General features: G+C 44.9%; 4 protein-coding genes and 1 long non-coding RNA gene across 9 annotated transcripts in view; 3 read left to right on the top strand and 2 right to left on the bottom strand.

The window, feature by feature from the left end:
- LOC142659232 (torsin-1B-like) overlaps positions 1-6,477 on the top strand; it is a 7,897-nt gene extending 1,420 nt beyond the window's left edge. Inside the window, exons 2-5 of the mRNA XM_075835145.1 lie at positions 1,812-2,077; positions 3,342-3,517; positions 4,964-5,091; positions 6,158-6,477. Coding sequence (XP_075691260.1) covers positions 1,812-2,077; positions 3,342-3,517; positions 4,964-5,091; positions 6,158-6,402 — 815 coding nt within the window. The 3' untranslated portion in view covers positions 6,403-6,477. The remainder of the gene's footprint in view (positions 1-1,811; positions 2,078-3,341; positions 3,518-4,963; positions 5,092-6,157) is intronic.
- Positions 6,478-20,021: 13,544 nt separating this feature from the next.
- PTRH1 (peptidyl-tRNA hydrolase 1 homolog) lies at positions 20,022-35,637 on the top strand. The gene is made up of 6 exons (XM_075835144.1): positions 20,022-20,219; positions 20,717-20,936; positions 21,397-21,496; positions 22,291-22,336; positions 22,446-22,657; positions 34,974-35,637. The coding sequence occupies exons 1-5, from the start codon at positions 20,124-20,126 to the stop codon at positions 22,653-22,655; spliced, it is 672 nt and encodes a 223-aa protein (XP_075691259.1). The 5' UTR covers positions 20,022-20,123; the 3' UTR covers positions 22,656-22,657; positions 34,974-35,637.
- On the bottom strand, positions 24,015-33,472 carry CFAP157 (cilia and flagella associated protein 157). Of its 2 annotated transcripts, none has more exons than XM_075835140.1 (9): positions 33,213-33,472; positions 30,846-31,117; positions 30,262-30,415; positions 28,437-28,704; positions 27,076-27,206; positions 26,510-26,660; positions 25,489-25,673; positions 24,632-24,803; positions 24,015-24,230 (listed from the first exon to the last, which is right to left on the bottom strand). In XM_075835140.1, the coding sequence occupies exons 1-9, from the start codon at positions 33,356-33,358 to the stop codon at positions 24,165-24,167; spliced, it is 1,545 nt and encodes a 514-aa protein (XP_075691255.1). In that variant the 5' UTR covers positions 33,359-33,472; the 3' UTR covers positions 24,015-24,164. The 2 variants fall into 2 exon arrangements, with proteins under 2 accessions (XP_075691255.1, XP_075691254.1); XM_075835139.1 differs by having other exon boundaries at positions 24,015-24,190; positions 33,213-33,470.
- Positions 35,638-35,663: 26 nt separating the features above from the next.
- CERCAM (cerebral endothelial cell adhesion molecule) lies at positions 35,664-50,333 on the bottom strand. Its single transcript, XM_075835141.1, has 12 exons — positions 50,069-50,333; positions 48,384-48,494; positions 46,957-47,074; positions 44,837-44,971; positions 43,952-44,156; positions 43,743-43,862; positions 43,037-43,113; positions 42,303-42,409; positions 40,042-40,174; positions 38,822-38,949; positions 38,538-38,741; positions 35,664-38,436 (listed from the first exon to the last, which is right to left on the bottom strand). Exons 1-12 carry the CDS (start codon positions 50,263-50,265, stop codon positions 38,196-38,198), a joined length of 1,776 nt encoding a protein of 591 aa, XP_075691256.1. The 5' UTR covers positions 50,266-50,333; the 3' UTR covers positions 35,664-38,195.
- On the top strand, positions 49,958-70,636 carry LOC142659231 (uncharacterized). Of its 4 annotated transcripts, XR_012850287.1 has the most exons (5): positions 49,958-50,177; positions 54,677-54,766; positions 57,197-57,363; positions 61,626-61,722; positions 70,287-70,636. It is a non-coding gene; the product is annotated as an uncharacterized LOC142659231 (long non-coding RNA). The 4 variants fall into 4 exon arrangements; XR_012850286.1 differs by lacking the exon at positions 70,287-70,636 and having other exon boundaries at positions 57,197-57,359; positions 61,626-62,647; XR_012850285.1 differs by lacking the exon at positions 70,287-70,636 and having other exon boundaries at positions 61,626-62,647.
- The last annotated feature ends 493 nt before the right edge of the window (positions 70,637-71,129 follow it).

The raw sequence follows: 71,129 nt of genomic DNA, 5'->3' as shown, positions 1-71,129 counted from the left end.
AAATTATTTGTGGGGTGAAATGGGCAAAAAAAAACACCGATTTACGTCATATTTTGTTTTTACGGCGTCCATCAGGCGGTAAAAACGACATTCACCTTATTCTACAGGTTGATATGATTACAGCCATACCAAATGTATATGTTTTTGTTTTATGTTTTACCACTTTTAAAAATAAAATAAAACCGTTTGCTTAATTAAAAAAAACTTGTGTCACCATATTCTGAGAGCCATAACTTTTTTTTTTTTTCCATCAATTTAGCGATGTGAGGGCTTAAGATTTGCGGGGCGAGCTGTAGTTTTCACTGATACCATTTTGGGGTATATGCGACTTCTTGATCATTTTTTTTTTTTGCCGCGCTAAGGTGACCAAAAAACAGCAATTTGCGTGTTTTTTTTATTTTATATATATATATATATATATATTTTTTTTTTTTTTCTTACAGCATACACCGAGCAGGTTAAGCAACGCTATATTGTGATAGGTCGGACTTTTACGGACGCGGCGATACCCGTTATGTTAACTTTTATTTTTTTAACATCGATTTAGGGGAAAAATGTGAAAAGTTGTTTTTTTTAAAAACTTTTAATACTTTATTGTTTTTGGAACATAACAAAAATCTTAATTTAAGTTTTTTACTTTTTTTTATTAGTCCCCCTAGGAGACTTGAGGCAGCGATCGTTGGATCGCTTGCATGATATACTGCAATACTAATGTATTGCAGTATATCGTGATTCTGACAGTCTCCCTTGAAGCCCTGCCGGAGGCAGAGCTTCAAAGGAGTACAAAGATGGCGGACCTGGGGGCTTTTGTTCAGACCCCAGGCTGCCACAGCAACCGTTGTAACCGGCCGATCGAGCTGCGGGGGCGCCCCCTGATTCGAACACTTTAAATGCTGCGGTCGCGATTGATCGCGGCATTTAAGGTGTTAAATGGGCGGAATCAAAGTGAACTTTGATTCCGCTCATTGCAGGGAGGTGTCGGCTGCGTGTAACAGCCGTGACCCGCTGTGTATGGAGCGAGCTCAGCCCGTGAGCTCGCTCCATACTTCCCTTTAACCCTCATCACGTACAGTTACGTGATTTTGCGTGAAGGGGTTAAGATCGAGTGGGAATATTTCATGTTGGTAAATGGAAATATTAACTTATTCTCGCCTTATTTCAATAGGACGAGTGAGATAATCGGCTGACGAACACCTGTGGCACTGCTTCTCTCCTTTGAGAACAAAGGATCGGGCTTCTAACATGCCTGATCCTTCTTTCCTCTGAGGTCGGAGGACTGTGGGTCTGCCCCCCACACATATAAAATTGGCGTGTATAGCCGGTCGTGGCCTCCTTGGTCTAATGCGCACATCCGTGTCTCAGCACTTCGCCCTTCAGCCGTTTCTCCAGCAATATTTTATGATTAGACAATCGCATAACTGGCAATTCCGTTGTGTTATTATTACCATCCCTTCCTTTTCCTGCAGGGGATACGTGCATGGTTTGTGTTGCAAAGCTATTAACAATATGCTAGGAAATTGCTGCCTTCACAATCCTGCTGGTTGTCATGGGTAACAGTCAACCAGTTTGTCGACAGACACCCCCCAAACAGCTTAGCGGAACTCCTATAATGCAGAGGGGCCGTTTCCTACATCAGGTTACCGTACTGCTCCTGATCTAAAGACTACCCTACCCAGAATGCAAAATCAGTATAGACATTGAAATGGCAGGGAATGCTGGGAGATTTCAGCTCTGAAGCCTGCAGAATTATGGATGCGTTTCTGGAGTACAATACAGGCTGTAACTTTTTTTTTTTTTCTTTAAATTCTCAGCCCTACTGGTTGACTTGAAGGAGAAACTTTATGGGCAGCACCTGGCACAGGATGTTATCTGCAGGGCACTGACTGGATTTATGAGCAACGAGAACCCGAAGAAGCCCCTGGCATTATCCCTACATGGTTGGACTGGCACCGGCAAGAACTTTGTTAGCAAAATCATTGTGGAAAATATTTATGATTTGGGAATGAAAAGCAAATTTGTCCATCTCTTTGTGTCTACCGTGCACTTCCCACACAACAGCCTGATCCCCCTGTACAAGGTACGCCAATAACTATTTAACAATAGGGCATTACCCTAAAAATGCCCATCTGTGATGTGCTTAGAAAGTAGTCACACTATATGGTGTGTCTGTCTAAGGCCTAAACGTTACTTTCCGTCTGTTACTCGTATACCTCAGAATTGCAGACACAGAAAATATCTAAGGCTTCGTACACATCGGTGTCGGGTCTCCGTTCATGGGTTCCATCAGCTTTCCGTCAGGGGAAACCATAGGTTTCTGTTTGCATCACTATTGATTTCAATGGTGACGGATCTGGTGCAAATGGTTTCCGTTTGTCCCCGTTTTGTAAGGGTTCCGTCGTTTTTGAAGGAATCAATACCGTTATCGACTGCGCTATTCATTCCATCAAAACGACTGTCACTGTTGTGTAAGGGTTCAAACGGAAACCAGATCCTTCACCGTTGAAATCATGGATTCCCCTGACGGAAAGGTTTGTGTAGGACTTGCCGCACAGCAAGATCTCGCGAGATCACGCTTGCTGTGCTGTAGGTCCCCCACAAACGTTACCGAAGTGTCGGGATTGTGAATAGACATCGCATCCTGGCTGGAGGGAATGTCTATTCACTGCCAAGACACTTCGGTAACAATGTGGGTGTATGTGGCTGCACATAGTGAACAACGCAGGATCACTATGCGCTGTGTAAATGAATGGAGAGGAGTGCATGAGACTGATTGGTCAGCGTCATACACTCCCCTGTACAACGCCCACTTGGTCAAAAGTAAAAACACGCCCAGATGGGCATTAAGAAACTCATTAGCATAAAGCTAAAATCGCTAATAATTTGGTGAAAATAGATGACAGATGTGGTGACGGAGCCTCTTTACTGTAACCCCCCCCCGTCCGGCGGCTATTGCCAGAACACTAAGGCTGGGTTCACACAGAGATTTTTGCAGGCGGAAATTCATAAAACGCCACGAAATACGCTTTCTCTGCCTCCCATTGATGCCAATGGGAGGTCAGAGGCCTAAACTCCCAAAGATAGGGCATGTCCCTCCTTTCTCCCGCGAGCCGGTTTTACTGCTCGCAGGAAAAAAAACGCCTCTGCCTCCCATTGAAATCAATGGGAGGCTTTTTTGGCGAGGTTTCCGCACCAAAAAACTTGTCAAGATACTCCGTGTGAACTCGCCCTAATGGGGCGTTTTTTAGATCATGGATTTTTATTAGAGCGTGTTGTTAGCATTAGTATGTCCGTTCAGTCTGCTATAAGGACATGATATAGCTGAATATTTATTCCTCCCTCAGGACCAGCTGCAATCATGGATTCGTGGGAACACTAGTCGTTGTGCTCGCTCCATATTTATATTTGATGAAATGGACAAGCTCCACCCTGGCCTCATTGATGCCATCAAGCCTTTCCTGGACTATTATGAGCATATCGATGGAGTCTCCTACCGCAAAGCGATCTTCATCTTCCTCAGGTACTCGACTTCACGTATCGCTACTTGGATGTATCATAGAAACAGCGACACCTTCCTGCAGGGCTGTGTTACAGAAAAATTGGCCTTGTTAACCCATAGCAGCCTATAAGAGCTCAGCTTTCATTTTTTAAACTGCTCTGGCTAAATGAAAGCTGCACTGTGATTGGTTGCTATGGGCACTTCATTCAGCTGCTTCTTAGTAAGCAATATTAGGGCCCCGTACACTTTTATAGGTGTATTACGGCTCCATAGAACTCAGAGCTTATATGGAGCCGCCATAAAACCATGTACATGCCCCCACCTGTACTGTACTATGCACCCGTAGGCGCTCCATGCCCTATAGTGTCCCTGAGGGCTTTTCTTCCTTAACCGGTTGACGACACATGACTTGAATGCTCGTCATGAGTGGCAGGACTTTGCCGCATCACGCTGATAGCCATTGCACTTGCTCTGCACGTGTAGTAATACAAAGCCGCAGCTCCGCTCTGACTTCAGAGAAACCCTTTGATCTCTGCCGTTAACACCTTAAAGAGGCTGTCACCACATTATAAGTGCCCTGTCTCCTACATACGGAGATGGGCGCTATAATGTAGGTGACAGTAATGCTTTTTATTTAAAAAAAACGATCTATTTTTACCACTTTATTAGCGTTTTCAGATTTATGCTAATGAGTTGCTTAATGCCCAAGTGGGCGTGTTTTTACTTTAGACCAAGTGGGCGTTGTACAGAGGAGTGTATGACGCTGACCAATCAGCATCATGCACTCCTCTCCATTCATTTAGTCAGCACATAGGGATCCTGCTAGATCCTTATACTAACACATTAACAATACTGAAGTGCTTAGACGGGATGTCTATTCACAGTCTCTGCACTTCGTTACTCTGTCTTTGGTAGTTACAGCAGAGGACGCGTAATCTCGCGAGATTAAGCGGTAAATGACAGGTTACAACGAGATTACGCTTCCTCTGCTGTAACTACCACAGACAGAGTAACGAAGTCCATTAAAGGACCCCAGGGCTGTCTGACCATATTTCCTGTTGGTTTGCCCTATCCGTAAACAGGCCAAGATATATATATATCAGTCATTAAAAAAAACAACTCAATTAAAAATTAATTTGTTTTTTTCTTACAATAAACAAATTTCTATCATTCATGATCAATGTATTTTGTAACAAAAAAAAAACTGCAGCAGTTTTTTTTTTTTTTTTTTTTTTCTTTTCCCCCCTGCATTTTTGGCAAAATAAAAATTTGATGTAATGGCACCTACATAAAGTACAACTCGTACCACAAATAAACTCTTGTACAGCTACATCGAACAAAAAATAAGGGAAAAAATTAAAATTGTTCTGGCCCTCAAGGCTAAAATTGGCCCTGTCCTTAAGGGGTTAAAAGAAATCCCTTTTTGGCGTGTATTTGCAATGTATAACCTGCGTCGTCTTCCTGCAGCAATGCTGGCGGTGATCTGATTAATAGACGGATGCTGGAATTTTGGACTTCTGGAAGGAAGAGAGAGGAACTTCAGCTGAAGGATGTGGAAAACTTTCTGTCTGTCGGACTATTCAACAACAATAACAGTGAGTGACCAGACCGGGGATATTGTAGTTCTATCTAAATAAAGTTTGTTGTATCATGGAAAGTTCTGCGGCTTTCTAATGCTTTCTGCATTCCAGTTTTCCATTGTTTTCAAGATCTCTGGTTGTTGTCAGTGAATGGGAATATGCTTCTTCCAGAGGCTGAAAAAAGCTGCCGTGATCATGTCCTGCTGACACTAAGGGTATGTTCACACGCAGAATCAAAAACGTCTGAAAACGACGGAGCTGTTTTTAAGGGAAAACAGCCTCTGATCTTCAACCGTTTTTGTAGCCGAAAACTTATTTTTGAGACTTTTTTTGGAGCGGATTTTCCAATGACACTGAAAAACGGTAAAAGAAGTGACACACTTTTTTTTTTTTTTTTTTTTTTACGTGCCGTTTTTTAAAATTCAATGGGCAGATGTTTGTAGGTGTTCGGCTATTTTTTTTCAGGTGTATTTTGGAGTGTTTACGTCCCGAAATATGCCTGGAAATGCAGCGTGCGGACGTTTTCTAACGAGTTTTGATACACTTCACGAGATGTGCAGGTTTTTTGCGGGGGGGGGGGGGGGGGGAGGGGTTTTAGTTGAATATGATCAGGACGTGTTTTTAGCCTCCTCACTGACCGTAAGCGGAGACCTTGGAATTGTTTAAGAAATTGAAACACATTTTGAAAATTGGTAAATGAACAAGAATTATTTTCAGGACACCGGAAAACCATTTAACCCCCTGATGCACCATGACACAACCACTGCATCTTGTACAACCGCCGACATGTATGGAGCCTTAATACGGCACCCATAGAAGTGCATGGGGTCTCTGCACCTCGATGTGCCTCTGATGGCTTTTTCTGACAGACCACCATACAACACTACATGGAGTGTCTGTGTTCATGTAGCCTAACCCTTTCCATGCCGCACCATACAAGACCTCTGACGTGGGGATTTAGCCCAGGGCATCCATGTGACGTGATCCGTGCCCATACTATACATGGGCAGATACCACTGTTCCTTGGTACAGTGGAGATTACAGCAATACTGATTATACATTTTCCTTCTCTCTCGCCCAGGTGGCTTTTGGCGCTGTGCCCTTATTGAGAAGAACCTGATCGATTACTTTGTCCCCTTCCTACCACTGGAGTTCAGTCATGTGAAGAAATGTGTCCTGGCAGAGCTCAGACATAGAGGCTTGGAAGAGGACGAAGAGTTGGCATTTCGGGTCGCTAAAGAGATGACGTATTCCCCGAAAGAAAATAAATTGTTTTCTGACAAAGGCTGTAAAACGGTGTCGGCAAGACTGAACTTCCATCTTTAGCTGTAGGGCTGCACCATCAGCATGCCACCTGCGGTACCGGAGTCTGCCGGCAATGACTGCTCCCCAACATCCCCCCCCCCCCCCCTTTCTATTTTTTTTCTATTTCGTAATGGCGGGAATTGAGAATTTCTATTCTCCTTAAATGACTGTTACATTTATTACATTTGTATCTACAGATCTCCGGAGAACACTAGTCCTGCCTTGGGTATCATCGGTTACCAGAACTTTTGGGGTTTAGTAAGTTGTGCTTGGCCTTTAGCGGTGATCCACAATTTGCCCCTTTTTTGACTGGCAGCAGAAGAATTTTGGTACCCAGGTGGATGTTCTCGGCTCCAGGGCTGAATTTTAGTTTTTGCTCATGCCAGCACCTCCCTGGTGTGATCATTGACCGACTTGCCCATACTAATCTACTGGGTATGCAAGGACCACCCTACCCGTGCTTTAAAATACACATAATCTGGGTTGGCTCGATCAACCACATTTTTATATAAACCACGTAGGATGCCGGGCGCTACCGGGCGGTGCAATTTGACTTCTATGAAATAGTTTGCTGCTCTAACTCCTCCACCCTTTTATATTTGACAGGTGTGTTTCCCCCCCCCCCCAACAATCACACGTAATGAGGGATAAGCAGCTAGTGATTGCAGGAAAATGAAGCATTACATGGCACCCGCTAAAATCATTGTGTGAAAGGGCCAGGTCTTTTAGAGCAGCCCTTTGAGCTGGGTGGGTTCTTAATTGGGCACCCCCACCACCTTATTAACTCCATATTCACTAGGCCAAAGAGGACAGCCCCTTTAAATTGCACTCTTCGTCACAAGACCAAATTCTATCACCGAAAGATTGTGCGGGTCACTACGTTCCTATAGGTGTGTTAATCACATGGCTGGGTGCGACCCCATCACTGCGTTACCTTCACCTACTACCTATAATAATGATCCGTATAGCTTTATCTCCACATGGCCGCTCTTCTCGTTGAATGATTTTATGCGGTTGTGGTTCATAACTTAAAAATGTTTATAAAATTCCGATCATCCGGAATGCCCAGGACTGATGTGATGCGGAATTTCTGGATTATTGGATGCTTTTCATTTCCATTGAAAAGAGAGAGAACGTTTGCCCGTCCAGCGAGAGATGGATGAAAGGTTCTTTTTTATTATTTTTTAAATTGGATATATGTTCATAATAGAGAAGTGAATTTTTTAAATATTTTTGCATGGCTTCGGGTATAATTAGTTCATGATATGGGAAAGCGGGTGGTAGATTTATGCCGCTAAATTTAAAGGGAATCTGTCAGCAGTTTTGACGACTTAAAATCGCTGGCCGCGATCTAGGGGAGGGCATTGTAAACAAACCTTTTGTCTGACCTTTGATTCCCCCGGTTGTGGCGGTCGTAAGAGCCACTCTCTTCACTAAGGAATGGCTCTAGCGGCCAATTGGGAGACCCCTAAAACCGTGACTCCAAGCAGAGGGGAACATCAAATGCCCACCGTAGTGGCACTTGCGATAGCGGCGCCAGGGAAATTAAAAACCGAGAGAAAAGCTATGTTTGCAATGCCATCCCCCATATTGCTCGGTCAGCAGTTTTGAGGCCTCCAAAACTAAAACCGTTTCCCTTTTAAAGAGGATGTACACAAATGTCCCTAAATCAAAAAAAAGTTAGGGATGGATGTATGCAATGGAAAAGTGGAGTAGTTGCCTATGGCAACCAATCAGATTCCACCTAAGGCCATTTGGAAAATGAAAGTAGCAACCTGATTGGTTGCCACAGGCAACTACCAACTACTCCGCTCTTCCTCGGCACCAGTTCTGATATCTCCCCCCCCCATTGAGTTGTCTTCTCCTTTTGAAGTTGTTAAAAATGGTACTTAGTATCTTAGACCCCATGTATTTACGGACCGATTCACTTCTATTGACCGGACACCTTCCCGTATATTTGCGGGAAGGTGTCCGGGCCGTAGAAAGCCTAAGCAAAAGATAGGACTTGTCCTATCTCATGCTTTTTATGGACTGTGCTCCCATATATTTGTATGGGACCACGGGCTAAAAATGCGGACGGCCGTGTGCATGAGACCTCAGTCATATCTGTTTCTTAAAAAAAGCTAGGTGACAACCAATATGGCTGCCGTTACTGCTCCCACAGAAGTGCCATCTTGACTTCCCAGGCTGCTGATTGGCAAATCTGCTGTGGAAAGCAGGCCGAGCAACCCTGTAGGCACTGGAAATTTGACTTTTGTTTTGTTACTTGGGGTCTACCATTTTGCCAGAAACAGCGCCACTCTTGTCCATGGGCTGTGTCTGGTATTGCAGCTCGGCCCATTCGATGCGGCCCAGCCAGAATATCAAACATGTCTTTTGGATAAGAGTGGTGCTGTTTCTGGAGAGGGAATGGCGCATGCAACCTCCTAATATATATATAATTTTTTTTTTTTTTTTAAAGGCTCTATAAGGGTTACCAATCAAATGATGTGTTGCCGTCTGATTTGGTTCTCAACGTATTTATTAATAATCTAAATTCAGACTAAAGTAAATTAAAATTTTATTTTTGAAATCATTCTATTTTAGTTTTCTTCATTTTAGATGACTGTAATATATCTGCAGGTCTTAGGTTTCCTATTGGTTGAGATAAAAGTCTTTCATAACTTATATTTTTGTTACTCATTTGCTTTTTATGCCTGACGTTATATAATCAAGTTTCAAACATCCTATTAGGGAATTTGGAATTAATAGAGGGGGGGGGGGGGACCCTGATCTATGGTCCAGATTGGAGAGCGGCTACGAAGAGTGTCTCCCACTCTGGAGGAACCATCACGTATATGCCTTAGGTCTCTTGCACGCGACCGTTGTGCCACTCGGCCGTTTTTGACGGCACCCGATAGCTTTCACGGACCCATTCACTTTAGTGGGTGAATCGGGTCAGTAAAAAATGGTCCAAGTCTCTGATCCGAGGAAAGATAGGACATGTCCTATCTTTCCTCGGATCACTGATGGGACTCTGACAGGGCACACGGTCGTGAGCATGAGGCGTTCTACTGACAGCCCATAGATTTCTGTGTAATGCTTAATTTCTCCTGTAGGTGCTCTGCAGGAAATTGCGCGTTTGCTTCCAGGTTCTCCCCCAGAGATTGAAGTTGATATCTGGGGGTCCCAGCAGCAGAATACCATGTGATCACCTTATCAGGGGACCCGTCTAACAAAACAATAGTTCAAAATGGATGACCCCTTTAAATACAGAAAAGGACCAGTGACTGCTACGTTATGGTTGTGACCGTAGTAGAGCGGATAACAGGGCTTCACAGTGAACCCCGAATGTGGATATTGGGCTCCTGTGGGGGACATTAATGCCGGTATGTCTATGTATCCATAGGGAAGTGAGCGACACTTCTTCATCACCGCTCTATTCACTCTGCTGGGGGTGACATAGGGCCTGTTAAAGGGGTTGTCCAGTTTTTATTTTATTTATCTTCTTTGTAGAATAGGAAGTCATACTGTTTAATATACATGTATTAGAAATTCTTCACACATTCCTCTCTTAGAAGGAGGCCTCTGTCGCCGTGCAATGATACAGATTAGTCCTGTGTAATGTATCCACAGACGGACGGTACATGACAACATGGCGGCAGCCATGTGACCAACACGCAATGTGTCGGGGCCACATAGAGGACACATCCGTGGGATAAGTGAATATGAATAATGGTGGAATAATGATGAATAACGACATCGCTGTGCGTGTATTCATTGTCTCTAGATGATTTATAAAATGGCTGCCTGTCTCTAGGAGATGTTAATAAAGTTAAATTTAAAAAAACCAAAACACTGGAGACAGAAGAATGTAAGAGCTGCTCCTCACAGACATGACGATGACGACGATGATGATGATGATGACGACGATGATGATGTCGCTGTAGGTAGAAATACCTTATAATTTCTGCTCCTCAATAACCTGTTATTAACCTGTTATATACCTGGACAGTGTTACCGGAATGCCAGGGGTCACATGACTGCCGCCATCTTTAGTCCATTCAGTTATCTTATGGATGCATTTCTATGGGCTAATCTCTGGGCTATAAAAAAATATATATTTATTTATTTTTTAAAGAGAGAGGCAACTAGTAAAAAATGTATGCGATCTGAATTTTTAAATTCATATATATTACAAATCTATGGTTTCCTATTCTATAAATAAATTAAGAAAACAAAGTGTCACTATTATGGAGTAGAATGTTTTTATAAAATGCGATGTATTTGACATATATATTGATGTATATGTGGGATGTATGGATTTATTAATTTTACAGCATTTGTACATTTTGTATATTTTTTGAACATAAAGAAAGTTGCTGATTTCTGATTCACTTTTTTTTCAGTATTGTCACCCTAGATCTGTCTAATGTGTGTGTATAATGTACCTCACTTTCTATATGAATCGTGGCTTGTTTCACCGCATGACATAATAGGGAAGTGCCTCACAGAGGTACTATAAGGTGGCACACAGAATGCCCGTGGCGACATAATAGGGACGCCGTGTCGCTCTACAGGGTTCGTGCACGGTGCGTTGTTGCACGCCTGGATCCTGCGCGGTGGCACATGGGGTACTTCAGGGGAGAATACCTCAATAATGCAGAATTCAAATGAACAGCCCACAAAACTTCATGCGGAATCCATGAGAAAAAACAAAAGCGTGCGCCTCCTTGTAAGATCAGCCCCCGGAGGTACAGTATGGGCCCATAGAATTTTATGGGTGCCATATAATGGCCACGAGCTATTAAGGGTAATGCGTAATCTGTAGAGATACAGATTAGGACATAAACATATTAATGGAAAACGTGTTGTCATTTTTTTTCCCCTCTTGACCTTGAAATATATTTAGGGAACCACGGGGCAGCTTCAACCACACTGGAGAGACCCCTGGGGGGAGGGGAGGGCACCCACGTGAGAAGAGGGTTTCAATACGTAGGACATTTCCAGATGATAAACAGGTACAGATTCCCATCATAATGCCTTCTCTACGCGTGTAGGGGTAAAGCTATCGATACTTATAACCCCCATCCCAATAAACAAATAATACTCATTATATTGACATCTGTATAGAACTCCGGATCAAGTCTCAAAGAAATAAACCAACTGAAATGGGGTCATCCAAACTGAGAAGTCTGTAATATGGCAGAATGTTACAGTCTGTACTATGGTCGCAAGGCCCGGACCCCCGCAGTACTATTGAACTGGACTTGGATCACTTTAGGGTCCAGTAGGACCACTAGCGGCTGAATATTGCGCCGTAATACGTAAGCGTAAAAAGCACACGAGTACCAACAGCAATAAGGAAACTTTTTTTGACAATCCACATCGACTTCATTTATTACGGAAGCTCCGTTATTTCCTTTTGAACTTGAAGGGATTCGTTACCTTCTTTGTCTTCTTTACCTTCTTTGTTTTCTTCGTCTTGGTTTTGATGGTTTCAACTTTTGGCTTTTTTGCTGCCACTTTCTTTTTAAATTTTAACACATGGGATTTTTTTGGGTCTTCCTTTTTCACACTTTTCTCTGCCTTTTTGGTTTCCCCTTCAGTTCTCCTCCCAGGATCCTTTGTGGTCTTTGCTACTGATCTCTTGTCTTTAGGTGTCTCCGTGGCTTTCTTCTTCTTGTGGTCTGGTGGCTCACTTTTTACTTTCTTTTTTACATCTGGATTGTCTCCAACTTTTTTGGTTTTCTTCATTTGATCTGACTTCTCGAACCTCTCCCCCTTGTCTGTTAATTTTGGTTTGTCCTTTTGACGTTCTTTGCCGTCTGCATCTTTTGTTTTGCCTTGAGTCATGTTCTCCTTTTTCTTTGGCTTGCTTTGGTCTCCACCGTGGACCTGGCCCTCAGGCTCCTCTTCGCCTCTCGTTCTTTCGATCCCCCTGCTACCTGGTGTTTTTGACAAGCTCTTCGTTGACAGTGTTTCTAGCTTTTCGAAGTTTTCCCTTCTATTCTGAACACCATCATCCTCATCGGTATCCTGGCCTCCCTCATCTCCCATACTTTCCTCATCATCCACTTTTCGCCCTCCGCTCCACTGCATCTTTCTTGATAGAGCTTTTTTCATGAAGAAAACTAATAAACAAAGAACAAATCATGTCAGTGTAAAGTATCCAGCACTGTCTAGAACAGGGGTCTCAAACACGCGGGCTGCATGTGGCCTCTGAGCCTGTCAGCTGCGGCCCACGGGGCACCGTAGCTCCCTTGGGAGAAAAGTCTGAAGGAGGAGCTCCTTCATTCCATCACACAGCCCCCTGTAGTAGATGGCTCGATTGGGGCTCGCTCTAGGAGTGGAAGCCCCAGCCAGAGCATTGCCGATGCTTTGGCCGGGGATTCCTCTGCTGGAGGAGCCCCTTAAGTCCCTGTTCATATATGAACAGTGATGTCAGGGGCTCTCCCAGAGCAGAGACTATACTATTGCTCTGCTCCAAGACTCCTGCTCTGGGGGAGCCCCTGACATCGCTGTCCATATATGGACAGTGATGTCAGGAGCAGAGCTGGAATCAGTCTCTGGGCAAGCCCCTGATAACACTGTCCATATATGGACATTGATGTCAGAGGCTTCCCCAGAATTCCAGAGCAGAGCCTATACTAGCGCTCTGCTCTAGGAACTTTTGGCTCTGGTGTTTCCCCTGACGTCCATATGGATAGTGAAGGCAGGCGTAAAGCTGGAGTCCCAGGCAGAGTTCTAATACCACTCTGCCTGGGACTCCTGCTCTGGGGTTACCCCTGACATCACAGTCCAGTCCAGGAGGATCCCCTGAGCCCAAATAGTGCCACAGCGCCCTCTGTAGATAGCTCTATCTAAGAACGGGCTGCTCAATCTTGACATTCTTGTCTGCCAACTGAGCTGCCGGACTGCATTTAGCGACACTTAAACTGGATTGTTAAAGTACACGTGGAGTAAACGCGCAAATTTCTGGTAAGTTTAAACCGAACAGTATTATAGGAATGTAGTATTGTTATAGTAATGTGGTGTTGTGTCCTAGTCATGTGGTGTTGTGTAAGGGTATGTTCACACGCTTAATAAAAAACGGCTGAAAATACGGAGCTGTTTTCAAGGGAAAATATCCTGATTTTCAGCCCTTTTTGGAGCTGTTTTTCTATTGAGTCAATGAAAAATGGCTCCCAAAACGGCTAAAGAAGTGACATGCACTTCTTTTTATGGGGCGTATTTTTACAAAATAGCCCGTGTGAACATACCCATATAGTCATGTGGTATTATTATAGTAATTCAAATAACGAATTGATTAACAATAATTTTGTATTTTATCAAATTTGAAAGCAATGCGGCCCATCAACATCACTTGTTTTTTTTTTTTTTTTTTTTTCTTTGTGCGGCCCGTTTACCCGGCAGAGTTTGAGACCCCTCGTCTAGAACATGCTTACTATGTCACTACAAATTCTCTTGAATCGCCACCTTCTACAGTGGTTGGTTTTGGTTTATACCACATTACAGGACTTGACAGTCCATCGCTTGTTGACCCTCCTCCATACTGTCCCTAATGCGTCATAGGACATAAGGCTGGTATGTCCTCCTGGATGTTTCTTCACTTTATTGCTATGATAGGGGACACGGAGCTGGACCTCCCTATTCATGGATCCCACATCAAGAGCGTGAGCTTACTTTAAAGCTCTCCGTTTTTCCTAATTACGTAAAGATGTCAATAATAAAGTCCAAAAAAAGCCCCTTAGGCCTTATTTACACGAACGTGTGCGTGCAAAAAACGCGGCGTTTTGCATGGGTAGCAGTTCCATGTGTCAGCTGTATTTGCTGCGTGCCTGCGTGATTTTCGCGCATATGTCATCGTTATGACACTCCGTTTTTATGTTTAGAAACAAAAGGAGGTGCTTTTATTTTTACTTTCATGTAACAACTGTAGCGCGAATCATGCGCGGCACACGGAAGTGCTTCCGTGTGCCGTGCGCGATTTTCACGCACACATTGACTGCAATGGGTGCGTGATGCGCGAAAAACGACTATGTATAGGACATGTTGTGAGTTTTACGGACATACGCTGCGTGAAAATCATGACCTGTCGGATCGGCCCCATTGAGTTACATAGGTCCGTGCGACGCGTGTGATTTCCACGTGCGTAGCACGGACGTTAAATACGTTTGTGTGAATAAGGCCTTAGGGTCAGTTTAAACTGCGTTTTTTGGCTCTGATTTTGATGTGAAAACCGTATCAGAAACGGCGCCAAAAAATGAGCTAATTTGCCCCCACTCCATTGATCTCAATGGGAGGCAGAGGTGGGTTTTTTTTTCCCGGGCGGCTTCTGGCTGAAAAAAATAAATTAATCGGCAAGATCTTTCTCCGGGCAGTTTCCCACTCTGACCTCCTATTGAAATCGTTGGCAGCAATCGTTTTGATCGTTTTTTGCCTGTAGTTTTTGCATTAGATTCATCGGCCGCCGGCAAAAAAGACGTGAAAAAAACAAAGCAACAAAAAATGCTGGCAATTAAAAATCTGATTCAAAATTCCTGAAAGAATTTTTTTGGCCTGTCAAAAAACCGTGTGTGAACTAGGCCTTTAGGTGGTTTCTTACACAGCATTTTCTATGGCGGTTTTCCTGGTTTTGTTTTTGGGGGGGTGTCAAAAATGTTCCAGCAAGATATGTCTATAGTAACATATAAAACACACTACAGACAGTGCATTTTTGATTGTGACACTCATTTGTGGCGTTTTTGGGTTTGTTTTTCAAAATGCATTTCACCCATAGCCTTCTCTATAGCACTTAGATCACCACAGACATTACATAAGGGGTCTCCGACGTACGGCTTACACCATTCTATTCCTACTCTAAGGGCAGCGACTGACGTCAAGCTTTGCCTCTCTATTATACTGGACACCAGAATTTGACTACTTTTTACACTAAAGTATATTTCTTCAGACTTATTTACTTGACTAAAGATGAGCTGCAATACAAGACACAGCCTATGGAGAAGAGTGGCGCTGTTTCTGGAAAAATACAGACCCAATTATTCTAAACTCTGAGAAGAAACATGGGGTCTTAGTACTACCTGGCTTGGTTCTGTGCATGGCTATGAAACCCGTCTCCAGGTCTTCTAACTGTGGCTTAAAACATCGTCTTCCTGCCAACAGATCTTCTTCAATCTCTGTAAATGTTTCATTATATCTGCAACTGAATTGTAAAACGTAATGATATAAAATATACAAAAGATGCCCACTAATAAGACTGGCGTCATACTTGCATATTTGGGGGAATATTTTTTTTTCCCTTTAAAAAATAAATAAATGCCCCCCTACCCTGTAAAGCATTTTTTTTTTAAATTGTAAACTGAATGTATTGTTTATGTTCTAATATAGTACAAGGATTATCACTTACTAGATGTAAAAGAATAGAGACAATCCACCCGCCAAAGCTAGGAGCATGAAAATCGATCCAGCCACAATGACTTTGGCCAAAATTGGGCGTCCTGGGATAACTGTTCAGTGAAAAAAATAAAATTCATGGTGAGACAGAGAATACATGAAAATACATATTTGAATACATATATATGAGAATACATATTTTTTTTAATTAAATGCTACCTCCCCTCTCAGGGGCATACACAAAATTCAGAATGGAGCCCACTCGTTCCACACCTAACGTCCATTATTCCCTTATAGGTCCAAATTTCTGTTCTGATTTAATAATATATTTGTATAAGAGTGCTCTGTATTTCTCTGGCCACCTGCAGCCACCACTAGGGGGAGCTAATGTCACATGGAATTATGCTGTGCAAATATGTGAGCTCCCCTAGTGGTGGCTGCAGGTAGATTCTATGACAGTGGAAGCCTCCATAGCCATCATGTTCCCTGTGTCTATGGTAAGTACGCCACTGGCTTACTTCAAATCTCAGTTATGTTCTTCACAAACGAAACAAGTAGTTGTATGGCTTACTGTAAGGCCTTATTTACACGAGCGTGTTCAACGGCCGTCCCACGGACCTTTGTAATTCATTGTGGCCGTTCACACAGCCGTTGTTTCAACAGACTGTGAAGGGTCCGTGGGAAAATAGGACATGTCCTATTTTCCACGCTTCACGCATCCCTACATAGACTCTCATCTATGGAGGATGCGAGACATCGCGCCCCGCAGCGCCGAGCACGGATGCACCTCGGGCGTGAAAAGCGGCAGTTTTTCACGTCCGAGGTGCGCAACGCTCGTGTAAATAAGGCTTTAAGCACATCTTCACCCCTATGTAATAAACCTTAATGTGCTCATCAATGCTCCTCACCTTACCTATATATACACACAGTTATAACTTCCCCTACTGTTTTAAGCGAGGACAGGAAGTTACAACCATGGTCAGCCATTTTGGAGACTATGGGGAGCTATCTTGGGTCATTTGGTCACCAAACCCTCATCTCTCCAAAAGCGTAAGTTGTGACCAACTATGTTATGTGGCAGGGCCTGGGTAAAACCAGAACCTCTGTGCCCCCCAAGAGTAATGCCCCTGTCTCTTTCCATGTCTGTCAATTTTGCATATTTCAATACCAAAGTAAAGCAAAACTATATTTACAGCATTACAAAAAGTTTTGAACGAGTATTTGGATAACCTAATGTCTGTACCTGAATTCCAGCAACGCTTCACCAGCTTGTGATAATGGGAAGTTACTGTAGATCCTTTTAAAATAGAGAAGCGACAGTCAGGAAAAGATCGATCGTAATACGTGAAATAAACTGACCCCCCCACCAAACTTCTGCATATTTCACCCCCCGACATATACTCACCATTTATTTGTAGGGTGGATGGATGTTCCTTGATCTCATCTGAAAATCAAAGTCCATTATATATACAGTGAGTGTGTGCGTCACATAGCACTGACCTAGTAATATAGGATTCACGATCACTTTCAGGTCTTATGACATGATCCACCTGGATCCACTAGATCTCCTGACAATGACTCACAAATCATCAACTTTTGACATGCTTTTCTAGACACTTTGCCACTGAGAGGTGTATCGTAACGCGTGTGTGTATATGGCTCTGTTCACATAGTGTTTGAGATTAACCTTTAGTGCATACCCTGCGGAAATCTCCCGGTGTATGCAGGAACCTAAAACCCCGGCCTATGCAACTATATAGCATACGTCATCCATAGGATCCTTTATAAAAGAAAAGTATACGGTGGGTATATGTTGCTTTGCGGGATACCTCTGCACTGCAAAGCGTAGTCAACTATCACTACTATGGCACATCCGTCCCAAATGTGTGCCAAAAGGGCGCTCTCATGGCTTGTCGGGTAAATGGGGCTCTATAGATTCAGTTGTAGAGTAAAAACACTGAAAAAAGCCCACAATATTTTATGGAGGGCCGCTGCGGCGGTAATGAATCTCCCGTTTCACACCTGCGTTAGTATTTCCGTTCTGCACTGACAGTAGCAGAACAACGAAAATAGCGGAAGCGCCAGTTCCGTTGTATGACTGACACCGACGGACACCATTGACTTTTATTGGACTTCCGTGAAGGTCCTGTCCAGGTGTCCGTTGTTTCCGGTATTTTCGCCGGATCTGTGGCGGAGGCCACTAGTGGAGCCTCCAACGCAGATGTGAACAGGCCCTTACCCTTGGGTTGTGTGAACCTACAAAGGGCTTTTCCTTAACACCATAACATGACCAAACCAAGCAGGGGGCAACTCAACTACGGGTGGGATGGGATGCAAGTACATACGTTTCCTGTCCCAAGAATTGGGTGGAATTTATTGAACTGAATCGACCCCACAGGGAGAGGGCTCAGTTTTATTTTTGCTTAGGTCCCTTCTGTATAAATTCCCTCCTGCGGAGGAGTCCTGAAGGGCGCACACTGTTCTGTCTGGGCAGACCCTGTAATATTATCTAGGAAAGTTGCGCCCTCGTGTGAATGCACCTTTTTTTTTTTTTACCAATGAATTCAACATCTCATGTCCAGTTACCACATATTCCACCACCTTTAGTTTTATGGGGTTTACTATTGGTTTGCCCGCGATCACCTTGGCACATGCCAGGTTAGAGTGGGGGATGTTGCTTAGGGTTAGAGGGGCAGCAGGTTGGGTCCTTCCTTGGTCACCTCTTGCTTGGTGTTGTCATATTTTATACCTGTTGTTATGTTATTTGCAGTGATTGGAGCCCAGACTCTGAGGATAGTCAGGACGATGGTGATTTCAGCACAGACGTATCTCATTCTATTCCTGGTTGCCACGTTCCTCCTCCATGACTTATTATCGTGATCAGACCAGGGGTGTGCGGGATAGAACCGCTTACATCATCATGACCATCTTTAGAATCTGTGATGTAATAATGTAACAGTAGGGTCAACCGCTTCCAAGTCACCCGCATGCAGGATGAAGTGTTACCCACGGCCCATTAGATATTTCTTATCATTTTTGAAGAGTAGTTTAGAACTAAATCAGAAAATATGTTCGAGAACTAGAAGTTTAGTAAAAGGAAACATCAGTAAAAAAAAACAAAAAAAAAAACGGCTCCTTTGTCATAATTTTTAGCAAGACCTTCAGACTTATTGAATATTTTTTGCAAGCCTTGTCCTTTCTAGGTAGTGCCAGAATATGTTTGGGCTGTTGCCTAGCAACAGGCATGGGAGCTGGTAGGTGACTACACTGGATTTCAGTTCTCATGTCCAGATCAATGTATCCAGGTATACAGTATAAGGCCTTATTCACACTAACGTGTCTGTTTTGCGCGCGTAAAAAAACCACAGCGATTTTCTTGCATTGCAGTTCCGTGTGACATTTGTGTACGGTGCGTGACTGCGTTTTTTACGCACGTATGTCATCCGTATGTCACGCGTTTTTACATCAGCAAAATAAACTGAAGGAGGTATATTTTTTTTCCTCATCATTTCTTTAGAAACTGTTGCGTGAAAAACGCATGGCACACGGATGTGCGTTCGTGTGCTCTCCGTGATTTTCCCGCACCCATTGATTTCAATGGGTGCGTGATGCGCAAAAAAACGCACAAGTATAGGACATGCAGCGAGTCCGCTGCGTGAAAAACACGGAATTTCTGAATGGCCCCATTGAATTGCATAGGTCCGTGTGACGTGCGTTGTTTTAACGTGCGTAACACGGACGTGAAATACGCTCGTGTGAATGAGGCCTAATGCAGAAGAGCTGGTGATGTGTTTTAATGAACATGTCACAGCGCAATGCGCACACGACGATACAGATCCGGCGAGTCGCTGTAAAATTAACGTGATTGCATCGCAACGTCAATGTTTCTGTATGGGGGGGTCACAAGTGACCTTGGAAGCAAATCATACCATGTTGCCATGGAGCTTTAGCCTTATACTACATATAGAGCCAATCACAGGAATATTGGTGCCCGTTATTACTTTCCTGTGTTATACACCTTCTTCAGATATAAAAAGAGAGTAAAAAAAACAACTTTCTACTCTAGTACCACTCCAAGCCAGCAGGGGTCTCCCCTTTGACACATAAGGCTAACAGTTTCTGACGTAGGAAGTGTATTTCCGCTCCAGCCAGCAGGGGTCACTCTCCCTTCAGACACAAATGGCTAGTATTGGAGGAAGTGTAGTTTCGCTCCAAGCCAGTAGAGGTCTCTCTTCCGTCTAACACATACGTTCTCTGCACACTACGGATTTACTTGCCTATAGTCAGTATGCTAAAATCATACGACGGACCGCCAGTCACATGACCTGGATGTCATCCGCTCTTATCTGCCATGTTGGTAGAGGATCATGCTGCAGTCAGTGCGGGCTGTGTGCTGTCTCCGCTTGGGTCGTTGTGTGAGCCAGGCAGCCAGTGGAAGCACCACTAGAGAGCAACGCTTCATGGTGAATCAATTTTGTTTTAATAGTGTTGTATATGAAACGCTCGGCCATGTTTGTATGGGAAGGTATTGCCTGTGCCCTGTGTGATATTGGTTGACTTCATATAACATGTGTGTTCAGGTATCCCCATGTAATGGAACATAAAATATATGACCGTGCAGGACAGGCAGAGAGTCTCCATATTGTGAGTGGTAGAACATAGACCAACCACAAAAGTGGCAGCTGTGCCCATTGTCTGACACGTGATCTTCAGATTGGGGACCAGTACTGTCGCCCCTAAAAATTTGGAGTATCCCTTTAATAAATGTGTATTTAGCCCCGTCCTTTTGTAATAAAAATAAATAAATCGCCAAGTGCTGGAATCCACGTCTTTAATTCGGTCGATGAGCCAAGTTCTTATATGTGGCAAACCGTTCAGATCACCCCCTTCGTGTCCTTGTGTTGCTGGCAATGCAAAATGTGAGATGTAATGACTGTTTTCTATTGTTTCCTACGTCTAGGTGGTTGGACTTGGCAATCATGGCATGTCTGGCACTAGACACAGTGTGGGCATGATCGCCGTTAACCTGCTGGCAAGAAGGCTCAATGTCGCCGATCAGTGGAAGACAGACAGAAGGACCGGAACGGATCTGGTCATCGCCCACCTTGATGGCGTTGATCTAGTCCTAATAAAACCCCGGCAGTTTATGAATGTTAATGGGACGAGTGTGGCTAATGCAGGTGAGGATTGGCGCAATCTCGCTACCTTAGCAGGTACATGTCACAGATCTAGCAGGTAGCCGGTGCCCTAGACCATGCTTCTGTGGCAGAACGTTTCTTCCCCCTCTCACTGTTTCAGGCGGCTACTGTTATGGGGGACTCTGCGGCAAGCTGTCTTTGCTATAGGAGAATTGTTGCAGGCTGGGGGGCAACGGTGCAGCCTGGTTTTCTTATTTTATCACTGTTGCTAGCTGTTCTGGAGGTCCTTGCTGGATCTTTTATGGGGGCACTGTAATAAGCTGGCGCTGTAATGGGGGGCTGTTTCTGGTCTAGGTTCCCAATAATTCCTTTATTTTTGGTTATATGTAAGAAATTAAATATCTCTTAATATGCAAAGTACTCAAATGTGCAAGGTTTATTAGTCTTCGGGGTAATTAAGTACGGAAATCATTTTATAAGGATTGTTTATTTTCTTATACAGCTGGAAAGTTCCGTCTGACAGCTGAGAATATCTATCTACTGCATGATGAGCTGGACAAAGCTCTGGGGAAGGTGACTCTGAAGCTTGGAGGGAGTGCAAGGTGACTAGCTCAACAATAAACCATACACTGATCACTTTACAGAAGTGGATCTGTCGGGTCCCCTATATGAGGGTAGAGGGGGAGACGCTGAGCTCGGGGATATATAATGTTCTATGTTTTGATTCATTATTTTCATGTAAAAAGCTATCAGGATTTATAGAGAGCCTGTGAGTCCTGCTTGCCCTGCCCACACAGTGATTGACAGCTATCACTACTTGCCCCGCCCACACAGTAATTGACAGCTCTCACTACTTGCCCCTCCCACAGTGATTGACAGCTCTCACTGTATACAAACCTATACAAGACTAGCTGTCCATCACTCTGTGTGGGTGGAGGAAGCAGGACTCACAGGCTTTTCTCTATTAGTCCCTGCAGCTTTTTACCTAAGAATACTGAATCAAATAATAGAATATTATATATCCCCGAGCTCAGCGTCTCCCCCTCTATCCTATGCTGCCGTCAAATAGGTGTCCTGACCGAGCCACTTTAAAGGAACTGAACCTCAAAAGTCATCAACTAAAATGAAGTTGCTAATATCATTGACGTGTGCATTAATGGGCGTTCTCTGCACTGGAGAGGCGTGAAATAAATTAGTGATCGTGAAGGCAGGGGTAATTATGGACCTTCTGTCAAAATTGGCTGATAACAGGGAACAACAAATCAGTGATTTTCTACATGTGACCAAAATTTATTTTATTAAAGTATCTCATTCCTGCCGTAGAGTAACTTCTAAACTAATCACAACGAACCTACTGCAACCCAGTGATGTAACTATATTCGTCTCTGTTTTATAGGGGCCACAATGGCGTCCGTTCCTGCATCGACCACCTGAAATCAGATGTAAGTTCTACAACAAATGATCCCCCCCCCAAGCATGTCCACCTTCATTTACTTTTACTTCTGTAATAAAGCCTTTATATTATGTCTTTATTTTTTTTTCCCTTGGCAGACGATGATCAGGCTCTTGATTGGCATTGGGCGCCCAGATGACAAGTCTTCAGTCACCACATATGTACTGGGACGCTTTACAAAGAGTGAGCAAGAGACGCTGTCTCCAGTTCTGGATAAGGGTCTGGACTTGTTACTTGAACACATCAAAAAAAGAACTCGGGCCACTGCTGCTATGGCAAGTACTGGGCCAGTGGCAAACAGAGTATGAAGGTAGCTACCCACTAGAATATTAAATTCATAAACTTTCAGCTGAGGTCTAGCGCCACCTGTGGTGGACATCAGATCGCATCGTTGGGTGAAACCAGAAGATTGTAGGGACCACAGTTGTGTAGTTGGGTCTCTGTTGGTGTGTTCTGCAGTACTAGATGGGTTGTACACCCTGATGGAGCACAATTGCTAACGGACTTCCTGCTACATGCATTGATGGCTGGACCTCCACTGATCAGACGCTCAACTTCAGCTTTCTCTCCCCTCTCAGCATACCATTTCTCAATAACGCAAATAGAAGGAAAAGCTGAAGCTGCATCCCCCTCCTCCCTGTCTATTATTTACTATGTCGCTGAAGATGGATTTTGGGGACTGAGGAGGTTTCTGAAAACTTAGGCCAGGCCAATCGCAACTACGGAAAACAAATAAAATCATACTTAACCAAAACGCCCTCCTCCTTCCTGCAGTCCAGCCTCCTGGGATGACGTTGTATCCCATGTGACCGTTGCAGCGAATCACAGGCCAATCACAGGCTGCAGTGGTCACATGGGCTGCAGCGTCATCCAGGGAGACCGGACTGCGATGGAGTGACGCATCGCCATAACAACAACCTACGTAAGTAAGAGCGTTTTTTTAACCACTGCTTTCCGTAGGGGAAATTCCATCCGAAAAAACGCACCACAAGATGATGCGGTTTTTGGACAGGATGTACTGCGGGTTCCAGGTCGGATACGCTGCGTGGTTTTTACGCAGCGTATCCGTCCCTTTGGAACCCGCCTTGCAGAGAGTCTGTAGGCGGCAAGAGGGAGGAAAACCTGCTCCGGGAAGGTGAGGGAAATGACATTTTTACCTAATAAGATACATTACAAAGTTTCTTTATATTGATGCTTTGTACAACATGGGCACTCCCACACCGCTTCTCTGACTAAGTTATCAAATGGTTAAAGAAACACTCCAGGTAAAACGGATACTGTTATGCCTAGTGCGGACATTCTCTTAGGTGTTTGAATCCCTGTGTCATGCTCCGCCCCCTCAGGCCCTGCACCGGGCACAACACATTGTATCAGTTTTGCCCTGTGTTCCTTTAATTTTGTGAATGGGGAAAAAAAACAATTTTCTCTCCAAACAAAAGTGAATTTTGGATTGAAACAAATCACATATGTCGCTCGGTTTGTTGTCTTCCTTTTGGTTCACGTGATCGCTGAGGTTGTTTGTAAATTTGACATCACACTACAAATGTCAGGTTAGGGCTACGCACCATAGGAATACATTGTCTACATAGGTGAAAAGAAGAATGGGCTGGGGAGGTAAAAAAGTTGCGTGTCTACAATTGTGCGCTGGTCACATGATTTCTAATGACTTGTGGGACGCTGACATGTATTTTATTCTTATAACTGTCGTTTTACATGTTGTATTTACTCGTGTAGTTTATTGTCATTTAGCCATTAGAAGAGCATTGCCGGACGATGTTGACGAAATTCTTGGTAACGCTTTTTGTTTTGGGAGTTTTTCATCCTGGCTTAGTGTAAGCAGGTCCTGAGAGTCGACAGAGAAAAGGTATATTAATCATATAGACCTATAAGGGAGTAGAAAGCACAAAAAATGTCTTGACCATAAGGGCATGTACAGGCCTGGCGGAAATATTCCGCTGCAGATTTTGTTGCAAATTTGTGGCAATTACGCAACGAATCTGCTGCAAAATTTGCATATTTGAGGGTTCATCCGGATTTTGCGGCAGACTTGCTGCAGGTTTCAGCTATGCATGGCAAAAGGCTGAAATCTGCAGTGACGATCGCTGCTTTTCTGCAGCAGACTGAGCATGTACATTCCGCACCGCAAGCTCTTTTCCACACTGTTGTTTTCTGCAACGTTAACGGAAAGGCTTTAGCAACCAAAGAAAAGTCTGCTGCAGATTTCCACTGCGGCCTGTCCGTAGCAAATCCGCCACGTCTGAACGTGCCCTTAGTCTAGACTTACCGTAGCTAGGGCAGGATTGGCTTGTATTGGACCAAGCTTTGTGGTTCTGGACAACATCCCAATCTTGCCAAGTATGGCGTTGGAGACATCTTGTCTTGGCACCAGTCCCAGATCTCCCATACGATAATGAGGGATAACACCTGGACCCTTCAGGGCAGGAGACGCTGTCTGCCTAGAGAAGAGATGAGAATTGTATTCATATTCTATTATCTCTACATTAAGTGTGATCTTTGTGTTAATATTTCTGCTGTTACTTTGTCAATCTATTTACATGTAACTTAACAGGGGGCCGCTTCGCCTTCTTTTTTTGGACCCTGCGCCCTTTTAACAAAGCCCTATCAAATGAATTGCGCTATGTTGCAGTTCTTCCATAGTGCCAGGCCGTGAGTCGTGCCATGTGAGACAAAGTCTGAAAGGGCTGCTCTGCTTTACCTAGCACTGTGGCCCCTTCATCCCAAGGATCGATTAGGATCCCAGAGGTCAGACCCTCACCAATCAGACAATGATGGCACATCCTGCCATCAATGTTAAAACTTAACTTCATACTATACTGGAACACTTACTTACATGCCTTGTTAAAGAGATATGTCGACTTTGGAAATCCCTTTTTGTTAGAAGGGTCCCCTGATAAGCTGATCACAGGGTGTCACATTGCTTGGACCCCAGCGATCAGCTGTAATCCGTAGGGGAACTTGGCAGCAAGTGTTCAATTTCCCTGCAGCGCCACCGCAGGGGAAACACAGTTCCTGCTGAAACTTATGGGTTTTAACAGAAATTTGCTTTAACAACTGTTTCCAAAGGCCGCAAGGCACCCCAAAATAAACCATATTGTGCGTTTATTAATGATCTTCATGTACCTGCTGCTCTTGGATGACAGATGATGCTCCTCGTAGTGAGAGTCTCTGCTCTGGAAGTCATTCAGGGCAGGCCCCAGTCCTAGAGTCGCCGCACTGTTCAGTAGCACCAGGAGACTGTGCAGCATCTGGTTACGTCTTGCTAAGGATTTAACTTGTTCGTTATCATGATGGTCCGTGGACTTTTCCTGTAAATGCACAAACAACTTGAACGTACGCAGGTATATCCGGTCATTGGATGCAGTCTGTCAAATGCGAGCGGGTCACGCAGAATACTGAATTTGCCTCTACAGGAGAAATATGGTAATACATGGTGCCTATTCAAAAGAATGGTCAACCATGTAATATATGGTCACCCTGAGTCATCTGGAGCCCTGGCCAATAGGAGGTCCTGAATTGGGGGGTGGGGGGCACCTCTATAACACCCCTATGCCTTACTAGGTCAGTTGCTCAAAGCGAAAGTTCACAGCGCCTGTATTCTCTGCTGCCATCACTCACTTTCCTCTAAATGTTTTCTGTTGATTTGCGCCTGCTCCCCCTTACTACCCGCATCAATCATGCTTGGAAAGGGAGCGATATAGGTATATATTAAATATATCCTATTTGTCTGCTATTAACTTAGAGTTCCTATCGTTGACATAGAAGTTTTGACTGATTGGGGTCCGGGTACCGATTACTACAACAAAGGGGGAGACGTGCACTATATAGGCCGTACTCCGCTAACCCTGCCTTTCCCAGGTCAAACAACCAATCAGAGCGATTGCTCAGTCAAGCGCTGCGATCAGTGAGGGTCTCCGCACCTGGACCTCCACCAATGAAAACATCTGACACGTTCCTATTTAAAGCGATAAATAGAAATCCATTCTAGGACTGTTTCTTACATCTTTTTTTAATCTAATAGACCTGTACATGCTGTATAAACATGCAGGGGAGGGGGGCACTATCACACAGTATGAACCTGGCCTTGTACTGTCTCTTTAAGAAACGTTTGACATTTTGAATTGTGTATGGCGCAGCTTCGTACCACGAGCATGTCCTTCAGAGAAGACGCCGCCTGGCTTAAAACCTTCTCCACCGTTTGCCGCGTCTTCACCTCGTCTTCTAGCTGTCTGTTTGCTTTGTTCATCTCCTCCATCATTCTTTGCACCTCTTCCTCCAGGGATGACATTCTCAGCCTAGAGGAAACGCACAGCCTGTTACTACACTTCATCCGTGTAATATTACAACTTGGTTATTGAGATCTGTGTGACGATTGGTCTGCAACCTGTGGCTCGCCAGCTTTTGTGAACTACAAGACCCAGCATAATGACCTTACTCCACTCCCCCTTCTACAATCAAACTTACTAGGGGGCAGATGGAAAGGGAGTAACAAATCTCTGCAGGATCAGACTACACTCGGGGTTTATTTTTAGTCTGTAACCATGGAGACGCATAGACTGGGATATGAGCTGTATACACCAAACGGCAGAAAAATTTGAATCGAGACTATTTGTAAAGTTGCGTGATTTTTTTTTTTCTTTTTGAATGCATTGGAGTATTACAAAACACGCACATCTCTCATGTACGTCTTTACATATTCACGGTCCTCACCTAAGTGCCTGTGCCTCTTCTTGGAGAGACTGATGCTCCGTGTGCAGATGATTCAGATCCTGCTCCTTCTGGATTGCCAGGTCTAGAATTCCCTGCTGCTGATGACATTTCTCCGTCAACATACGGATCACCTGTCGCATGGAAATAAGAGAAAATCTGCTCCATCAACAGAACATCCTGAGGTTTTGCTTGCCCGGGTCCTTAGTCTCTACTTAAATTATCTATAGTTCTTTTTCCGGTGACCCACTATAGAAAAACGACATAACTGCAGTCCGTTTGGACTCCTACTTATCCCTAAGCCTGTGTGGTGAAATGTATTATGTAAGTGCCACCCTAGAAGTATTCGGTGGCATCAGGGCAGACTGTTTTATGTTATGTCATGACGTCATCGCAGTCACATTGCAGTTTGATGTTGGCAACTTAATGGACTTACTGCTTTTGTAATGAATACAGTGCCTTGCCTATAGGGTGCAATGGCTGGCTGTGACATTGCATCCCATCTATGACCTCTATGATGTATTGGCCAATCAGTAGCATTCTCTTTGCAGTAACTCTTTTCTTTTAGAAAGGACAGTTGGCAGCCTCACGAGTGAAATTAGCGCCCCCTACATTAACTTATTATGGATATCTATAAGGCCCCTGGTTTATAGCCAACCAGGATAACCACGCAAAACTGCTACACTGTTATGCCTAGTGCGGGGGTGGTGCACGACTACTTTCTTTGGTCTTTGAATCCCCATAATGCGCTGCCCCCTGCCATGCATTGGGCATAACACAGTGTATATGTTTTGCCTGGAGTGTTACGATAAATGTGTGCAAGCGCATCAACCTTAAGGGTATCGGGCGTTTTTCGGAGCGAAAAAGTCCTGAAAAAACGGAAACTGAACGCCTCCAAACATCTGCCCATTTATTTGAATGGGAAAAACGTTGTTTTATTTAGATGGGGTGTTTTTTTTTTTTTTACGTGGCCTCTATTGTGTCAATAGAAAAACTGCTCCAAATAACGCATCAAAAAACTTTGATGCTTTTTAAAACTGCTGAAAATCAGGCTGTTTTCCCTTGGAAACCGCTCCGTATTTGACAGCCGTTTTTACTTTCGTGTATGAACATCGCCTTACTCTGCAGGATAAGATAAGGTTGGCCCATTTATTATGGATTAAAGGGGTTTCCCCACAAAAGTCTTCTATGGCATATTTCTCTGCATGGCCACTCTTGGGCAAACCAGTTCTTTTGGATTGGTGGTGGTCCCAGTGGTTGGACCCCTATATCTAGTCCAATTCCATTTTCGTACGGACACCCTTTAATGTCAATAGCCGTTCACTAAACTGTTGAATCCTTAGAAGAGCCAGTGGACGGTTTACCTTTTGGTTGCTTAGGTTGTTTTTCACAAACTCCTTCTCATTCTCCTCCAGCATCTCCAGCTGTTTCTTCATCTCGGATTCATGTTCTTTCAGCTGGTCGTTCTCTTGGATCAGCTCTAAGCTCTTTTCAGACATTTTAGCAAGCTGGGAACTGATGGCTGCGTTCTCACGGATTGCGCGCTTTGTGGTTTCCGCCATCTGGTCGTTGGATACTCTGCGGAATTCAGCTGCCACGGTGTTGACCTTCTGCACCATTTCCTTCTTCAACCTGAGGAGAGAACCAGAATAGTCCACGTTTCTCTCAGAAGGTAATCTAGTGAATCCCGCTATGCCTAACGTCAAGGGTCTTAGAGGGTTTGTCCACTTTCAGGCAATTACTTTTCAGATGACCTTTAAGATCGTGTTAACCCTATTAAGGGACGGTGGCTCAGGACTTCTTCTATAAGATAAAGCCAGTGGTCCTCAATAAGGAAAAGGTCCCCAAATGTAAGTAACTGTCACCATGGACATCTAATGATGACAATTCAGCTTCACAACCAGAACTGCCAAATAAAGGGAATGAGAAGATCTCATCATGTAGACCCCCCCCCCCCCACCATGAGATTGGTTAACAGAAAGTGGGTGAGATCTGGGACTAGTTGTCAAAGTTAACATGTCAAAAATACTTCCGGGTCCAAGTAGAATTATTCAGAATTAAGTAAAACCGTCCTTAGGTCCCCATTCAGATCCCTATAGCTCAGTAAAATTGTGGAAGGTCCAGGTGATACATCTGGAAAGCAGACCTTTAAAGGGTTATTCCATTTTATAAGTAATGGCATATTGCCAGGATATGCCATCACTTTATCATTGGTCTGGGCCCCCCACCTATCCTTAGAATGAAGGGGCAACAGCGCTGATTTTGTTTTCTTCTAAGTTTTCCCAGCACAACGACGTCCTGGCCACCCAGCTGTGCAGGGAAATGCAGCCGGACCCATTTCAGTGCTGCGGCCCTTCATTTTTAGGACCGTAGGGGTCCAGGAGGTTGGACACCCACCGATCAAAAAGTGACGCCATATCCTAGCGATATGCCATCACTTTATAATATGGGAATGACCCTTTAAGTGTGTACTATATGCGAATGTTGCTCCCTGGTCTTCAGCGAGAAATCTTGATCCGTTCAATTGCCAAGAGCCCTTATAGCCCCTTAGAATCCTAAGGCCTTGTTCACACCGTGCAGATTTGCTGCAGACTTTGCATGTATTTTTTTTTTAAGCCAAAATCAGGAATGGAACCTAAACTAAAGAAAGGCCTTACAAGTCTGCTCTTCTGGATCCAATTCTGGTTTTAGATGGGAAAAAAAAAGGCATGCAAAATCTGCACTGTGTGAACGAGGCAGATATTCCTCCCGACTCCCCCATACACATGTAATCTTCTCTCAACCAAGCGTACATGTGTTTTCAATGCTGAGAAGAGAATGCATTTCTGGCAGGAAAAATTCCAACATGCTTGATCCTTTTCTCCCAGCGATGTCTACAGTTGGCGGAGAGTCCGAACACCCCCATGCACATTAGATCGGCAGCCCGTTCCGCTGAAATTGGCAGGTTCGGCCGACTGTCATCTAATTTGTGTGGGCACCTTAAGACTTCAGATAAGGCCATGATTTCCATGTTAAGAGGGCTAACTAAGAGCCACACTCCATTTTGCCCCCTGATTGGTACTGGGTGGTTAAGCTGGTGCATTTGTACCCACTGTATTATGACATTTTACAGATGCTACATGTGTACTTGGCATACACAGAAGTGTTCTAGCTACGGATGAGTGCTGCCCCTTGTTAGATGGCACTGACCTGTCCTTGTCCAGCACGGCCTTCTTCTCCAGCTTGTACATTAGATCTTTGTGCTCTTCCTCCTGCTTTCTTAACTTCTCCTCCAATGCAGCAAACTTGGCCATCAGGTCTTCTTTCTGCACTCTGAACTCTTCCAAGGAGGCCAATCTGCCCGCTGGCAAAAAAGGAAATAGTACGTCATTGCAGATCTCTGGTACGTCGTTGCGGATGTCTAGCGCGTCGTTGCGGATGTCTAGCGCGTCGTTGCGGATCTCTAGCGCGTCGTTGCGGATGTCTAGCGCGTCGTTGCGGATCTCTAGCGCGTCGTTGCGGATGTCTAGCGCGTCGTTGCGGATCTCTAGCGCGTCGTTGCGGATCTCCACAGATTTACAGGGATGCTATGTGATTGTTTAATAACTAAGATAAAGATATCAAGTCATACAATCCAGATTGTAAGAGTCGGAGAAGAATTGGGACAAAGTAGACAATGTGAATTGCATCAAGGGGCAGCAGTGCTCTGGCACGATGAGATTGACCAGACTGGCATACACTGGGCAGGTTAGAAGTATGAGAGCGAAGTTGTTAGAAGGTGCCCTGAGCATTACCTAACAGCATGTTCTCCGACGTGAGCCTGTCCTTAGTCTCCTGGAACTCATGCCTCATCTGTGACAGCTGCGTCTCGTATGCTTCCTTCTCCGTATCCTTGGCCTGCTGCAGACCAGACACCTGGTCATTGAGGTCGGCGATTTCATCGACGCGCTGGTTCAGGGTGCGTTTCAGAAACGACACAATCTCCTTCTTGTCACTAGAAAGCTGCTCAAACTGAGCCTGGAAGAAGATCTCCTTGGCACAAATTTCATCCCATTTTTTTTGATATCTGAGGGAAATGAGAAAGTGAATAAAGTTCATTCACCACAGTTATATGTTCTATCTATCTCATATCTATCTATCTATCTATCTCATATCTATCTATCTATCTATCTCATATCTATCTATCTATCTATCTCATATCTATCTATCTCCTATCTATCTCCTATCTATCTCCTATCTATCTCATATCTATCTATCTATCTATCTATCTATCTATCTATCTATCTATCTCATATCTATCTATCTCATATCTATCTATCTATCTCATATCTATCTATCTATCTCATATCTATCTATCTATCTCATATCTATCTATCTATCTCATATCTATCTATCTATCTATCTATCTATCTCATATCTATCTATCTCATATCTATGTGTCTCATATCTATGTGTCTCATATCTATCTCTATCTATCTATCTATCTATCTATCTATCTATCTATCTATCTATCTATCTATCTCATATCTATCTATCTATCTCCTATCTATCTATCTCTCATATCTATGTGTCTCATATCTATCTATGTGTCTCATATCTATCTATCTATCTATCTATCTATCTATCTATCTCATATCTATGTGTCTCATATCTATCTATCTATCTTAACACACAAGTTTGAACAGCACATTCCAACAAAATGATACAAAATGTGTATAGAGGTGCAAGAACGCCTGTGACTGCACATACACAGCACACAAGAAAATGGCGACCGTACACTGCGAACACTAATGCCAGCTAAACAACTAAATATAAATAAATCTGCAGTAATGCTAAATCTACTTATAATAGGGAGGTTCTTAGTGCACGTTTTGATCAAAAAGTGTTGGCCCACCTGCCACGACAAGGCGACCTCTGTAAGGTGGGGACCTACTCTGCACATGCACCCAGAACTGGGACTAAACCTACATATATACCTGGGGATGGTAGGAACAGCATTGAACTGATTAAAATCAGCCAGGGTGGAATGGGAGGAGCGCAAGAACAAAAATGGAGGCAGTCACTAACCCCACATATATGGATCACATAAACACAAAAGTTTGAACAGCACAATCCAACAAAAAATGTTCTTGTGTGCTGTATATTTGCATTCACAGGTGTTCTTGCACCTTTATACAGGTTTTGTATCATTTTGTTGGAATATGCATGCGCAGGAGGGACCGCGTGATACATCACGTGACCGCGGAGTCCATTCATGCGCCACTTTTGTGTATATCTCTTTCTCTCGTCTATCTCTCTCTGGTCCATCTATCTCGTCTGTCTACATTTCTCTCTCTCTCCTGTAATGCGTTTGGATTTTAGCATCTGTGTTATGGCCGCAAGAACTGGGCCCCCGCTGTTTAAGTGAACAGGATATAGATGACTAGGGTTCGGTTCTTGCGGCTGTAATTCGCCGCGTTACGGCGGTCTGAATGAGTCTTCAAAGGGGCTGGACATTTTCTCAATATAAATGTCATATAACATGACATAACTTACCTATAGATTGTCAGTAGAAATAGTGGGTATTCCGCCCGATCTGTAGCTTGGGGTAGAGGATCATGTAAGCCGCAGCGGTGCATTGACAGGCTGTGATGCATCATGTGACCGCTGCGTCCATAACGTCCCTTGTATGCGCAGATATATACAAAGCACCATACAAATAATAGCGGCATGCGCAGGAGGGACGTAGAGGTCATATGATACATCACGTGACCGCGGAGTCCATTCATGCGCCACTTTTGTTCACGTGGTCCCCCACGCTACAGAGCAAGGGTGGGACACCATTTTTCACCACATCCTATGGTGAAGTTATGTAACTTTTCACATTAGGGAGTAAGACCTTTATATTGACAGGTTATATCAGACCACTGCTGATGCAGAACCTCTTGAAAAGTAGCGCTTATGGTATTGCACTCTCTCAGCAATGTTCTGCTCTCCTGCTGTTGAGAAACTACAACTCCCAGCATGTCCTGACACAGGTATCAATGCATGCTGGGAGTTGTAGTTTTACAACAGCAGGAGTGCGGAACGTTGCTGACCCCTGCTCTACACACTTCTGTCTAGCTGGAGGGCTGGGACTTGTAGTACCACAAGAACCCGAGTCACAGGCATGCCCTGCGCACCTGTCCAGGCGGCCCTCCAGGTCCCGGATCTGCAGCTGGTAGTACTCCTTGCTCTCCTCCGATACTGGCTCCGCTTTGGTCTTCTCCACCGCTTTCTCCTTCTTACCGGCGGCGCTTCCTTTCCCTTTCTTCTTCTTGGGCGGCATCCTGCAGCTCCCGGTCTCAGGCGATCAGAAAACACGGTCACCGAGCGCAGCGTCCTGTTGCCAAGCAACCAAGACGGGCTACTCCGCCTCCCGATACGCCCACTAGAACAAAGCACGATAAGACCACGCCCACCATTCAAATGACGTCTGTCGGGATGAAGTAGGCGTGTTTTTCAACTGGGCGGCGCTTAGCGCTACGGAATGCCATGCTGGCAGCAGGAGACACCTGGGTTCACTTCCCCCTCTAAATTTCTAAAGTGTGTGACCAAATAAATCTACAGCGCAGGTCACTGAGGCTGGAGCCGCACAGGACTCTGGTTGCGATGTGAGTGCAAGTAATGATTGTGAATGTTGTCGTGTTATGACACGACAGACGCAAAAACCCCAAACCTGATGGATTTTTTTTAACGCAGATCGCACGTGCGACCGCGACTCATTTGTGGCACGTCAGCGGTTTTTCTTATGGGTATCTTGGATGTCGCAACGCTTAAATCGTATCTTAAAATAGTTGTGCAACAGCAAGTCGCAGACAAATCGCAACCATTTTTTGTGTGACTTTGTTTCGCGACCAAAGTCGCTGCTTAGCCCCAGTATTCCGACCGGATGAGCAGATTTCCATAAATGTTACCAATCCTTAAATTGTTAGGATCAGTAACGACGGCACAATTATGACTACAGCAGCGGTCAGTCACAAGGGAACAGACACATTTTTTTTTTTCGCCTGTAACTTTTTCCCCATAGAAGAGAACGGGAGTCACATAGCGACCTGAAAGTCCCACGAAAGCCGCTCCGGGAACAGGTCACATGACTTCCTTGATCTGTGACACTTTGATCACGTTTCCTCCCTGAAGTACGAAACGTCATAGATCATGTGATCAGTCCTACTCTGTAAGATACTCCCCCTGCACGGCGTGTCACAGATCATGTGACCAGTCATCAAGAACAGAAAACGGGAATCATGGGAAGTGTAGTTTTCAGCCTCGCTACTTGCGCAGTGGGACGGCCCAGCTTTCAGTGCTAGTAAACAATGGCGTCACGAGAAAGTAGGGCAGATTGGAAAGTTTAAAAATTACGGAAGAGGACGCTGCAGGCGAATGTGAGTATAGCAACGTGCCGTTTTTTTGGGTGGTCGCATAACATCGTACGCGTCCATGTAATGTCATGCGCCTCCAATATCTCTGGTCACCATAGCAACTGTTAGCGCAGGACTAGGGTTCATCACGAATTACAGACGTCTTGTTATACGTAACAGCATGGCCGCTCCTCAGCCGCCCGGCATGGTTTCCCAATTACAAATTCTTTGCCTTCTGCACATGTCATATCTGTAGCCAAGTGCGGCTCGGGGGGGATGGAATTAGTCCAGATTTATGATCTGCTTTAATTAGTACATAATTAATGTAAACCATAATTAACAGTCGCCACAGCGGGTTCGTTTCTAGGCAATGCACTTCCCAGCAAGAATCACGGCAATTCAGCAGTTTTTCTTTCTTTTTTTTTATACTTCATGACATTTTGACTTTTAGAAGAGAAGAAAGATCCAGACAGCGGCGTCCTGTCAGGCACTTGAAGGGGTTTGTCTAAGATCACAAAAGAGGTTATTTTTTTTTTCTTTCAGAAACGGCGCCCCCATTGTCCATAGGCTGTGCCTGGTATTGCAAGTCAGTCTCAATGGGGCTCAGCTGAAATCCTGAATACAGCCAAGGGACAAATTCGACTACACACCCCCACCCGGAAACATGAAGACGTGCACAAAAAATGGTGGCCATATGCTTTAAAGGGTAACTAAACTTTCAAAAAACGTTTGACATCACATAGTGAGTGACATGTCAAAAGTTTTGATCGGTGCGGGTCCGAGCACGGAGACCCCACCGATCGCTACAGTGAAGCTTTATTTGTTTTCCCCGGAGTGCTCCTTTAAATATATGCCAAACTGAGCAAAGAGAAGCCAAAAGTAAGATAAAGTTATGTAGTAAAATTCCATTAATACGACATCAATAAGACTTCACATGTTGTCCGCAAACCCACGATTTTACCGAGACTGGTGCATGACCAAATGTCGACTTAACCAAGAATTTTCTAATTTCTTACCACTGCTCAGGACTGTACCGGATTATCAGACTTCCAGGATTATCGGATTCTGGATTACAGGAATTTCACGCTAGTAGCAGATTTTGTGCTAACGTTTTATTATAAGTGAGTTTTATGGACATTTCTAGGATTGACTGATAATCCGGCACCTATCTGTCTGTTTCTATTGAGGCCGGATTAAAGGAAGTTTTCTGAAGGTAAAATAAAGCAAATCATAAAATATCAGTATAAACTTTATTTAATGCTATATCACAAACCTGAGATGTTACATGTAACCAGTGATTTGATATTGACAAGTAGAAGGTTGTCACTGCCAGCAACTTATCATAAACAGTCATAAATATGGTTGTCACATTTCTACATTACAGTTCAGTATTAACTGTACACTCCATGCAAATCGGATAAAATGTGTTATTACTAATGCAGGGTTTGAGGGGGCGGAGCATGACACCAGACAGAATCCCTGTCATGCTCCGCCCCCTCTGTCCCTGCACGTTGCACAATGCAGTGTATTAGTTTTGTTTGGAGTGTCCCTTTAAGAGAAATCACTCCTATTAGATCACTGACCTGATATTTTTGGTTCGGATAGTGACCAAATATAGGAAACATCTCTGCATGTATACAGCCAGCGTAAGAATACAATACAGAGCGAGGATCGAGCATACTTAAAATAACCCTATTCATGTTGTATATAAAGCGACTTCCCCCTAAAGACATTATTAAATAGGAGCCCTCTACATTTAAATATTCTACTCAGGTCTATCTGTTTCAGGAAAAGCTGGGTGACCACCCTTCTCGCCGCCATTATAGTTGGTGCCCAATTTTCCTCAAATCCCGATAGTGGAATCTGCCTAGAGACATTAGAAAGAGGGAGGCATCATCGTATAACTAGGCAGATTTACCATTCAGGAGTCTGTGAAGAGCTGGGTGGCAACCATTGTGGCCATTTAAGTTCCCACAGATGGTACTCAACTTTTCTTGAGTCCTGGCTGGCAAATCTGCTTAGTTGCAGAATATCATTGCCTATATAGGCAGATTTGACATTCAAGAGTCTGGAAAAGTTGTGTGACAATGAAAGAGCTATCATAGCATTCATGGTGTCACCCAGCTTTCCCAGAAACAGATGTAACTCTAAAAAGGCTCTAAATTATTGCCTATACTTATTTATAGAAAAAGTTCACATAAGTTTCCCTGATTAACACAACTAGAAAATTCTTAAAGGCAAAATGATAAAGACGCCTGAATGCAAAAAGTTCCCACACCCATAGAGAATACACAAGTATATACAGTAATGCTACAATGGATCTCGTAAACAGTTCAACTCCAGTTATATCTATTGTTCTGACTCCATCAAAGCCGCCATTGCCCACGTCCCCCACTGCCTGGACTTTACCCGGGGATATGGAAAATATATGATTAATGCGCCATCGCCACAAGACCGTCACCCTCTAAGATGGTGATCTCGTTAATGCTGATTGGAGCAGAGCTTTGCTCAGGGTGGGCCGCCCGACAGCCCTATTCAGCAGGATGGCGGAAGCGTTGTACTGAGGTGCTGTGTATGTATATATATATATATATATATATATATATATTTTGGGTACTCTGCAGTAACCCCATATGGGTCTCCTTTGTCTATGACAGCGGCGCTTTCTATCAGCAGTTTGTTGTGTGAGTAAATCAGCTGATCTTAGGGAAACCCTAAGGCCTCATGCACACGACCGTAGCCGTGTGCACGGCCGTGATTTTCGGGTCGGCCGGCTGCGGACTGTCAGCCGCAGGCCGCCCGCAAATCGCGGGACATGCACATGGCCGCCGCCATTGTTTTCAATGAGCACGGACCGCAGAACCGGGCCATAATAAGACATGCCCGTTCTTTCTGCGGTCCGGGCTCCCGGGCCGTGCAAGGACCGCAAAAACTACGGTCGTGTGCATGGCCCCATAAAAAAGAATGGGGCCGCAATTCTCCCGTGGATTTTCGGGGGAATTGCGGCCGCAAAAACACGGTCGTGTGCATGGGGCCTTAAAGATAAACATATTTGATAAGAAAATACATTAAATTCCATTAAGCATCCCTAAGGGATCAATCGAGGGGGCAAAACTAACTACTTGTATGTCTGCTGTGACAAGAGGGAGGGGGACGGTGAGTCATCTGGGCCCCTAAATATAAAAGGCTCAACCACTATACCCATGATATACTTAATTTGGGTTCATTGCATTTGATTAGGGTGTGGGCACCCTCTTGCCAAGGGCGCTCAGGCACTGCACTAGTGCTACAATTGTCAGTCCCCCCCCCCGGCCACCACTACTAATACCAACCCTAGAGATTCAGACCCCTGGACCTATTCATAATAACGCTGATCATTTTCACGGGACCCACAAAAATATATAGGGTCCCAAATCTCTGGGGCGACAGGACAGGGGCCTCAATAATGAATTAAGATTTATAGATGTATTAACTCCTTCTTGATGTATCTGGCGTGGAGTAGATAAAACTCCAGGTCGCGGCTCTGAACCCCCACATTTATTTTTTTTTAATGTATCTGAAAAACTGGCGCTGGGAATCATAAATCTAGTAGTTGAAAAAAAATAATTAAAATATGGCATCGGTTCCTATCTACAGGACTTTATGATGGACGGACAACATGGGGCCGAGCCCTCTGCCAGCAGAGGAGCAAAAATGTTCTTCCGTGGTTCGGGATTGTTCCCGTTCTGTAGGAGGTGACGGTTTGGATATAGTTCACCTTCAGGATCACAGCTCATCTCGTGATGTAGAGCGCAGTCCTCCGTGATGCATATTCCCCCGAGAGTCCTTGAGGGTCTTCTGTGATCCGCTCCAGTCTGTCCGTATGTTGTCGTCGTCCCATAGTGTGGATGTTTCGGTGTCACTTAACCAGCTGGGTTCTCCGGTGTAATGAGTGGGGTAAACCAGAAGGGGATGCACGGAGAAAACCTTCAGGTCCCGATTGGCGAAATGACTTTTATATTCCTCACTGTAATATTAGGAAAGAGAAATAGTAGAAATGAATGCCATTGGTTGATCCATAGAAGATCTAGCGGGTATGAAATAGGACCCAACATAAGTGGCACCTACTTTGGATGCGTGTCTGACATAATGGGCAAGAACTCATCTACTGGGAGCATCTTCGAGAGGGGCTCAGCATTGAGCAACTTCCGGGCCCCCCGCAAGGAGATCATATAACACAGGGTCCAATAGGAGTAATCGGCTTCCACTAGATTCATCACATTCTCCACTGGCTTCTCAGGATCGGTGGTCACTTGTTTCCTTCCGATGTATCTGTAACAGGAAGAATAGACAGTCCTTACCTACAAAAACCAAGGACCAGGTCCACCAGCTACAATAAACCGCCACCTTACATCAAGTCCCATTCAAGCTCGGCAGCGCGGATGTCATCCAGAAGTCGGATCATTTTCCGCTTGAAATAGGATTCAAATCGTACGTCATCCTCAAACACCACGGTGACTTCCAGCTGCCGATCTACTATCTGAAATTTGGATACACCAGAGTTTACTTCAGGAGATAAAAGAAATAAGTGCCCTCGATTCTTGCTGGGTAATGCCAGTCGTGCCGCTAAGAGGAGCGGAGGATGGGAATTGGCCACTGCCCTCGGCATATTTCGGTCTCCGAAAATTGGTTGTCACTGGTCAAGGCGATTCAGCTGCTGGCCAGACAAACTGACGGGAAAGCTAGAACTATAATAATATGTGGCTACTGCTCATTCAGGTGCCATCTCACAACGACAACCCCTTATATGCCCATGTGGAAGTAATGGAGGGGGTTCTCGCTCAGGACCCCCCTCTATGAATCAGAGTGGAGAGCTGCAGTGTATCAGCGGCACCTGCACTGACGGACCTGGCCCGGCCATGTGTTATATATTTACACGACCGTCATGTAACACTATATTGCCCCTGCAGCGACTGGTTTTAGAAGCTGGACCGGCAGTGATCGGCTGATGGCTGGGACAGTTCATTATAAGCAGGGGTTGTCTTCATGAGACAACCCTTTTAAATATTACTCCATATGGGTTTGGGCAAAAGGTGTTGCAGAATCAGATGTTGGCTGAATGGAAGAAGGAGCAGCCCCCTAACCTGTAGTTTTAGTGGGCATAAATAGTCCCCCATACATCTATGAATTAAAGGGGTTCTCCACATGGGCAATATCTACTTGTAAGACAGGTCTACTAACAATTAACTAATCACTAAGTCTCTCTGTGCTGGGATCCCCAGCGATCAATTGTAAAGTGAGAGGAAACCTGGCAGTAAATGTTCAGTTTCCCTGCAGCGCCACCATAGGAAGAATTAAGCATTGTACAGTCAGTCCATTCATATTACCGGGATTGTCTGTTTAGTGCAGGACAGGACACGTCCCTTAGAGCGAGAGACGCGCTACGATTAGGATCCTGAACAAGGGACCCCCCTCTAATAATTCCCTAACATGGGATATAAAATTGGGTTTTCCAAACGGCACAACGCTATTCAGTGCTTTCACGAGGCACTTGTAGTTTCACTCAGACATGATAAAAGAGCGAAGTGAACATTTCTCAGAACAGCAGTCGTAACAATGCTCCAAACATTACCTCTCGCCAGATTTTAAAATGGCTGAGGAAACAGCCCACCTCCCCTTTCGTGAGGGTCCGACCAGAGAATGGATCATAGAATCCTGGCAGGAGGTTCACACCCAAACGCTTGATGTCGCTGCTGTTCAGAGCCCTGTTGGAGAAGAGACCAGGATGCTGCATTGTAAGAAATTATAAGGAAACGTAAAACATCACAGCAATCTATAATACAAGCACTGAGGTAATCCTGCTGTATACAGTGAGAACACCAACCAAAAGTCTGCTGCCCCCTACTTAATACAATATCATCTGTGGTTAAAGGGGTTCTCCTGTCTCTAAAAATTGATGGCCTATCCTCGGGATAGGTCATCAATATCTGATCGGTCAGGGTCCGACAGCCGGGACCCCCGCTGATAAGCTGTTTTGAAGAGATTGAAGCTGCTTCCGAATCGCCGACACACTCGTAGTGCCGGTTCGCAGTATTCGCCTTCTCCCAATAAAGTGAATAGGAGAAGGTTGTAATACTGTGAACCGCTGCTACAAGTGTGTCGGCGATGCACCGCACGAGCAGTGACAATAAGGAAGCGTAAGTTGTGCTTGTACAAGCTCTGCGGCCCTTTTAAAACAGCCGTTCGGCGGGGGTCCCGAGAGTCGGACCCCGACCAGTCATATATTAATGGGCCATCCTGAGGATAGGCCATACATTTTTATGGACTGGACGAGCCCTTTAAGATATAGGTTGTATTTAATGAAATGTAAGATTTTATTGGACAGCTTCCACTGACGTATGTAAACAATATCTGCCTGCAGTTATATAGACATGCGAATGTAGTGTACATGACTGGTGCATTGTGACGTTAGAATGCAGCAGAGCCACGCGGTACCGCTGTCAGATCTGATGAGTAGAGCAGGTTGCATTCTGCTCCACTGACAGGTCTCGCAGCAGCCATCCCTCCTCCTCCCCCTCTCTGGTCCATCTCCGGCTTCCCCTGAGATACCTCATCCACTGTACAATACACAGCCCAGCTGCTGCAGAACCTTTCCTGCTAGAGTAAGGGGAAGCCTCATCCACTGATGCACTGACATGAAGCTCCGCTCTTCCCTCCACAAACAGGTTGTGCAGCAGCTGCCAAATTTCTTTGGAGACTGAAGGAAGGGGAAAAATCACATATATCATTTAGTAAACTTGTTAATTTCTTATATTCATAGAAAATGTACCATTGACATGTCTGTAAATAATATTTGTACAAACATCACACTCTAACGATTATACGGAGATAAGTGTCACTTCATAGGCGCTACTTATCTCTTCTTGCAGAAGCAGTCTGTCACAGATATCTTTTGCAGGATTTTTTTTCCCTTTTCCTGTGTCAACCACTGATTGACGGACATGTGGTGCTGAATCTATAAAAAGAAGTTCTTCAGCAGCTACAGTGCGCATTATACATAACATAACACACACCTCAGCTGCTGCAGAAGATCATAATACACACCTCGGCTGCTGAAGGACCCCATAATACACATCTCAGCTGCTGCAGAACATCATAATGCACATCTTAGCAGCTGGAGAACCCCATAATGCACATCTCGGCTGCTGCAGAACATCACATTACACATCTCAGCTGCTGCAGAATATCATAATACAAACCTCCGCTACCGGAGAACCCCATAATGCACATCTCAGCTGCTGCAGAACATCATAATACACCCCTCAGCTGCTGCAGAACATCACAATAAACACCTCAGCTGCTGCAGAACATCACAATTCATACATCAGCTGCTGCAGAACATCCCAATTCACACAGGTTACTGGAGAACCCTATAATACACATCTCAGCTGCTGCAGAACATCATAATACACCTCACACCCTGAAGAACCCTATAATATACCCCTCCGCTACCGCAGAACATCATAGCATACACCTCAGCTGCTACAGAACATCATAATACACACCTCAGCTGTTGCAGACTTTATTTATGAAAAGGATGAGGGTGTTTGATATTAATCAAGTAATGGTGGGCATGAATCTCCCCTTAACTCTTTAAAATGAGGTTCTGCAGCAGCTGAGATCTGTATTATAAAGATTAATGTACCCCCTACTGTTAATTATTAAGAATATTAGAAATCCACTCCGGGTTCAGTGACCTATATAAACCTTGTGCTTTTATATGGTGACAGACGACTTCGAATATTCTTATCATTTATCGTCCGGGGTACATTATCCCACATATGGATTTTAGCTCCCCAAAAACTGGCACTCTGCTGAAATTTAGTCTAGTACCTTCCATCCACGGCGTCCAGCACATGGCAAGAGATTTCTTGTTCATAGAGGGAGCGTAGCATTCTCTCACGCCGTTCAGGGCGACGAAGCAGATTTATGAGAAATACCTAAAGCAGACAGAAGCAGAGGCGCAGTACAGGTCAGATTCTATACAGGGATATTATATGGCGGTCAGGCCAGAGACACCCAGATATTCCAGTGTAGTTCAGTTGTCTCTCGTCACAATACTTTGAGCGTAACAATATGAATGAAATTTGCTATAATAAGATCTGCGCATAGGATGAAAAGATATTGGACCGTTCATCCTCAGCCAGCAATGACTGCTCCCCGGCAAAGCCCGCTAACATTCAGCTGCACAGCAAATAGAAATAAGGTCAATTGAAAGGTTAGTGTCCCTTTAAGGAAAAATCCAACCCCGACTTGAAGCTTAAAGTGAATGTCCAACGTTTAACACAATGTCGTTTTACTTATTTACAGCTTCAGATCCCCTGCACAGACAGATTTATTAATCACATTCTGTCTTCCTGTAGCCACCAATAGGGGGAGCTTTGGAGCTTACTGCTTTATTATGTTCAATGTATAACAGTATGCAGCTCCCCCTAGTGGTAGCCAATATTTTAAACCTATTTTTATAATAATATGCTGTTCAATACAGCAAGCATGCAAGATTTGGCAGACCTGCATGTATTATATAAGGACACATAAGAATGTATGATGTACACTTGATAACAAACCTCATCAAATCCCATTTTATCTGGATGCTTTTGTGTCGGGAACACGTATTGAGACGCAGAGAATGGGAAGCCTTCCACTGTGAAACAGAAAGGTGAAGGTTATTATATTATGAGAGTTCTGCTATTCACCAGACATTTATTTTATAGACATTTTCTAAACATGCATTTATTAGTAAAGCTGCTCAGTTTCAGAAATAGAATTTGCTGTATTGCATTTTGGTATTTGTATCAATGTCTTGTACTTGATGCCTGGTTGACACTTGAGTATGTTCTCCATACCTGTTCATTGCATTACTTATATTACACAGATTTTTAGTTGCAACCTGTATTATACTTCAGAGCTGAATTTACAATTCTGCTCGTTGTCATTGGAAACAGTCAACAAGCTTGTCAACAGACACACCCCTAACACCTTAGCTAAGCTCCTATAATGCAGTGGTACTGATCGTTTTTCCTACAGCAGAATACCGCACATCCAAAAATGCAAATCACCACTGCAAACTCTATGTAGACACTAAACAAACAGTGAATGCTTTGAGATTTCAGCTCTGAAGCTTGCAGAGTTGTGATTGCAGCTCTTGATTATAACACAGATCAATACAGTAATGCATTCAATATATATGTGCAGTGTAATATGGTGTCTAAAGGTGAACATACACCAACACCACTTCAGGACTTGCTACAGCCAAAATATGTCAATGCTCACCCATTGCTTCTAGTAGAAGGTGTACGAAATTCAGTTTGTCATCCTCCAGGTCATGGTTTGGTAGTGGCGGTACATTGATGTAACCAAAGTGATGGTCATTGCATACGTAACCTTGTACTCCTGAAATAAAGAAACGGTTACCAACAACCATTGCAAATAACCAGACACTAGTACAAACCAACGAGAGCCCGATGTTTTCCTGTACATACCCGATGCCATACACGAGTATGCAAAGACAATGACATCATCAAAGGTCCAGGTGTAACTGGGATGAGGAGGGTGAAATGCCAGTTTGCTGCTCTCCTCCTTGCGCAGGTCCAGCAGGTAGGTGGAGTGCACCATGGGCACAGGAAAGCACCCGATGCGCTGACGTTTTTTGGTGGGGTAATAATCAGCTGTGCGACGATAAAAGCCCTGACAATAGAAATGCTGAGAATTACAGACCGCGCCAATTTCAGAAATGTCTAACTATAGTGTCTAGTATGTCTAAGGGTATGTTCACACGGCTTATTTTCTGCCGTTTTTCGGGCCGTAAACGGCCGGGAAACGGCAGACAAGTCAGAAGCAGAACGCCACCAAACATCTGCCCAAAGGGATGTCTCATCACAGATTGCTGCAGGTCCGGCTCCCAAGACCCTGGCAAACACCTGATTTTGCCAGGGGAAGACGCGCTGCCTTATCTTTTCCCCTGCAAAAGAATGGCCGTCCATATAATAAGTGGTCGGACCAGTTCTAGGAGAGCCGCTGCTTGTTAGCAGCTATCTTCTCTGAATCATAGAGAGGGGTCCTCTATGATTTCAATGGGAGGCAGATTTTTCTCTTGAGTGGAAAAAAACGCTCGCGGGAAAAAGAAACGTCATGCCCTTTCTTCAGGCGTTTCCGTCTCTGACCTCTCATAGACATCAATGGGAGGCAGGGAAAGCAGTTTTCGCTGCGGTGTTTGCCCGCAGCGCTCAGTGGCCGCAAAACGCTGCAAAACATTCCTGAAGGAATTTTGGGCCAGTTTTTTCCGCCTGCAAAAAAACTCAGTGTGAACAGGGCCTAAATAAGGCATATGTCAAGATGAGAAAACATTTGCATCATTGGTCACATACCTGCGGAGTTATTCCACACCAAAAATTAGAGAATCCTGTCTGGGCGTCCAACATCGGTGCTATCAAGGTCTTATTTTCTGCCATAAGCAACTGCACTGTCTGATCATTGGTCAAGACGTTGTCCGCATCTGTGTACTGTAAAATACCAGAACTCATCTCCAGAACTGTATATATATATATATATATATATATATATATATATACACATACACTAGTCCTTCTCAGTGAATTAGAATATCATCAAAAAGTTTAATTATTACAGTAATTCAATTCAAAGTGTCTCTCATATATTCTATAGATTTATTACACAGAGGGATCTATTTCCAGAATTTTCTTTTAATGTTGATGATTATGGGAACAGTTACTGAAAACACACAATTTAGTGTCTCAGAAAATTAGAATATTATATAAGCCCAATTTAAAAAATTATTTTTAATACTGAAATGTTGTCCTACTGAAAAGTATGTACAGGATCTGCCCTCAATACTTGTTCGTTGCTCCTTTTTCATGAATTACTGCATCAATGCGACGTGACATGGAGGTGATCAGCCGGTGGCACTGCTGAGGTGTTATCAATGAGGCGTGGCATGGAGGTGATCAGCCTGGGGCACTGCTGAGGTGTTATCAATGAGGCGTGGCATGGAGGCGATCAGCCTGTGGCACTGCTGAGGTGTTATTAATGCGGCGTGGCATGGAGGTGATCAGCCTGTGGCACTGCTGAGGTGTTATCAATGCGGCGTGACATGGAGGCGATCAGCCTGTGGCCCTGCTCAGGTGTTATCAATGCGGCGTGGCATGGAGGCGATCAGCCTGTGGCACTGCTGAGGTGTTATCAATGCGGCGTGGCATGGAGGTGATCAGCCTGTGGCACTGCTGAGGTGTTATCAATGCGGCGTGACATGGAGGCGATCAGCCTGTGGCCCTGCTCAGGTGTTATCAATGCGGCGTGGCATGGAGGCGATCAGCCTGTGGCACTGCTGAGGTGTTATCAATGCGGCGTGGCATGGAGGTGATCAGCCTGTGGCACTGCTGAGGTGTTATTAATGCGGCGTGGCATGGAGGCGATCAGCCTGTGGCACTGCTGAGGTGTTATCAATGCGGCGTGGCATGGAGGCGATCAGCCTGGGGCACTGCTGAGGTGTTATCAATGCGGCGTGGCATGGAGGTGATCAGCCTGTGGCACTGCTGAGGTGTTATCAATGCGGCGTGGCATGGAGGCGATCAGCCGGTGGCACTGCTGAGGTGTTATCAATGCGGCGTGGCATGGAGGCGATCAGCCGGTGGCACTGCTGAGGTGTTATCAATGCGGCGTGGCATGGAGGCGATCAGCCGGTGGCACTGCTGAGGTGTTATCAATGCGGCGTGGCATGGAGGTGATCAGCCTGGGGCACTGCTGAGGTGTTATGGATGCTAGGGGGTGGGTAGCTAAAGGAAAGTCGAGCTACCCTTTTAATTTACAGAAAGGGGTAGGTTATTCTATATACCGTATATTAAATATCAATGGACAATTGTGTTTCTTCGTAGCCACAGAACGTTTTTTTGGAGAAAATTCTTATAATTTACAAGTAGCGGGTACATTGTCCAATGAATTAAAATGTAACCCTATATATTATCCTTCATGTACCACCAAGGCTCAGTTACCCATGCACCAGTTGTGCCCACCACCCCCTGTGCCCTATCAAATGGATTGCATAATGGAAAAAGGTGAGGGATCAACGGCGCTCCTACGAGGCTACGCGTGGAGTAAAATGGTATAGGTTGCCGGCTGCCATCCACTGCAGTCCCTCGGTACTAATTCCTTAGTATCGGGGAGAGGGTATGTAGAAGATAAAAGAGCAGTATAGTATCTGGTATCGGCGCCAGGCTCAGGAGGACAAGGAACGAGGCCAGGTAAGTTTGATGAAGGAGATCTTTAATTCAAATGGCGACGCGTTTCTGGATCAGACTGGTCCCTTCGTCAGGTCAGTTAACCAGGTTAAGCCTGAGCCTGGCGCCGATACCCGATACTATACTGCACTTTTATCTTCTATCAGATGGATGTCCTCTACCTGATACCCTCGTGTATACACCTGAACGGTGCAGCACAACAAAACCAGCTTCAGAGAAAATCCCAGTAGTACCAGAATATAGTCCGCCCGGTTGTCTCTTGCGTAGTCCAGAGCCTCTTGTCTCAGCTTCATCACGTGTTCATAGCGCTCCTTGGGCCACTGTTTTGGACCCGTCTCTTCAGGATACCATCTGTGGATCAAGACGTAGATGCAGTTACATACAAGAATGCACATGCGCCCCGCCCCCTTAGAATAAGGCACAATTGGGCGGCATTGACGCGGCCACGTAACGTAATTCTGTTTTCAAATTGATTGTTAGTGGCCGATCTATTCTGCAGGTAAACAATAGATCGTGCAGCCATTAACATTCAAATTGAAAACTGCGCCGATCAGCATGTCAGCGTGTTTTTTGGACGCCTCTTGGGGCCTTACTCTCATAGAAGAGCTTGGTCAGGGAAATATATGTTTCCCTGGCAGTCCCGTCCCCGTCAGGACCCTATAATTCGACTGCCCCCCCCCCCAAACAATGAAGCATAAAAAAAATAAGGTGCCCCCTAGAAACCCACATTCAACCGCTGCAGGTAAAATCATGGCATCATCGTGACCCCGCCGCAATTTCAATGTTTCCCTGTGGCAAAAAAGTTGCAAGAGACCTTGTGACCATTACAAAAACCCCACAAGTCAGAGCCCACAGATTATATTACGTTACAGACTGTGTATAAGAAGCCATAGGGGATGGGTCCTCATCTTCCCCTTAACTGGGTATTGCCATCTTCCCATCACTAGGTTATGCCATAACATTGGTGGGGGTCCAGGCTTGTGTTGCAGTTCCATGCACAGCGGGTAGAGGGGTGCGCTGCCATCCCTTCATCCTAGGCATATGCCATCAATTTTAATGGTGGGAAAATATAAGCCTTTGAATCGGCTTTGGCCACCCTAACAGCTCCTTTAAAGGTTGTCATCCAGCTTTTCCAGAATCCTGATAGGCAAATCTGAATAGTAAGGCAGTAATATGCCTTACGCTCCCATATCACTGCATAATTGGGCAGATTTGCCAGTCTGCACTCTATTATAGCAGTGGAAAATGCATTGGTTGTTACCCAGCTTTCCCGGAAACAGATTTAAGTCCTCAGGCCCGACTGTGAATCTGATGACCCATAATAACAGAACCATCCGCATTTTAGCGTCTGTGTTAGGGCCGCAAGTCCCAGCCCGACCGCGGATCTAATGATCTGAACTAACAGCGTCGTACATCGATATAACGCTGTTAGCTCGGGTCATGGGTTGGGACGCTATAATGCGTCCGCGTTACGGCCGTCTGAATGAGGTCTTACGAAGAGACGACTTCAATCCTTGAAATATTGATGGGCCGTTCTGCTGAATGTACTAGGAAGGAATTTGTAGATTCTTACAGTTCGCCGATATGTTATGAGGACTATCTGCCTGACGGCTATTATCTGCCTGCAGGGAAATAACAAGCGCGGGCACGCGGACATCACCTGGGCGCTCCCTGCGCTCTCCACACCACGGAGTGATACAATGGCCGCACCGACTCCAGCCACGTGTGCAGCACTCCAGCCGTCGTGTCTTCATTGTGGTCAGTCACACACCTGCGCAAAGACAAAAAAAGCATCAATTAAGGAGTCGCAAAACGACAACTCCCAACAAACTCAGACCCTTTCAGGGCATGCTGGGAGTTGTAGTGATACAGGTTGAGGTAGATGTATCTAAATAAAAGCACCCAAGGGTGATACAGATATACATAAGTCACCCCCCGCCCCACCCGCTCCTCAATATAGCGGTATACACCCCAGGATATCTGCAAGAATTGGGATAAATGTCCTCATATTTCCCTTAAATATCTGATTAAATGTTAAAAATTCCCATTGGTTGGCGCCGATTCAATTGTAAATACGGTTTCCGCGGTAAACACGGCTTATGACTGTAGATTAGCGCAACGCTGTATCTGTAAATCGCCTGGAATCTCATTAAGCGACTCACAAATACGTGAAATTGCGACAATTGGATTTGCCCAATGGCAGGCAGACATATTGCGAGGATCAATTTGCTCATCTAAACAAGTGGTTTAGACAAGTCGTAACTTATAATCAATTATTGTCCGAGAAAATACATGCACCGTATTGACTACGAGGGTTCGGCTGGGTTAACCAGTTGCGGCCACAGCGCAGCCGCGATGCCACCAAAAGCGCCTTTTTGATGCAAATCGGCGCGATTTCAAATTGTCTGGTAAAGGCCGGCGCGGTTTTGCCGGTAAACAGTAGCTTTACTCGCCATAACGCGTGAGCCCATAAACCTTTGCGATCGTTGCCTATATCTTTCAATGTATGCTCCTTAAAGGACCCCAAAAATGTCAGATCCAAGATGAAGGGGCAAACTGACCCGTAACCTAGCAACACCACAGCCCCAATCAGCCGTAACCTAGCAACACCACAACCCCAATCATCCGTAACCTAGCAGCACCACAACCCCAATCATCCGTAACCTAGCAGCACCACAACCCCAATCATCCGTAACCTAGCAACACCACAACCCCAATCATCCGTAACCTAGCAACACTACAACCCCAATCAGCCGTAACCTAGCAGCACCACAACCCCAATCATCCGTAACCTAGCAACACCACAACCCCAATCATCCGTAACCTAGCAGCACCACAACCCCAATCATCCGTAACCTAGCAACACCACAACCCCAATCATCCGTAACCTAGCAACACTACAACCCCAATCAGCCGTAACCTAGCAGCACCACAACCCCAATCATCCGTAACCTAGCAACACCACAACCCCAATCATCCGTAACCTAGCAACACCACAACCCCAATCAGCCGTAACCTAGCAGCACCACAACCCCAATCATCCGTAACCTAGCAACACCACAACCCCAATCAGCCGTAACCTAGCAACACCACAACCCCAATCAGCCGTAACCTAGCAGCACCACAACCCCAATCATCCGTAACCTAGCAGCACCACAACCCCAATCAGCCGTAACCTAGCAACACTACAACCCCAATCATCCGTAACCTAGCAGCACCACAACCCCAATCAGCCGTAACCTAGCAGCACCACAACCCCAATCATCCGTAACCTAGCAGCACCACAACCCCAATCATCCGTAACCTAGCAACACCACATCCCCAATCAGCCCCAGCGTCTCTCACCAGATAGAAATCCTCTCCTTGGGGTAATGCAATCTCTCTAGCGCCCCCAGGCTGTAGGGCAGCGCATGTGCAGCGTTACGAGCCAGAAGTGCAATGATCAGGGAAGGAGGTGAGGAGTCATTAACGAGCACCGGGTCCTGACCGGAGGCCAGCAACAGGCCCGGCAGGAGAAGCAGCACTAACACGGCAGGGGCCATGCAGGAACACCGGGAAGGACGTGTCAGAGGAGGGGAGAGCAGGCGGGGAGTGACCGGGAGGAGGAGTGGAGAGGGGGCGCTCAGGAGGGGGTCATGGAGTCTCTGCTTTCACTTTACCTCAGGCATCGTCTGTATGTGTCCTGTCATGTCTGCCTCCGCCGCTGCTCTCCATTACTCCCTGATTATTATCATCAGTCGTTGCTTCAAGTTGGAAATCTTGCAATCATTTCTCTCAGTCTTCTGACAAAATGTTATATCAGCTTCTGGGAAAGCTGGGTGATAACCAATATGGCCGCCATGGCATTTTCCATAACTTTTTTTTAAAATACTGAATGGCAAAGCTGGGTGTGGTGATACCTGCGCAAAACAAAGTGACCGCGCAAAAATTAGTCTGAAATGTGGACGTGGGAGGGCAGGAAACTTACCGATCCTGTGCGTCGTACCGCTCCTCGCACTTTTCCCGTTGCGTCAGTACCGAAATGTCAGGAATCGTGTGAGGAGCGTGATGACGCACGAGATAGGTACGTTTCCTGGAACATGATGGCGGCCGGGATAGGGGAGTACGATTTTTCCTTGTCATGGAGCTGCATTATGGAAATGCGCCAAAATATTGTTAGCGGTTTTTTAGTGCGGTTTCGTTTTTCCAGGGAAAAGTTGGGTGACCTTTATAGGATTTTCAACAGCTTGACATAAGAGGATGACTCGGCAACTAAAGGGGTCGATATTTTTAAGACCGCCCTTTGGTGACCCCAAACTCGTTACCCCATGATGTAACATCCCCATCTATAAGGGAGGGCTGGCAGGTTTGCGTAAGCCGTGACCTATAGGAATACGTGTCCCATATGGATGAATCAAGTGGTGACCCCATAAGCCATAAGAAAGGGGTAGTCCGGTTTTATGTAGATGAAGCTGAATTACTATATAATGAAAAGTTCTGCAACTTCCTACACTTTTTTTATTTCAATTATTTGGCATTTTCAAGACCTCTGATTGCTCTCAGTGAATTAAAAAACTTGTTGACAAACAACCAGAGGATGAATCCCTGTAGAGACCTATAGCTGGCCATACACATTAGATGGATGTCGGTCGAACACGCTGATTTCGGCGGGACCGTCCGACCATCTAATGTGCGTGGCGGCGTCCCGACTCTTCCCGCGATGGCAGATGTCAGACGAGAGAAGGATCGGTCTTTTGAATTGCAGTGGCGAAGGAGATAAGCCGCTGCCAGACTCCATATTGAAAAGCCATGCACGAGCCGAGCGTTCATGTGTACGGGGAAGTCGGGAGAAATAGGTTGTTCGTCCGACATCTAAATGTAAGGCCAGCTTAATGTTGACAGCTGAGGGTTTGTTACAATTGTATCCAGTCTAGTTAACCCTATGTAAGCTGAACACTAAGGCCCTGTTCACACTGAGATTTTTTTTCTGCAGGCAGAAAAATGTGCCTCAAAATTCCTCCAGAAATGTTTTTTTCGGCCACGGCCATTGAGCGCCTTGTGCAAAAAAAAAAACGCTTTCTCTGCCTCCCATTGATTTAAATTGGAGGTCAGCGGCGGAACCGCGTCATGCCGCTTTTTTTTTTTACCGTGAGCGGCTAAAATCCGCCTCCCATTGAAATCAATGGGAAGCGGTTCGGCTGTCTTTTGTCGCGGTTTCCGCGTCAAAATCAGCGTAAAAGAAAACCTGTGTGAACAGGGCCTGAGGCGGCAGATTAAGGGTCCATTCACAGTGTTTGGCGTTGATTTTGATGCTGGGACCGCGTCTGAATCGGCACCAAAAACATCCGAAATTGCCAACTTTACTGTAGAAATCTGACACACATCAGTCGGACCCCCGGTGAGCGGACCTTGATGACAATCCCAGCGATATACCATCAGTGTATATAGTGAGATAGCAGCCCCTGTAATAAAGTTCAGGGCAACATCGGGGGGGGGGGCCCCAGTTTATTTCACGTTGACCTATTTACATTAGAGGGGACCGAAATTATACCGTGAGCTTTGAGACATATATATATATATAATCATCACAGATGGAAATACTCTCCTTAGGCCTCGTTCAGACGAGCGTGTATCCCGTCACACCGACCGTTGTTTCAATGGAGCGTGTGAAGGGTCCGTGGAAAAAATAGGACATGTCCTATTTTACTGCGTGTCACACGTCCCCCCACAGACTCTAGTCTATGGGGGATCCGTGACAACACGCCCCGCACGGGTGCACCTTGGACGCGAAAAACCTTTTGTTTTTCACGTCCGAGGTTGCCGACGCTCGTCTGAATGTAGCGGTAGGATGTGTATGTGACGTGTACTTTGAAGGAGGGGGAGTTTTCTTTTTATTGTTATGTATTGGGGTGTTAGGCCTCATGCACACAAACGTATTTTTTTCCTCCCGTAAATACTGGTCCTTGGTCACACGTATTCGACCCGTATTTACGGGCACGTTTTCGCTGCAAAATTGCACTGCACTAATCGGCAGCCCCTTCTCTCTATCAGTGCAGAAATTCATACTTACCCGTCAGTTGTATTTCGACATCCAGCCCGACCTCCCTGGATAACGCGGCAATCCATGTGACCGCTGCAGCCTGTGATTGGCTGCAGCGGTCACATGGGCTGAAACGTCATCCTGGGAGGCCGGACTGGAGGAAGAAGCAGGGAGTTCTGGGTAAGTATGAACTTCTATTTTTTTTTTTTACAGGTCGAGCTATATTGTGATCGGAAGTCACTGTTCAGGGTGCAGAAAGAGTTACTGCCGATCAGTTAACTCTTTCAGCACCCTGGACAGTGACTATCCCCTGACGTCGCCTAGCAACGCTCCCGTAATTACGGGTGCACACACGTAGTCACCCATAATTACGGGAGCCCCATAGACTTCTATGGGCTGCCCGTGCCGTGCCGTTATTACGGCCTGAAATAGGACATGTTCTATATTTTTCAATGGCATACAGGGAGGTACCCGTGGCCAATAGAAGTCTATGGGCCCGTAATTACGGAAGTTTTTACGTTCGTGTGCATGGGGCCTAATATTGTAAAATTTTGCTATAAAACATTACTTGATATAAAAAAAAAACTGCTACAAGGAGCGCTTTAAGGGCTTGTCCACACGTAGCGGATTCACTGCAGATTTACTGTTCGAAATTGCGGTCGGAAAATACGCAGTGGATGAGGTTTAACAAATGTCATCCACACGCTGAATAAAAATACAAACCAGAAATTGACCTGCGGTTCGTATATTTCGGACCTCAGCACGTCAAGTCCTGCTGCGGAAAGTGTCCAGAATTGCTGCGTTTTTCAGAGGAGATATCGCCGTCTCCCAGCATTGAGAAAAACGCTGCAAAATCCGCACCATTTTCTGCAGTAAAAAACTTAGGAAATGTTGCAGTTTTGCCGCAGCGGAATTTCTGCTCGTTTCAACGGAATTGCTACAGCTATCCGTTACGTGTGGACGAGCCCTTACTGGGCTTCTGAATAGCAGTTTTCTCCTGGTCCAATTGGGCCGACGTCAGAGAAGCAAAAACATTTTACAAAAAGTCAAACATCCTACTTCATGTTATGGGTATTCTATCCTAGAATATTCCATGTGCTTAAAGAGTCTCTGTCACCACATTATAAGTGGCCTATATTGTACATGATGTGATCGGCGCTGTAATGTAGATTACTGCAGTGTTTTTTATTTAGAAAAACGATCATTTTTGACGGCGTTATGACCTATTTTAGATTTATGCTAATGATTTTCGCAATGGACAACTGGGCGTGATTTACTATATGGCCAAGTGGGCGTTGTGGAGAGAAGTGTATGACGCTGACCAATCAGTGACCAATCAGCGTCATACACTTCTCCCCATTCATTTACACTGCAGATAGCGATATAGCTATATCACTATGTGCAGCCTCATACACGCACTATAACATTACTGCAGTGTCCTGACAATGAATATACATTACCTACAGCCAGGACGTGATGTGTATTCATAATCCTGACACTTCGCTAACACAATCCCGACACTACAGCACAGCAAGCGTAATCTCGTTTCTCGTAATGACAGTTTACAGCGTAATCTCGCGAGATTACGCTTGCTGTAGTGTCGGGATTGTGTTAGCGAAGTGTCAGGATTCTGAATACACGTCACGTCCTGGCTGTAGCTAATGTGTATTCATTGTCAGGACACTGCAGTAATGTTATAGTGTTTATGTGGCTGCACATAGTGATATAACTATATCGCTATCTGCAGTGTAAATGAATGGAGAGAAGTGTATGACGCTGATTGGTCACTGATTGGTCAGCGTCATACACTTCTCTCCACGACGCCCACTTGGTCATATAGTACAGGATAGGCCACTTATAATGTGGTGACAGCCTCTAATTCTAGAAAGTTTTATAAAATCGCCTTATTCTAATGATATGGTTTGTTTTTTCAGAACATGGGTAAATCTGACGTCTTCCACCTTCAAGCTGCAAATCTGTCACACGGTAAACAGGGACTGGCAGCAATGGGGACTACAGACCTGGTAAATTGACCTCACTTCAAGTGGTTCATAAAGGAGCCCGACATTTGCGATCTACGCTATATTCTGACGCAGTCCCCAAGTCGAGATTGGATGTTGATGTAAATGTATTTTGAGCTGATTGCACGTCTTACAGGATCACATTTCACATTATATATGGTTCTGCATACGCCTAATATTGGCTTACAAATCATATATTTTAACTATAAGGGTATGTTCACACACCCTATTTACGGACGTAATTCGGGCGTTTTACGCATTGAACTACATCCGAAAATACGGCTCCAAACCGCCGGCAAACATCTGCCCATTGAAATCAATGGGGTTACGATGTTCTGTGCACACAGGCTTTTTTTTGACGCGCCGCTGTCAACAAACGGCGCGTAAAAAGACGCCCGCGTCAAAGAGGTGCATGTCACTTCTTGAGACGTAATTGGATCCGTTTTTCATTGACTCCATTGAAAAACAGCTCCAATTACGTCCGTAATTGACGCTGTGAAAAACGCCTGCACATGCCATTACGTCTGAAATTCCGGAGCTGTTTTCGCCTGAAAACATCTCCGTAATTTCAGGCGTATTGGACACTGCCGTGTGAACATACCCTAAGTGTACGTTCACACGCAGTGTTTTCAGACGTAATTTGGGCGTTTACACCTTGAAAAACGCCTGAAAAAACGGAAGCTGAACGCCTACAAACATCTGCCCATTGAAATCAATGGGAAAAACAGCATTTAGTTCATACAGGGCGTCTTTTTTACTCCTCTGTTTAAAAAAAACGGAGCGTAAAAAGAAGTAGCATGTCACTTCTTGAGGCGTTTTTTTGGAGCTGATTTTCCATTGAACATTATGAAAAACGCCTCAAAAAACGCCTGAAAAGAAGCCTCAAAAGAAGCTCCAAATTTAATTTTCAGCTTCAAAAACACCTGAAAATCAGAGGCTGTTTTCTCTGAAATCAGCTCTGTATTTTCAGACATTTTTTGTTAAGGGTATGTTCACACGGCGGGGGTCCGTAACGGCTGAAATTACGGGGATGTTTCAGCCTGAAGACATTACCGTAATTTCAGCCGTACCGGCATGTGCAGGCGCTTGAACGCCGCGTCAATTACGGCCGTAATTAGCGCTGCTATTCATTGGAGTCAATTACGGCCAAAGAAGTGACAGGTCACTTCTTCTACGCGGGCGTCTATTTACGCGCCGTCATTTGACAGCGGCGCGTAAATATACGCTTCGTGTGAACAGACAAACGTCTGCCCATTGCTTTCAATGGGCAGATGTTTGTCAGCGCTATTGAGGCGCTATTTTCAGACGTAATTCGGGGCAAAAACGCCCGAATTACGTCCGTAAATAGGCCGTGTGAACATACCCTAAGCGTGTGAACATAGCCTCAGAATGGCAGCCATGAAATGAATAGTTTTTAGGCTGCAGTTCCCTATAGACAGCAGTAGGCGGCGCGCTTTACTGTATGTATGACTGTTTTAGTATATTTGCTTAGGAGAATGTAATACTTTTGCGCTTCTGCAGATCAGAGGATCCATTGACATCCTCCAACTCAGACCGTGTGATATAGAGTATGCAGAATGGGTTGCCATATCTGTGTAATCCTGTTTTCCAAGATGGACCAGACAGGAAATACTCCTACCAAGGGGGATAATGCCCTCTATGGGAATCTCATAAAGCGTATGTGCTGGTCATCCACAATACCCTCTTTTATGGTGGGTTAATAATACAGCCTGTTGCTGTCCCACCAATAAATAACTGACCATGGCTGTCTGGCACACGTATGTTTGCTCTGTGTAAAACATCTGGACCTCCTGGATCTTCTACAACGTTGTCCTTTTCACTCCAAAAAATAGATGGAGCGAAGGCGCCGACCCATATTGCAAATCAAACGCGTTTTGATATCTTTAAGCGTTTGTGTCCCCTTGAATTTGTGAAATGCATTGTTAATTCCAAAAAATGGGAGCATGCATTAAAGTATAGTCTGAACCGTACAGGTGGAAACAGCATGTGCCAAATACGACTACCAAACAATTATAGGCTGTATGGGTACTCGCAAGACTCTGCCAATTGGATGAAATAAATTATTATGTGTATGCATTTGTCCTCTATTAAAAAAAAAAAAAAAACACCTATGAGCATGTTGTCCACCAGGTGGCAGTCACACCATAGCCTTTGATTGATCATTGATCTTAGAGTAATAACTTGCTGATGAAGAGGTCTTAATGTCATACCAGTCAGATTCCTTGACGTGTGTAGAATAATATATCCGTTGTCTAAATACTTGTACTCAAAGGACGCATAGACCTATTGAAGGCACGAGCGTAGAGCAGCCTAAGCGATATTTCTATTACAAGTACAAGATAAGTAATGTATTTACAAATTTGCTCCAATTTCTTTGTAGATTCATTTTTTTAAAAAAAATCTGCATTTTAGGAAAAGGATTTCAAAGTGATCTGAATAAAGAGGTGTTTTCGGTGTCCAGGAGGACTTTGATGTCTTATTTCTACCACTCCCACTCCGCGTCCTACAGGATTAGATATGAATGCTTTACTGGGGTGTTCAATAGGAAGGCATCATAGCTGTGCACCCTGAAATGGCAAGTAAGCACCATTGTTTGTACTAAGAAATTGCAGGTGAACTATTTTTTATGTCTACCCTTAAACACCGTTTTATATCTTTTGTATTTCTTCATGTAAATCGCTCCGTCATTCTTCGTTAGTTATAGTGGTCGTTGTGTTTTTTTAAAAATATAAATCTCCTGCAAAGACCGAGTTAAATGATAAAATTCTGGCTGGCCTCTAAGGCCACGTTGGGGATTTGACGCGGATCTCTCACCCTTTGAAGTTGTTTGACTCAGAATTGGACCTAAAAATGACATGACGATGAAAGGTGGAAATTCACTTTAAAGAGCAAAAACCACTAAGACCGCCATTTATTTATTTTTTTGCTTTGTCACTTCGTTCTCTTTACGTGAGGAGGGAAGCTCTCCTAACCTGAGTGGAAGACCCACCGAGAAAGTTGAATCCGGAGTATGACCATGGTCTTGGATTAATTCACACTATTGAAGTTCATGATTAAAGAGTAACTGCGCTTTCATCAAACTTTTGATATGTCAGAGACATATCAAAAGTATGGATCGGTGGGGTGTGGGTGCTGAGACCCCCCATAGTTGCTGAAATGAAGGTGCGGCAGCACTCATCTGAGCGCCCTGCACCTTCGGCGCTCTCGGTCAGGCTGAAGACGGCTCATATAGACATTCTATGTGAGCCGTCTTCAGCCTGACAGGGAGCGCTCATAGGCATGCTGCTCTATTCTGCTATTAGCCTCTATGGCAGATTGCGCACTATAGCTATAACTGTTAGGTCAACCTTTCATCACCTCGGCCATAAGTCACTTTCTTTTTATACTTGCAAAAGTCTCTGACAGATTATTCATCCTTGCCAAGGTCAGCAGATGTCAATACATTCTTACGGCGGAGAAGCTGCTACATAAATAATACATCGGACAGCTGTGGCTTAAGTATTTCTGTGCGGCAAATACAGACAGCCGCCCACCCTGACGCCCGACTGTGACACTTGATGTTGATCTGTAGTCCACAGGATCTGATCAATATACTTAAAGGGGTCGTCTGCTCTGTTCCCTACTAGGGCATGCCCATCTAATAGATGGTGGGTCCCCTGATTGAACCCCCTTCTACAATCTAAACTCTCAGCTGTAAAGTTTATCTATTGAAGACATTGGATGCCCACTGATTTCATTGGGCGCCCTGCAATGCTTTATGGGAAATTGACCATTTATGGAGCAATCTACCATAGGATAGGTAATAATTGTCTGATCGCTAGGGGCCCAACCGATGGGACCCCGACTGATCACGATGGCAGGTGTCCTGGACCCCCAGATCCTCCGATCCCTTACTGATATCATTTGGTAAGACCCCCAACGTGACTAGGACTCCCTATTGTTAGTCCAAACTGGATAATCTCCTTAACCCCATCTCTGCCAGAAGAAAGGGCAACGACCTGTTTGTTATCATAGATATAAGTGTATAGCCACAACTCACCCGCGGTGAGCCCAGGGTTTGTCCGGCTTTCCCTCCACTCCTGGTATTCTCCTCCGGTGAGACGTCTGCCTTGTGTTTGCTGCTGCTCCCAGCACTGAGCCATTCACTCCTATTTCCAGATGTATTTTCCATTACTGATTAGACGCCAAACTGCCCACGTGTCCCCTTGGAGTTTTGTTTCAGCACTGGATCTTTGTAATCATCTCTGAATCCTTCTCACCGCCACCTCCACACTATTTATTACCGATGTCCTATTGATCTGACATTTACTGGTTGCTAAAACCTGCCGCACGGTCACCTCTCCTCTTCTTCATGTCTTGTCTAAATAGTCATCTGGTCTGATCTCCTCCCTACATCACCTGTCAGGAATCTTTTTGCTTTCTCTCTACACAATTTCTGTACTGAGGGCTTTCTATTAGAATGAGCCTTATATCAGCCAGTGGTGCCATGAATACTAGTGCCCATTTAAACCAGGGTTCCTAAAGGGGTTTTCCACATAATGTACATAAAGCCAAACGGTTAGAGTGACTGCCTGTCAAACAGTGAAAGTCTAGTCTTGTGTGACAGGCACCGCTCCCTCACCAAACGGTCTTTGGTCTTCGGACCCTGGCACCAACCCCTGGCACCAACCCTTGGCACCAACAGTATTATCGGCAGCATTTATTAGTCTAGGTCAAAGCCGGGGTAAACTGCTTAGGTTTGGGTATCTTTCAGATACCATATCAATGCTAAACTAGTCGGCATAACTACATCAACTAAATGGCTACTTAAAGGGGAATTGACAATCCTCATCTAGCCGTAGGATAGCTTATAATTGTCTGATCGCTGGGGGACCCCCAGCATTTGAGAGAACGGGAGTCCCCGTTCCTCCTCACGCGTTTAGCTGTTTCTATCCGTGCCATAGACATCGAATGTCACTCAAGCTCCACCTCGCTGCGAGGGGTGCAGTGAGGAGGATCTGGGGGGCTCAGGACCCCTGTTACTGTGATCGATCGGTGTCCCATTGGTGGGGCTCTCAGCGATCAGACAAATATCACCTATCCTATGGATCAGTAATAATTCTCGATTCTCCCCTTTAACGAAGACCTGTCACCTTTCCCAACCTGTCTGTTTTAGTAAACTAGGCTAGAGCTAAACGGAGTCTTTTTGTAGCACAATTGATTGATTTTTAACTACTGAGTGACCGCTGCGGTCCACAAGATTGCATGCAACTCCAATGTATTCATTTGGGCTTCAGCTGCAACTCGATACATATACCTTTTTAGCAGATAAGGCATACCGTTTTCTAGCTATCTGATGGGCACCTTAAGGAGGACTCCGCCACCTCTCCTGACACGTTTTTTTTTTTTTAGGTAATACTTATGAGCCCATGAAATAGCTATTTTGGGGATCTTTTCTTAGAACTCTCTGTTGTGCCGTTCTTCTGTTATTCCTCCTAGAACTTTATGACTAAATTTTCAACTGGGTGTTACCAGTTGGGGGGAGTATCTGACAATGTCCAATCAGCGGTGACAGTCAGTGTATAGGGACACACCCCTTTGACTAGGGGAATGCTAGCAGCCAGTTGTCAATTTGTTCCAACATTCCCAGGAGGAATAACAGAGCAACACAGACTTCTAAAAAAAAAATATGTTCCACATTTGTTATTTCATGGGGAATACAAATATTTATTAAAATAGACATGTCCAGTGAGGTGACGGGTACTCTTTAAGGCCACCATCAGATTGATAGAAAATTGTCTGCCATGTATACTAATAGGAATATGTACGTTTTTCTGCATGAATCTTCTTGGACATCGAGCAGTGGCGTTGAAGGCTCAAGAGGAGCCTCCCCATAAGCTGATGAGACTATGGGTTGTCATATTTGTGTCTGATAATTCAGAATTTTGGACAATCCAGAATCTGTCAGGCCCCAATAACTTAAAGGCAATTCTATTAAAAGATTATATTATAAATGCGCTCAGTCTAAAAATACGTGTAATACCTCTTTAAAACCGTAGTCTGGAACTGGGCAGAAAAACTACAATGGTCATTGTGTCTGGGCAATCACAGGCTGTCGGAACATGATGGGAGTTGTAGCCTGGAGACCAAAGCAGCAAATTATAAGGAAACTTTGAAATTGTTTTCAGTCTTTTTAAGACTGACCATGTCCTGGATCGTATTTAAAATAGAAAAATGGGTGGAATCTGAAACAAGAAATAGTTTGTAGGCAGACAGACGGAAAAGAAGATGCGCTGCGCCAGGTCTTAAAATGACGACGTGTTTTATATTTTCTTTCCTCCACTGTGTCTTCAGTGTACTCCCTCGTTTTACCTGAATTTAAGAAAATAGGCGAAAAATAATACATAAAATGAAAGGGTAACTAAACATTCAACAAACTTCTGACATGTCAGAAGTTTTGATTGGTGGTGGTCCGAGCACTGAGACCCCCACCAATCGCTAAAACGAAGCAGCAGAAGTGCTCGTGTGAGCGCTCTGCTGCTTCGTTTCTGTTCTGCTTTTTCCGGGAAGCCGATGTTTCAGAGACTTTCTATCGAGTCCGTACACCGCTACATTGATTTCCGGAAAAAGCCGAACAGAAACGGAGCGGCTCCGCACTTACACGAGCACTTCTGACGCTTAGTTTTAGCGATTGGTGGGGGTCTCAGTGCTCGGACCACCACCAATCAAAACTTCTGACATGTCACTATTACATGTCAAAAGTTTGTTGAATGTTTAGTTACCATCTGAGCAATTCCCTTATATATGTTATTGTCAGATAATCCGCGCACAGAACTATTGAGAAATCACCTTCTCTTTGCAGATGCTGTTCACTAGAATACAGACAACGCTCACCGCTACCTGCGGGCAGAGCACCTGCTATGGGGCCCAGCAACTGAGGGGCCCATCTCCTCTCAGAGGTGAGGTGCAGCCAGGGATAGCTGTGGATGATGTAAGGTGAGAGTGGGAAAATGAATGCAGATCACCAAGGGGCCAAGAAAAGGAGGAAAAGACACAGAGTGGAGACCAAAATAATAAAGACTTTTATGTGCTAAAGGACCGGGGCACCATTCCAAGTTTCATTATGGGGCCCCATGGTTATTTGTTACACCACCTGACTACCCACAGTGCCCTGCACACACATGATCTCAACCTTACATTCCCTAATAACCTTGTATTTGGGAATTGCTCAGAATGCAATTCCGTAATATAATAAGTGTCTGAGACCTGGGCTCAACTTTAAGGCTATGTTCACATCTGCTCTGCATTTCCGTCGCTCTACCCTGTCATAGGAGCTGAGCAATGAAAATACCGGACACACCAATTCGGTTGCACCACAGACACCACCGGCGGCTGCCGGAGCCCATTGATTTTAATGTGTTCCGTCGGGGTTTTACTGAAAACAATAGCGCAGCAGCTATTTGTTTCTGGTAATTTCGGCCGGATCTTCGATGGAGGCCCCTAACGGAGTCTCCAACGCAGATGTGAACGAAGCCGAACTCTGGTAAGTTTTAATCTCTTTACGCCATTCAGGATGTGTCCGTTGTATCCAGACCCCCCCCAATACTACAAGCTGGAAACCATGCCAGACCGTGGTTGGCGGTCTATGTATAAACTAGGGAAGGGGATGCAATACTGGAGCAGTATTTTCTCTTCTGGAGCTCATAGGTCATTCTCAACATCTTAAGCTTCTTGCGTGCATGCCCTGAAGAAAGTGTGGGCACACTCCTATGGTTTCTCGTGCTAGTATACTGCCAGTTTAGGCCTATGTCAGTGGCGTAGCTCTGGGGGGTACACAGGTTGTGGTCGCACCTGCTTGACGAAGGGGCCCAAAAGGTTCCTATGCTTCATCTCATGCCGCTGGCCTATGTTATACATGGGCGGTGTATGGAGGCGATGCTTTACAAAATTTTAGTTGTTTCAAACCTTCCATAATCATTCCTGACAAGAGTAGGGTTAAATCGAAGGACATTTTTGGTGACGAGTGCAAGTATTGAATTGCATGCCTGTCCTCTTTTCCAGGCAAGTGCTGAGATTCTTATTTGCTCTGCTGCCACTAATGTTGTATAATAATGTATTTTCCAGTTAGCAGTACGTGTCAGAGCTGCCATAGAAAAAAAAAAAGAGAGAACGCAGCCAATCACAGCTGTCCTCTGTGTCAGCCAATAAGAGCCTGTCGGTTCTGTGACCGCTGCGTTTATCATCCAATCCCACCGACTCATTAACACTCATACTATACATCAGTGCTTACGCCTTGCAGCAAATAATGGTATAGTAATATTATGGTAGAGTGCTTTAAAGGCACGGTAACTGGCAGCCATGGTTAGCGTGACAATTCATTACCATAAGTCCCAGTTCATTTGTGCTGAACTGACATAGGGAAAACAGCTGAGTTATGGAAAGACACAATGTACAAGAAAAAGCTATTCAAACGTTCATAAAGACTCAAGTGAACCGTGGGCAGAACCATTAATCACGCGAGCACCGCAAGCAGCCATCTTTCTTTTATCTCCCTCTGACATCACCTGGGAGTGTGGAATGTCACCTCTCCTCGGTGACACCTAACATGAGCCCTTTCCATCGTTTTCTTCTGTTTTATTGCTAGCTATGTCTGCCCTCTCGTCAGCTGCTGAATTTGGAAATGTCCCTCAAATGTAAGAATAGAGGCTTCGATGCAGTTACAAGCAAAAATGCTGTGGGCCCCTCACTGATGCGGAGTTATAAGTTCCAGAAAGTCACGACTGGTCGGATAGATAGGGTGAACTGAAACTGATGACATCACTTATTGAGCGTGCCCTGAGCTGAGTGACATCATCATGCCTGATGCAATGACATCACTCTTTTACAGCACTATGTTATTTTTAGGTCCATCATTATGTACTGATAATTTACTAAGGTATCTTGATGGTGGTTAAAGCTCTCAATCCCTGACATAGAGATAAAAAATAAAATGCTGTCCACCTGTAGCCACCACTAGGGGGAACTTACTGCATACTGTTTTATTATTGAGCTCAATGTACAGACTGTATGCAGTAAGCTCCCTCTAGTGGTGGCTGCAGGCGGCATGAATTGTATCCTGTAACTCTATATCTATACAGGAGATTTGGAGCTCGGTATCAGAAATACGGAGCTCCGAATGTTCTCAAAATATATTAAGGAGTCAATCTATGTTCAATAAGATGTCGCTAGGAAAGGTCTACCCCAAGCTTTGCCCCTTATATTAATAGGATTTGGGGCGTGTGAGCCAAATCGAGTGCTGGGCCCGTAGGAACTGCCTATATAACACCCCCGTTTCACCCTTGGTGAGATGGTTGGGGGATTATTATTATATAATGATAATATTGCTATTATTATAATCCACGAATAACTTCAGTACGGGGCTCTGTGAGTCCGCATCAAGCAAGGCCTTGCTCAGGGCCTAGGGCGCGGTCTCATTACCCATCTGCCCACACTGTCCTGACAGATACAAAAGTTAAAGCATCCCTGATCCTCTGCATGTGATTAATGCTGCTCCTTTATTTAGATGGTGACTACAAAGTGCTTGAAAACGACATTCGTGTGCAATATGTAAATCTAGACCTAGCTCAGAGGTTACAGCATTTATCAGTCTGCATTATTACCATCGCTGCGTTTGTCTTGGAGGAAAAGTAAGCGTGCCGTAACCCACCGCAACCAATTATGGTTTAGCTCGCATTAAGTAATTTGTACTAAATCAATCATATTTAATTGCGGATTGTTTTTCATTCTGAGGAAATGTAATAAGGCAATATAAATAGCTATCCGTGTTCACAGCGCTGCTGAGCTGAGAGAATGGCTCTGAAATGTCTTAAAGGGGAGCTCCGGGAATATAGATCAATATGTGTAGTGCTCACACCTAATTTACTTCCTTCTGAAGTTTGGTCCCCAAGCGCTGATCTTAAAGTCCTTGGGTAGGGTTTGTTTATATACTCTTCGGTATGGAGGGGATACACACACCCAATGGACATATTGGCTTACAGGGTAGTCACCTATAAGTGGCGCTAGAGAGACAGATTACTTCCCTCTGGAGGAGAGCTATTTTTCATACTTTTTCCAAAGGAGCACTGTCTTAAAGACTGCCTACTAGCTGGATTTCCGCACGCATGGCGTATCCGTACCTTCCGAGTGACTTATGCATGAAGAAACTTTCTTTGTCTTGTACGATTTTCGCAACAACAGGCATCATGGCATAGATATACCATAAAAGTGTGATAGTTGAGGGGTCCAACCAATGGAGCTTCAACCAAGAGCGATCATATAACGCAGCTGTTTCCATTTATTCACTTTAATGGAGGAAGACCTTGCATTTACGGCCACTTCTCTGCCAGGAATAGGGAGCTTGTCGGCAGAAGGCACAGAGGTACAAGTTGCACCCTGATGGGGCAAAGGCCCCTCTGCCACATAAGAAGGCCCCAGTTTTATAAATGGTGCATGGTTGGTGGGGCAACACGAGTTTCAAGTTAAGCCTTTGTTTCGGCCCCCCACCGATCTACATACCTATGGCATATCCATTCTATGGATTGTATGCTGCAGCAATACTGGAGATGTACGTTGCAGTGTAGCCACAGCCTAACCTCAGTCTCGGCCTTTTGGACGCGAGCTGTAGGATTTTGGTTTATTTTATTGTGAGTCTTAAGAAGAAAGGGTTTATTTGTTTTACTCGGCTGTAAAAGTAAGGATAGGACAGTATGAGCTAGAGGGGGCCTGGTGTGAATCTACAGCTCTCATCTCATCTGCTCTGTTATTTGTGGGATTGATTTCTGGATTATTACAAGGGCAGGCTGGGACTATTAAGGCCCTTTTACTCCGGCCAACACTCAGCCGGTGCAGCGAGCGCCGATCAATGAGACACTCGGCGCTCGTTTGCTCCTGTCAGACGGAGCTATGGTTGGGGACGAGCGCTCGTTACTCCGTCGTCTGATCGTTTCCCTGTTTACGCAGGGCAATTATCGGCAACGAGCGTTCTATGAACACCCCCAGTGTAAAACCCCCTGTAGTGTTTAATGCAAAGCACCAAAGGGTAGCTACCCCTGATTGTAAGAAGAGGACTACAACTACTGGCCTGGCAAACATAACGAGACTTGTAGTGTCCTAGTAATAAGAAACGGATGGGCATTGAATAATAGAAATATATTCGACAATGGCTGTATATGCAGCAGCACGACAGACTCGGTGTGAACATGTCCTGGATTGAAATAATTTGTACTGAGCTCTAATGTCAGCACTTTATGACAGCGAGCTGAACAAGTCAAGTCCAAAGACAAAATGGGATTGTACAGAGAACGGCTTGTCTTGAGCGCATGGTAAAAAGCACTCTCCTCCACCCACACCCTGGATATTACAATTCATTATAAACGCTTCAACCTAAAATAAAACGAAAAGTATAAGCCTCTGAAATGCTTTCTTTAGTGGTTATAAATCCTATGCAGCGATTTTGTTTGTTTTATCTGCTCCTGGGAAACCGGGGTAATAACCAACAGGGGTAAGTATTACAGCCACAACTCCCAGAACCCTTTGCAGTCCTGCAGAATCTAATTTCTGCCCCCTAGGGTTTTATGAAGTTGTTGCGGCCATAGTAGTTATAATAAAATGTGGCCGGATTACAGTTGTGTGAAACTGTCCTCTAGATTTGCCATTAAAGTGTAGCTAAACGTTTGACAAGGTCATAGTGACATGTCATAAGTTTGGATTGTTGGGGGTCCGAGCACGGAGACCCCCACCAATCTCTAGAACGAATATGCTGGATTGCTCGTGTGAGCGCTCAGTCGCTTCGTGTCTGTTCAACTTTTTTCCGGAAAGCCGATTTATCGGAGTACGGTCTCATAGACTTTCTATTGAGTCCGTACTCTAGATACGTTGATTTCCGGATAAAGCTGAACAGACACGAAGCGGCTGAGCGCTCACACGAGCAATCCGGCTTCTTTGTTCTAGCGATTGGTGGGCGTCTAAGTGCTCGAACCCACACCAATCAAAACTTCTTACGTGTCAGAAGTTTGTCAAACGTTTAGCTACACTAAAGGCCCCATGCACACGACCGTAAAAACTCCCGTAATTACGGGCCCATGGACTTCTATTGGCCACAGGTACCTCCCCGTATGCTTACGGGAAGGTGCCCGTGCCGTTGAAAAATAACATGTCCTATTTCAGGCTGTAATTCCGGCACGGGCAGGCCCATAGAAGTCTATGGGGCTCCCGTAATTACTGGTGACTACGTGTGTGCACCCGTAATTACGGGAGCGTTGCTAGGCGACGTCAGTAAATAGTCACTGGCCAGGGTGCTGAAAAAGTTAAACGATCGGCAGTAACTCTTTCAGCACAAGGGACAGTGGCTACCGATCACAATATAGATCTGTAAAGAAAAAAAAAAAGTTCATACTTACCCAGAACTCCCTGCTTCTTCCTCCAGTCCGGCCTCCCAGGATGACGTTTCAGCCCATGTGACCGCTGCAGCCAATCACAGGCTGCAGCGGTCACATGGACTGCGCGTCATCCAGGGAGGTCGGGCTGGATGTCAAGAGAGGGACGCGTCACCAAGACAACGGCCGGGTAAGTATGAATTTCTTTTACTTTTATTACGGAAAGGGCTGTCCCTTCTCTCTATCCTGCGCTGATGGAGAGAAGGGGCTGCCGATTAGTGCAGTGCAATTTTGCAGTGAAAACGTGCCCGTAAATACGGGTCGAATACGTGTGACCAAGGACCCGTATTTACGGGTGGACAAAAATACGGTCGTGTGCATGAGGGTAAGAATTCTAGAAAGCTGGGCGACCACATGTGTGGGAGCCTTAATAACAGCCAGAATAGTAGTCACCCAGAAACCAAAAAAACAAATGAATAGAAGTTTAAACCGCTTATGTCTAGAGGATGTTGCTCTTTGTCTACATCACAACCCATCGTGTAGAACATGGCACAGTTAAGGTCTTCTTACATGGCTAGTCCTGGGCCGTATAAACGAGCGCCGATCAGTGAGACAGCTCGTTGATTAGCGCTCGTTTACTCCTTTCACAAGGAGCTATGTATGGGGGCGAACACTCGTTACTCCGATCACTCGTCTCCATACATTATCATGTTGGCAGCGCGTCTCCCTGTTTACACACCAAGATGTGCCGCCGACAATGCAGGGCAATTATCGGCAACGAGCGTTGTATGAACGATCAATTGCCCGATAATTGGCCAGTGTAATAGGGCCTTTACATTTTAAACCCATGAACAACACTTCTCACCTAGCCACATGATAGTTGATCAGTATCAGATCGCTGGAGGACTCACTGCTGGGACCCCCATGATCAGAAGAACAGTGGTCCAGTGTCCCTAATTTGAATGTAGCGGCTGTCGGGGATGCGCGCTGCTCTGTCAGTGACGGAGAAAGCCGAGTGCTGTATCTGTCAGTCTTATATAGTTGAATGGAGCGGCAACGCCCATGCCTGACAGCCGCTCCATTCAAATAGGGGGAAACGGGACCCACGTTCTAGTGATTGGTGGGGTCCCCAGTTATCATTTTCTCTGTCCTGTGAATAGGTGATAAGTGTCATTCATGGGAAACACCATCATTTGCCTTATTCGTATTGTAAAAGCCAGCTATGGGCCCACACTGCACCTCCAGTTTTTATATGATGGCACATTGAGGTTCTTACCTACAAATTCCTCATAAATCTCGGAGAAAAGTAATCCTGGCATTCTCCATCACATGACAGATTAGGAGAGGTATTCTCCCCCAGAACCATAGCTACTTCTAATGGAGGCACTCTACATCAACACATGGAGTGCCTACAGGTCCACAACACAGTATAGCCCCTATTTTGTACGGATTTTGGGTTACATAAAATTTTCTTCTCCTTTTTTACATATAAAGCTAAATATTGAATTCTGTTGTCGCCGGTGGGAGCTCATGTGACCGTTACACAGGTAGCGCTAAGCAGTCACATGTCTGACCACAAACTGCCGTCTGTTTCCAAGGGCAACCAGAAGAGTTTTGAAAGAAGCTGTGTAAATGAAGGGTGATAAAGACACAAGGTAAGGCAAAATCCAGTGCAAAGTTACTAAACTTTATATGTAGGTTTATTCTGTGAAATTTGAAGGCTAGAGCTCCACAGCATCATGGTGGTTTTTTTTCCCTATAGGTAAACATGGAAATCGTGGCGATTTTTTACACTTTAAGTTGTGACACTGTTCATTACAAATTCACAGGGAGGGCTGGAGTGGCAGTAAATGCTCTACTGCAGCATCAGGCCTGAGCAGCCGGTGCCTGGACCTCATTTTGCTGCTGATCTTGGACGATCGGTCACCGATTTGCTGACCCTGCAGCCTTTTTTTTTCTCGTCCTTTAAACCTCTCCACCCTTCCCTATTCTGTGTATCCCACACAGCTGTGCGGAGCACAAAGAACTGTCCCCGACGCACACAATAGCCCTCTGTCCCTGCCTTCCAGATGCCGGACAGTACCCGGGCTCAGGAGGGACTGAAGGGCCGTGCCAGTCTCCTGCTGGTAGTGCGCTTTGTGGCCAGTGATGAAGAGGGGCACTTTCTATAGGTTTTCTTTCCAGATGACCTGTGAAGCCACAAAGACCTCTGACCCCTTCACCTCCCACATACACCCAAACCCCATCCAGGCCTATAGAATACTATGAGATTCATGACCTGGGAGGGATTGTTCTTCTCCTACTGGGAAGACAAAGTGTCAGCGAGGTGTCGAGAAGTCCCTTGGAATCTGTACGCTAAAGCAATTGTTGTATTAACACCTTAAGTGCTCGGGAATTTGGAATTGTGATATCTTGACATCTATTCTTGCCACTGTAGTATTAATTACCCCCACCCACCCGCTAAGCTTCTGTTGAACTACAACTCCGAGCATTTCTTGCTGGCCATATCCGAAGCAATCCAATCTGGTGCAATGTAAAAACCGAGAATGCCAAAGTCACACTATGTAACCATCTCGCTTCCAGTTTTTTTTTTTTGCACTGACGCAGTGCAAAGGGCAATGATGCAGCCGTTTGGGATATTGAATGGTTAATACCCGCAGCACGGCGACCTTCAGGCAGAGGTGAGCATTGAGTACATTTCCACGCAGACTAGTTCTTGTGCTGGTGATTATTACCGACCGACGTGGCCCGTTTCACAGCTTCAATGACAAGTCGCAAATGTCCTCGCAAAGCCCACCCCTCCACTGCAGCAGACGCCACCGCCGCTGTGGACACTGCAGCAACCAGAGCCTTTTATTCCACTGGCATTTCTAAGTTATGAGGGGAACACATTATAGGTGACATGCGGCATGTACATGTATACAGGGTCATGCCGGGACATAACGCTCCGCCGTCCCCTACACAAATGGGATTTTTTTTAATAGGAAATGTTGATGTGGTTTTCTGGAATTTTTTTGTTTTGTTGTCATTCTTAAAGCTCTGTGTATCACATATCCAGTACAGTATCATTGGTAATACTACTTTTATTTTTATTTTTTTGTACCAAATAGATTATCTGCCACCTGATGCAACACGTAATATGGCACCGCTGGTATTGGTAGGTCCTGCTTTGATTCCTCACTTTCCCATTTTACTAGGAGCCACCTGTTAAACAGTCTGCGTTTCCACCTCTTCGTAATGCGCTTTTTTTTACTGCTGCTAAGGATCACATGACCGACTCTGCTGCATCTAGCTTAAATCTTCTACAGCTAACAAACTAAGCATGCTTATGTCTGACCTAGCTCTGCTACATCTTTCAAGCTCAGCTCTGCTACATCTAATAAACTGAGGACTCCTACATCTGATTTACCCAGCACTGCTACATCTGGCCCACGTATTTCAAGCTTTGCTCCACTAAATCTGATCACTTTTACATCTGATATACTCAGCTCTGCTACATTTGATGAACTGAGCACACCTGCATCTGACTTTTTCATCTCTGCTACATCAATCAAGTTTAGTTCTGCTACATCTGACAAACTGAGGACTCTTACATCTGACAAACTGAGGACTCTTACATCTGACGTACTCGGCTCTGCTACATCCGACATACAGCATTTATATCTCAGAAAGGGTATATTCACACAGTGCAGGTTTTTTTTGGTGCAGTTTTTGAAGCCACAACCAGAAGTTGATTTTAAAAAAAGGAATAGAATCTTTCCTATATACTTTACTTTACGATCCACTCCTGTTTGTGGCTTTAAAAAAAACTGCACCAAAACTGCACAATGTGAATATACCCAAACTCTGCTATATTGCATATGTTAAACTCGGCTCTTCTATATATCAGAGACACCCAGCATTATGCATAATCCAATCGCGCACCTATATCATTCTATAATCTCATGCACGTT

The sequence above is a fragment of the Rhinoderma darwinii genome, chromosome 8 (genome assembly GCF_050947455.1).
Source record: "Rhinoderma darwinii isolate aRhiDar2 chromosome 8, aRhiDar2.hap1, whole genome shotgun sequence".
Lineage (NCBI taxonomy): Eukaryota > Metazoa > Chordata > Amphibia > Anura > Rhinodermatidae > Rhinoderma > Rhinoderma darwinii.
Note: the sequence above shows the minus strand (reverse complement) of the source record. Positions and strands in the feature narration are given on the sequence as shown.

Bases quoted from the DNA above. Each gene is read 5' to 3' on its own strand.
- CERCAM (XM_075835141.1), bottom strand. From the start codon at position 50,265: ATGGCCCCTGCCGTGTTAGTGCTGCTTCTCCTGCCGGGCCTGTTGCTG. The intron at 44,972-46,956 runs GTACTACTGGGA...GGTATTTTACAG, and splicing joins ACCGGGCGGACTATATTCTG to TACACAGATGCGGACAACGT. The intron at 43,114-43,742 runs GTGAGCATTGAC...TCTGTTTCACAG, and splicing joins CCTTCTACTAGAAGCAATGG to TGGAAGGCTTCCCATTCTCT.
- CFAP157 (XM_075835139.1), bottom strand. From the start codon at position 33,358: ATGCCGCCCAAGAAGAAGAAAGGGAAAGGAAGCGCCGCCGGTAAGAAG. The intron at 27,207-28,436 runs GTAAACCGTCCA...TCCATGCGACAG, and splicing joins ACAACCTAAGCAACCAAAAG to GTGATCCGTATGTTGACGGA. The intron at 24,804-25,488 runs GTACATGAAGAT...TCTCTTCTCTAG, and splicing joins CTGTCATCCAAGAGCAGCAG to GCAGACAGCGTCTCCTGCCC.
- PTRH1 (XM_075835144.1), top strand. From the start codon at position 20,124: ATGCTGCAGTCAGTGCGGGCTGTGTGCTGTCTCCGCTTGGGTCGTTGT. The intron at 20,937-21,396 runs GTGAGGATTGGC...TTTCTTATACAG, and splicing joins GACGAGTGTGGCTAATGCAG to CTGGAAAGTTCCGTCTGACA. The intron at 22,337-22,445 runs GTAAGTTCTACA...TTCCCTTGGCAG, and splicing joins TCGACCACCTGAAATCAGAT to ACGATGATCAGGCTCTTGAT.